Source organism: Lycium barbarum, chromosome 8, assembly GCF_019175385.1.
Source record: "Lycium barbarum isolate Lr01 chromosome 8, ASM1917538v2, whole genome shotgun sequence".
Classification (NCBI taxonomy): Eukaryota; Viridiplantae; Streptophyta; class Magnoliopsida; order Solanales; family Solanaceae; genus Lycium; species Lycium barbarum.
This window is the reverse complement of record NC_083344.1, coordinates 11,538,081-11,610,169: the sequence shown is the minus strand read 5'-3', so window position 1 is coordinate 11,610,169 and position 72,089 is coordinate 11,538,081. Positions and strand designations below refer to the sequence as shown.

At 36.1% G+C, this 72,089-nt stretch overlaps 2 protein-coding genes across 3 annotated transcripts; both read right to left on the bottom strand.

The window, feature by feature from the left end:
• Positions 1 to 39,356: 39,356 nt before the first annotated feature.
• LOC132605001 (codeine O-demethylase-like) lies at positions 39,357 to 43,657 on the bottom strand. The gene is made up of 4 exons (XM_060318337.1): positions 43,356 to 43,657; positions 43,026 to 43,270; positions 42,631 to 42,955; positions 39,357 to 40,265 (listed from the first exon to the last, which is right to left on the bottom strand). Exons 1-4 carry the CDS (start codon positions 43,635 to 43,637, stop codon positions 40,005 to 40,007), a joined length of 1,113 nt encoding a protein of 370 aa, XP_060174320.1. The 5' UTR covers positions 43,638 to 43,657; the 3' UTR covers positions 39,357 to 40,004.
• A 14,481-nt stretch (positions 43,658 to 58,138) lies between these two features.
• LOC132605927 (L-ascorbate peroxidase 1, cytosolic) lies at positions 58,139 to 63,380 on the bottom strand. 2 transcript variants are annotated; one of them, XM_060319206.1, is made up of 10 exons: positions 63,221 to 63,380; positions 61,037 to 61,165; positions 60,112 to 60,286; positions 59,952 to 60,017; positions 59,258 to 59,306; positions 59,035 to 59,120; positions 58,868 to 58,947; positions 58,619 to 58,721; positions 58,472 to 58,530; positions 58,139 to 58,345 (listed from the first exon to the last, which is right to left on the bottom strand). In XM_060319206.1, the coding sequence occupies exons 2-10, from the start codon at positions 61,153 to 61,155 to the stop codon at positions 58,330 to 58,332; spliced, it is 753 nt and encodes a 250-aa protein (XP_060175189.1). In that variant the 5' UTR covers positions 61,156 to 61,165; positions 63,221 to 63,380; the 3' UTR covers positions 58,139 to 58,329. The 2 variants fall into 2 exon arrangements, with proteins under 2 accessions (XP_060175189.1, XP_060175190.1); XM_060319207.1 differs by having other exon boundaries at positions 61,037 to 61,160.
• Positions 63,381 to 72,089: the final 8,709 nt, after the last annotated feature.

Below are 72,089 nucleotides of genomic sequence, written 5' to 3'. Positions count from 1 at the left end.
GATAAAAATATTGTAACAACCAAGTCGTTTTACAATAGAGAAATATAATCATATCCTACGCAAACCTAGAGCCATAACATGTTTCTCAAACAGGTCTCTAGATATTGCCTTTGTAAAAGGATCAGCTATCATTTCTCGCGTAGGTATGTATTGTAAAGCTACTTCCCCACTTGCTACTGTGTCTCTTACAAAGTTATACTTGATGTCAATGTGTTTGGTTTTGCTGTGATACTTAGGATCCTTTGTGTATGCAATAGCTACTTGACTATCACAATGTATAATCATTGATCCTTGAGAATTCTTTGCTATGCCCAAATGCTCAAAGAATCTTTTTAACCAAACAACTTCTTACACTACAGATGCACAAGCCACACTTCCGTACTTGAAAGAGCCGTGCAAGTTTGTTTCTTACTTTTCCATGAAATAGCACCCCCAATAAGTAAGAAAGCATAACCGGATGTCGATTTTCTATCGTTCCAATCACCACCCCAATCAGCATCTGTATACCCTCTCAAGTGTAAATCATTTCCACTATAACATAGTGAATAATCAACAGTTCCTTTCAGGTATCGAAAGATCCTCTTCACAGCTTTTCAATGATCTCTTCCAGGGTTGGACTGATACCTGCTAACCAGACCTACGGCATAACAAATGTCCGGACGAGTACACATCATAGCGTAGATCAAGCTCCCGACATCACTAGAATATGGAACTCAAGACATGTTTTATTTTTATTTTTTGCAGTCTCTGGACACATTTCAAGGCTTAAAGTCTCACCTCTTACTATAGGAGTATCCATGGGTTTGCAACTATTCATTCGAAAGAGTTCTAAATTTTTCTTTGTATACGTTTCTTGAGATAGACTCAAAGACTTCTTGGAACGATCTCTTTGGATCTTAACACCCAATATATAATATGCTTCACCCATGTCTTTCATGTCAAATGACTTTGAAAGCCATGACTTAATAGTTTTCACATACTCCAAATTATTTCCGGCTAATAAATTATCATCCACGTAAAGAGAAAGAATTACAAACATTCCATTGGACTTCTTCACATAAATGCAAGGGTCTTCATTGATCATGGTGAAATCATATTACATCACCTGTTTGTGAAATCTCAAATACCATTGCCTTGAAGACTGCTTCAGCCCATAAATAGATCTTTTTAATTTGCAGACTTTCTTTTCTTGGCCTTTAATGATGAAACCTATAGGTTGTTCCATGTAGATTTCCTCATTTAGTTCTCCATTGAGGAAAGCTGTCTTCACATCCATTCGGTGTAACACTAGATCTAAATGTGCAACAATAGCCAAAAGTAACCGAATTGAGGTAAACTTCACAACTGGTGAAAAGGTTTCCTCATAATCTATTCCTGCTTGTTGGGTAAAACCTTTTGCGACCAATCGTGCCTTGTATCTTTCTATTGACCCATCTGCTTTACGTTTAACCTTGAGAACCCATTTGTTCCCAATAGCTCTACGCCCAGAAGGAAGGTCAACCAGATCCCAGACTTTGTTGGTTCTCATGGACTCTAATTCTTCTTTCATTGCTTTTATCCATTCATCTTTTCCAGGACTTGCCAAAGCCTCAGTCACACAATTAGTCTCATCCAATTATGTGGGAGACACCAGGAAAATGTAATCTTCAATATCATAAGATCGTTTAGGTACACTTTTTCTAGTACTCTTACGTTGTTGAAATTCAGATTCCTCTAAAGGATTTTGGGATTCAATACTCCCACTTGGACCAGGAACCGATCCTTGATCTATTTGACTATCAAACATGTCCGAAGACATTATCTGATCATCTAAATTTAACATTTCGTAAAGAGGCTCTCCTTATTTTATTTCACCCTTTTTGGGAAAATCATTTTCTAAAAATGTGATATCTCGTGATTCAATTTCAGTTATACTTCCATCTTCTAATTCACCAATGAACACATACCCTTTGGAGTGCTCTGAGTATATTATGAAGATACATTTCTTCCCTTTTGGACTCAGTTTTCCAAACTTACCAAAACGATTCTTTACATATGTAGCACAACCCCAAGGTCGTAGATCATTCAAGTTCAGTTTATGACCAGTCCATAGCTCATAGGGAGTGGAAGTAACTGATTTATAAGGAACTTTATTTAGTATGTAGGCTACAGTCAATAACGCATATCCCCAGAAGGAGATAGGTAAATTTGCCTACGCCATCATAGATCTTTTCATGTCCAATAATGTTCTATTCCTCCTTTCTGCTACACCATTTTGTTGAGGTGTGTAAGGAGTAGTTAACTGTCTTCTAATACCTTTTTCATTACATAATTCTTCAAACTGTTTTGATAAATATTCACAGCCTCTATCGGTTCTTAAAGTCTTTATACTTTTATCTAATTGATTCTCAACTTCATTCATACATTTTCTAAAGCATTCAAGTGCTTCAGATTTATGAGAAATCAAATAGACATAGCCAAAGCGCGTGAAATCATCAATAAGTGTAATGAAATATAAAGCACCAGACCTTGCCCTCACATTCACTGGACCACAGATATCAAAATGGATTAATTGCAACGGGGAATCTGCTCTCTTAGCCTTCCCAAATGGTTTACGTGTAATCTCTCCGACAAGACAATTTTCACAAGTTGGCATTTCAATTTTGGAGAAAGGACCTAAATGCCCTTCCTTTGCCAATCTATTCATTCGGTCTTGCCCTGTGTGACCTAATCTTGCATGCCATGTAATAACATCAACATCACTGTTACTAGAATAACATGTCATTACACAACGGTCAACATAATAGTCGTAAGTTGAAGGATTACAATCTAAAATAATAAAACCATCATAACGAAGTCCAAAACCATAAAAAACATTGTCTTGAGTAATTCTAACACCATTGAGACTAAACTTTAAATCGAAATCTAGATCTAGAAGAACAGACACAGATACTAAGTTACGTCGGATCTCTGGAGCATATAGGACGTCATGCAACATCAAAGTTCGGTCACCACGCAAGTCCATTTTGCAAGTGCCTATCCCTTTGACTTCAAGCTTTGTATTATTTCCTACATATATCGACCTTGATCTAGGTGAGACTCAACGAAACTCCATAAACGCTTCTCGATCACGACTCACATGATCGGTGGCCCCTGAGTCTACAATCCACACAGGATAAGATTTAGTTAGTAAAACAGTGCTAGAAACATATGTAGCACTTAGAGATGCATTTTGAAATGCTACCTTTTTCGGCTCGGGACACTCATGAGCAAAATGCCCTGGAACATGGCAGTTGTACCATTTCATCTTACTCTTGTCTTTCTTCTTGAAAAATCATTTTCCCTTCTTGGGATTTGGCTTGTTCCTTTTCTTGGAGGGTCCTTCTCCGGTCTCCTTACCCTTTCCGTCATTTTTCCAATTCTTCTTGCGCTTGAAGCCAGAAGACTTTGTGCCACTTGAATCACCAAGACGCTCGTCTTCATGCTCGACATGACGGGCAGCATCAGAAAAAGTTTTGATGCTACCATTATGGGTTAAGTTAACCTTCAAGTGTTCCGAACTATTGGGAAGAGACCGGATCACTGCCTAAACCTGCTGCTCATCAGAGAGAACATGACCAGCACTTTTGAGTTGAGCAATCATGTTAGACATCACCCTAAGGAGTTGCTTGACATTGTGACCATGACGCTTCTTGTAAGTGTCTTTGATAGTCGGCTGTCTAAGGCGGGTCACAGTGGTACCCCCATAAGTCTCTCATAAGTGTGCCCACATTGCATGAACAGTAGGGTATTATTCACATTCGTGAATGAGATCCTCAACAACAGAACTCACAATAATTCCACGTGCAGCAGAATCTTTCTTTTTCCACGCATTGTAAGTTTCCAGATCTCTTCTGTGTTGGGCAGTGTTACCCTTTTCTGGGTGAACCAAAACATGGTTAATACCTTCCAAAGCATCTTGATCTTCTAGTACATACCACATTTTACGACTCCAGATGTCGTAATTCTCACCATTCAGTTTTCACCTTTGTTTAAATCAGCAATGATACTCTTAGATGCCATATCTGTTGATTGAGACAACTAAGCAAGTTTTTATTCATCAATATTTACTTTAACAAATTTATGCATGTGATATTCACACTCAAGAAAATTAATTCCCATAAATGACTTCACATTTAGTGTAAAATCGAACGGTCACAAATTTCCGATCATGATCTACAATCTAAACGTTTAATCAAAAATGGAAAAAATAAATCTTAGCGTGAATTTTATTTAATAACTTTCAATTAAGTCTCAACCCATTTAAAAATAAATAAATAAACAGGATAAAAAAGAAAGTTAAACAACATAACCATATATTGAAAAGAAATTCACAATTCAAATTACAAGTTCATAATCTCCCACTCGACTTCAAGTTCTTGAACATACACCTCAAAAGGTTGACTTGGAAAGAAATTGTGATAAATATTAACTAAAATACCACTCCAAGGCTCTCGGAGGGAATCTACTAAAATTGATAAAGCTTCCCAATTTGAGATTTCAATAAAATTAGCCAGTTCTTCTCGTTTCAACCGAAAAATTTTAATATGTTCAGGCACTGAAGTATTAGGAGACATCTTAAAAGCTTTAAACTCTTTGAATTTCTTCTCTCCTACCCTTCGTATAGCCCTTTGATCCCTTAGTAGATTTTGCGTCTCCCTCGGAACATTATTCCTTATGACTTCATGTCCACGAAAATGTGTCCTACGACGACATACTCTTCTACATTGTCTCCTTGCTCGATTTCGGGAACTCCCACTTGGAGTACTTCGAGCTTGTCCCTATCCAGCCATGTCTGAAATGGGAACAATGAAACAATAAGAATGGACATACCATTCAATATGACAACACATGCCACATTACTCGTAGAAGACAAAAAATATGTTTAAGGATCATATACCAATATAATGGCATGGCTATTAGGAGGTTAAAAAAAATACTTTTTATTTTATTTTACTTAACATAACTTCAACACTTCATAACTCACTCGTTTTAAATCCGTTTTTAATGGGTAATATATCAACGGAAAGTTGGTAACGAGTAGATTCTGAAAATATATATCACACATTGTAATTCTTAACAAGCGATTTCCAGAAATTAAATTACAGAATGCAGTTTTTCAAAAAAAAAAACGGTCACAATTTTCGGCTAATCTTCAAAAAATCATAACTCAATTAAATAGGTGCATTTACACTATTCGCAACAGGACAAAAAAAATATTGCAGACATTGCAAATATAATGTTATGAAACTGTACACCAAGAGACAAAGAAAACTACTTTATCAGCGCGTACTTTTCACTTTTAATAACCAAATTCCACATACAACGCAATAAAATTACTTCAACAGCGGAATCCTTTTCAAATACCAAACAAAGCAGTCTAATGTTTGGTTTTTATGGAACTAATGTTTCAGTTCAAAAAATCCTGAAAGCATTTCTTTGGCTTTCACCCAAAATAAAAATAAAAATGCCACAACAATAACATATATTCTTCCCACGTCAGTTTACTTAATGGAATTAGGATAAAACTTTATGCACTTCAGTTTTTTTTTTTAATCCTTATAAAACTCGAATGTCCCAAACAATTAGAACACTCGATGGAAGAAGTCAAAACACAAGTGGTCTCTATCATAAACCAAAAAGAAAACCGCGGCATCGAAAAAAAAAACTTTTCGAAACTACACAATGTCAAAATTCCTTTCAATCTTCTAGGCATTATTTTAATCTTCAAGAAATAAGGATCAAGACCATGTATCCATATCAAGAGAATACACAACCAAGGCTCTGATACCATTGTTAGAAATTAGTAACAGGAACAAGAATCATGTACATGTTAACAGCAGCGGAAAATTCACAGAATCTTTATTGAAGAATTGCTCCAAGCCAATTCTACTTCACTAGGAAATAGAACACAAATATCCACAAACTAGATGTCTTTTTTGTGTGTGTTTTTGTGTGAAGAATGAGATAAAAATTATCTCTATAGAGAAGCAAGAACTATATTGCAGAGAAGTTACATAAAAGTGGAAAACATATTCCCTTTATTTAAGCCAACCACAAGTAGGTGGTAGTTTTTAGGGTTGTAACTTCCGTGTAACTTCCCTATAACTTATCATCTCTAACTGGATCAGGTCAATTTATATGGGGGACCCATGACCCAATAACTAACAGTTTTAAACATGAACAGAATGAAGCTTTTAACTATTTATTTGTTTTCTTGTGATTAAATGCACGATAGTAACCTATTAGTTCCTTTTTATTAAGGTTGTGTTTATTCTAATGTATCTTTCATGTTAAATTTTACTTTGTTTGGATTTGGTTTAAATCATAAAGATTACTTAGATTGGAAAATCAAGAATTGCTAAAGTTGAGCAAAGAAGCATTAGAAAACTTCAAGTGAGAAAGCATTTTGGGCGAAGCGTTAGAAAACATCATGTGCAAAAGCATTTTGGGCCTAGCTACATTTAAAGGCTCGGATATTAAATAATTAATTGTAAGGGAGCGATAAGGATTGTGAATGACCTCGAGACCCGTTGTCAAAAGAGATGCTCGAAATAAAGTTTGTTGGGTTACGACCCAAATCAAAAGAATTTAGAAGTGAATTGATTAATTTAATTATTTTTCAACGATAAATTCGAAAACCTCTGCTATCGCTGACTCGTCTTAAATAAAATTTACTTACCATATTTAAAAGCCGAATTAATTGGGACGGATAGACTTTAAGTACGTTAGATGCTTATCTAGGCACGGAAAGTGCAAACGACCCATATATACCTCAAAAGGCACGAGATGCTAATCAAAATCGGGGTAAGGCTGGAAAGCGCTGCTTAGTACACCACATATTAATAAAAATGAGACAGTTTTGAACTAGTTTAAAACATTTCAAAGAAGGCAGGAAATAAGTACTCTTAAGCTCATAAGCATAATGTATCCTAAAATTAATTTTAGCCTGTGCTAGAACCACGGGACTTGAGGGGTGTCTCATACCTTCCACCCGGTCAACAGAATTCCTTACCCAGACTTTTGTTTTCGCAAACCAATAATTAAAGAGTCAATTTTTCTATTGATTAGGGATTCCATAAAGGTGACTTGGAACACTAAAACTCGATTCCAATTTGCGAATCTGGATAAATAAATAATCCTTCTCAAAACTTCACTTTAAATGAAAAAACCCTTTTCAATAAATTAAAAATCGATTAATTTATATTGTGGAAAAAAAGGGGTGTTACAGATGGTAGCGTAGATTGATAGTGTCTGTGATTGGGATATGAGGTCCCTCGTTTATTACAGCTATGCTTATTACTTGTCTCATTGTGTTTATGTGTTCTCATCACTCTTAATTCTCATTTAAAAGTGGAAAAGAGCTAAAGATTGAGTCTTTATTGCTTAGTTTGATGGTTTATTGTGTTGCATGCCATATTCATGGATATATATAGTATCTCATGCATTTTTTAGGATACATTTGTGATGTCCAAAGGGAAATGGTTCCGGACAGAGTGATGATGATTTCAATAGCTAGACTGACTAAAGACAGGTAATGTGAGCCTACGGGACGAATATTATGAATTGGAGGTTACGGGGCTGAGAACTGTGATTTGGTGCCAAATAAGGCTTGGAGCCCGAAAGAAAATTCCGGGTTGGTGCATGGACCTCGCGAGTCCCCCATGGGTCACGATTCATAGTATTTGAACGTGTGTGTACTGGGAGATGGAAAAAGGCCTTGAAATTGCAAAGCATTTCATATCATTATTCATCATATTGTCGAATCTATTACTTGGTTGTGCTTTGTTGAAATGATCATTTGATTTACTTTAATTGTATGTTGGGAAACTTGACGGACTTGTGGATTAGAAGTTTCACTTAGGCTTATAACAGAGATTCTGAGTTATTGTAATTATTATTGTTCATGGACTAATAGTGGCTAACTTTTGAAGTAGTAATCGTAGGCCAACCCCTGTCTCCATTTTCAATAGGGTCGGTCGACGATGCTGCTGAGTACCCGTTGATCTTTGTACTCACGCTACACTTGATGCACTCTTTTGTGTTCAGATTCAGTGCCTAGTACTAGTGGTCCGCGAGATTATCTATATGCGCATTGAGGGGGATATTCCAAAGAGTTCGGGGTGAGCTACATGGCGATCCGTAGCACCGGATTTTTCCTCTATCCCTTTATTTTTTATCTTTTACTTCCAGACAGTATTTCAAACTGTATTTCAGACTTGTACTTATTTAGTCTGTTCTGGTACTAATGACACCAGATGTTGGGGGTTGTTACTCTATATCATGTTGTTACGACTATCGACTTACCGAGAACATAAACTAACTTTTATGATTTCTTTTCCGCATTTGAATTCCTTATTAAATTGTTATAACGGGTTGTAGATTTCTGACTAACGTGCTGGGAGTTAATGCCTTCACGGCTTATTAATTTGGATTGTGACATTTATATATATATATATATATGCATCTCATGCGCCCTTAGTGGTATTCAGAGTTTCAGGTTGATCCCTCCCTATCTCTCTTTGCATTGATGTCTTTAGATATGTTCTTACTTGCTTTACATACTAGGTACATTCATTTGTACTGACGTCCCTTTGCCTGGGGATGCTTCGTTTCCTGTTGCAGGCCCAAGTAGACAGGTTGACGAACCTCCCTAGTAGGCTCTCCCAGTTCAGCGGTTGATCGGTCAGCTCCACTCTTCCTGTTGTTGTAGAACTAAGTCGGTATGGCATTATATATTTACATTTTTGGTATAGCGGGGCCCTGTCCTGGCCTTATGACAGCTAAGATACTCTTAGAGGCTTGTAGACATGTATCATGTGTATAATAGTTGTTTGTGTCCTCGTCGGCCTATGTTTTGACTTACAGACTTCCATGGTAACCTCGTCGGCCCTTTTATATATATATATATATGCATATCTTTTGGGTTGTTGATTGTCAAGGAGTCTTCCTTCATTTCATTCAGTTATCATGTGGCGACCTTGTCGGCCTATGTGTTGTTGTAGTGTGGGTTGTAGGTAACGTATGATGATACTCGGTAAGTTGGGTTTGGGCACCGGTCCTGCCTCTTCAGTTTGGGTCGTGACATAAAAGACATATATACTTGATATTGTATTGATGATTGTCCTTTTCCATGGTGTACACACATCCACTTCATACTTTCATAAAATTATTGGCATTTGATTGATGAAATATGAAAAAAGGGCCTGGGAGGCTGGATATTGGATAGGTACATAGACGGAGTGATGATAATATTATAGCCTATTGGCTGGGACCGGATGTGATCTGGTATTTTGAGTCAGTGTATGGACCTCATGAGTTCCCCATGGGTCACGTGAAACCTACTGCAGGAGCGTGTGTGTAACGATACATATGGCCATTGCGTTGCAAATTATTAACTTACATTGCATACATTCTTTTACATCTCATACCATTTATACTTGTTTGACTTGATTTCATGCCATATGTGCGTTAATTGAATGGAAATATGGGATCTTCATACTTTTACTTGTCTGAATTGACATAAAGATGGGATTTTTATACTTATATATGTCCTAATTTATGGAAAGATGGGATCTTTGCACTTGCATTTGCCTTAATTGATGAATGGACTTAATCTTTACAACTATACTTAGAAAGGAATGAACTTTATGAACTGATTGAGTTGTGGATACCTTTTTTGTTTGTTGAATGATTATAAACTGTGAACTTGAGACTAACTTTCACGATCCAATTTCACCAAGTCGTGCGGGCACCTACCTTTCCCACCTCTGTAGGCGAACCCTTATCCCAACAATCATAACACATAAGTAAAGCGGAAGAAAATAGAATAACGTAAGTCTCACGATAATAGTATAAAGAAGTGTAGAAGTAGTGAATATCCAACCCCAGTATCTGGTCTGGTCATACAAGAGCCCTACCAATACTACAAGTCTGAATAATATATAAAATCTCAAATGATGTCTCTAAATAGAAATAGGACATAAATAGTAAGAAGAGTCTTCGGGCAGCGAACGTCCTCATGCTCACCCAGAATAGACAAGGCAGGAACGTCAATAATCATCCACGAGGGGTAGAAGCAAATCCAACCTGGTACTCTGCATTCATAAAAGAATGCAGCAAGTGTAGGTCAGTACAAATAAGAAGTACTTGTAGGTATCATAGGCCGACTAAGACTAGCTAACATATATAAGACAATAAAGCCGACTAAGACTAGCTAACATATATAAGACAATAAAGCAAGATAAACAAATAAAACAACAAGGTACAAGTCAATGCGAATCAATAACCACGGTACAAGTCATCACCTACGTTATAGCATCTAAACCCAACTGTGCCAAGTCTCAGTATAACCAATCTGAACCAGTATATCACAATCATATCACAACCATATCACAGAAAACCAGGAGGAACAATCAAATGCAATAATGTGTGAATGGTGAATGCAATGCATATGCACCGTACACATGTACTCCGACGATAGAACATCACATCTCGACAGCATAACCCGCGAAGTCTATGTACCAGTCACTCCGAACACAGCCCAGAGAAGACTCCATATCAAACCAATACGCCTCATATCAGTCATTCCGCACACAGCCTAGAGATGACTTGATATACAATAAGTCTCATAATAGTACCGGTCACTCCGCACACAGTCTAGTGATGACTCGTATCAAATGTGCCTCAATGCATCTGTATTTCCTTCTCACTTTCCATCTTCAGTACCATAACAAGGCAATATCAATGTATCATGGAAATGAGTATGAATACGATGCAATGTAATATCAAATAACCAATTCAATCCCAAACTGTACCACACATGGCACACAAGTAATATCAAATAATAAGGCTACACAATAAGCCAGAATGGAATCACAATTCTCATATCAATATCAAATCAAAGTAAGGTACCGTAATATCATAATCATGATATATCACTAATCACCACTACCCAATGTCTCAACGTGGCAGCGAGCCAATAAGTAAATAGAACAAGATAAGTCAACAACTCAACGGAGTGGCTGGCCCCCAAATCATTCAACAAGGCCCAACCTAAGGCAATATCCAACCCAACTTCATACTCGAAGGTTTACGTGCATTATCCGCCAATATCATCTAAATATACGCTTCGCTAATCGAAGTCTCACCATAAGATAAATCGTAACCTACCTGGAAAGTCGAACATCAAATCTCTAATAGTCAAACCTTGGTCTTGCCCTTCCTTTACTCCACGTGATAATAGAAGTCTAATCATATCCAAATTATGAAATTAGAATCAAGAAGAAACGTCATTCAACCCTTACTTCTATTCAAGAGCCAAATCCTAACCTATGGAATGGAGTTTATGAACTAAAAAGATTAAATTAGGAATCTATAGGTCTCAACATGAAATTAATGTTCTAGGTGATCAATTCCCATCAATTATAAGCTACAAGAACTAACAAATCACTTAAATTCGGATTCTAGGCAAAACTCCAAATTTGGGTATGAACCCTAACTTCCAATTTCATAAATTACACACTAATAATGAAGAAATCATGAAATAGTAGGCACTAATCATCAATCCCATGCTTAAAGGAGCTAACCCAACCATTAATTCGAGATTTAATAGCCTAGAATGAAGAACCCACAAAAACCTCTTTCTATCCACCATTTCTTAAGGAAACTAGCATGTTTGATGGATTCCTAAGGTGATTAATGTAACATGGAATGGAAAGGAAGGTGAAAGAACTTACCACAATGATTTTCTCGCAAGAAATGCCTTGAAATTATCCCAATAGCTCTATTTTTGGAGTGGTATTGAATGAAAAATTTAGGGCTTTTAATACATATTTAATAAATCTAATTGTCCGTCACCCGCTCCCGCGGTCCATTAGCCGCTCCAGTGCTCTTACTTTCGCGGTCCCTTGACCGCTTCTGCGATCCTGCCCAAAATACACAAGGATGTTGTAGCGGCAGGGCCACCGCTACAGCAGTACCGCTGCTGCGATCATGGTGTCGCTTAAGCGGTGCACCAGACACTATAAAATTACACAAGTTTCACTAATTCAACCTAAAATCCCAACTATCACCTGAGACCATTTGTGTTACACCCCGAAAAACTTTTTCGTTAACATACAGTGAGTAGACTAATGGAGGGCACGACGTATACAATGTTTTAATAAGTAAGAAATAACATTTGATGATTCTAAATGAGATTTCGAAGACGTTTGAGGTAGGAGACGAAAATTGTTAAGGAAAGCAAGGTATATGTTGTGCGTCAGGAAGGATTTACGAATATTGAATTAATGATGGTTTAATGATATTTTGGAGAAGAGTTATAACGTCCCTTATATTGTTAATGAGGTGATAAACAAGTATCAAGAAGGTTCCATAAGGATTTGAGATCAAACGAAGTGACGAGAACAAAATCGGAGAAGAGACAGATTATACGACCGATTATACGGTCCGTATAATATTATATGGCTTGTATAATGGTCCGCAGAATCGACACAGTGAAGGCCCTTCACTGATGGGATTATACGGTTACTTAAACGGACCGTATAAATTTATATGGACCGTGTAATGTGCCGTATAATGATCACAGAAGCGAGATGTTGATGGGGTGATTTCACGGTCACTTATACGGACCGTATAATGTTCCATATAATTGTCATAGAAAGGGATGGTTGCTGAAGCGATTTCACGGTCACTTATACGGACCGTATAAGTGTCCGTATAATTTAGTCGGGACAGATTTTAAAAGTTGATATAAGGACCTCATCTCATTTAATTCATTTCATTCTTTCTCTCCATGACTCAAGAGCTCTCTAAAACCTTCCACACTCTTCATATACAAGAACGCAAGAGAAATTAATGATCAACTTCATCAAATCAAGAGAAACAAGTTTAAGAAACTCACTAGGGTTCATCTAAGGCAAGAAATCTCATGGGAAGTGGAACTAGGGTTTTGCTCAAGTGAAGTATTTCCACTTAAAGCTCATTCTCACACTATTAAAGGTAAGTTTTATGGTATTTCCATGTTGTTTCAGGTATTGAAAAGTTGAAACACTTGGATTGTAGAAGGATATAGAAAATGGGTTATGAATGTAAGAATAGTGCCATTTTTTAATAGTAGTTTGGAGTGAATCATGAATATTGATATGTTGTGATTGTAATTACTTTATGAATGATGTTGAGAGCATGAGATAAACATTAGATGAGAATGAATGTAATGTTGTATTATGATCATGATTATGGATGACCTTGAGAGGAAATTGTGGGGATTGGATAATGATAAATTTGACAAAGTTGTTGATGATGATATTATGAATGTTATTATTGACGTTTGGGAGTTGATATATGGTATGAGGAAAGTTGTATAAACAAAGGAAATGCTGCCCAATTTTATCTAGCTTTAGTAAGCACGTTCTTATAATCGTTTAGCTAATGTTAATACGAACTCCCTTGAAGGTAAAGACATGAGTATTGAAGGAGAACGATCAAGCGGTAGAATAGCTAAAGGAAAAGGTATGTGAGGCTAGTTCCTTCTTTCTAAGGCATGAATCTTATGGCATGATTTTCCCCCCTTCTCCATGAATTTCCTACATTCCGTAAAACTAAAAGTCTATGTTCATGAATAGCCATATGAGTTAAAAATAAGAGATATTATGAACATGATGATGATGAGCTTAAGTCCGAAGATTCTAGAGTTCACGAATATGATGTTTCTACAAAGCTAATGATGCTAACTACGATCCATTGATGTTGTTTATTGTATACCCTCACCTTATATGCTAATTCCTTCAAGGTGAGGCAGAATGCTTATGAATGCTCCATAACGGAATCGGGGGTTCACGACCTTATGTCACCTCGATAAAGTATAGTTGTCTTTGAGTTCCCAGGCATGTATTATGATAATAGCATGATAAGATTATGATAAGTCTATGAGATGTACATGATGATATCACACCGCGCCTATATGGCCAGGCAGACATCGCTAAAGCGGGCAACGTATACACCATGTCTAAATGGCATGGGCAAACACCACTAGTACGCAGCATGAGATAGCACCCCGGATGCGGGAGGCCTGGACGCGGGCTAATGAGTATCACACCGTACCTATATGGTCGGGTAGCCTATACATATATGCATACATGATATGATGATGATTATGGAGTAAGCCAGCATGCATTAATTCTTTTATAATTGATAGTCAGTTACAGGTTGCTCCTTATTTGATGCTTCCTTATTTCATTGATGTATTGTTATTGTTGATGCCTTACATACTCAGTACAATGTTCGTACTGACGTCCGTTTTCTTTGGACGCTGTGTTCATGCCCACGGGTAGACAGGGAGACGGTGCAGATCCATACAAGCTATCAGCAGATCCATAGGAGCTATCAGCAGATTCACAGGAGCACTCCATTATTCTGGAGGTGCTATTTGGTTTATTATTTGGTGTGCATATTTGGGCACGGCGGGGTCCTGTCCCGTCCTCATGTCTAGCACTCTAGTAGAGGCTCGTAGATACGTATGTGTGGGTAATATGGTCTCATGTTTTTCCTCATTGGTTTTCCTTACGACTAGAAGTGTGGAGCAATAGATAAATGCAGAATAAGTATGATAACTAGTAGTATGAGTGGTGCTCGGTAGTCAGCTCCGGGTACCCATCATGGCCACCTAGTCGGGTCGTGACAATTTGCTCACAAACCATATATGTAGACATACATAAAAAAATGCTACAAACGTACTCGTGGCCTCGGAATTCCCAACAGAGGTCTCTTGACCGAGTCAACCCCCGATACCTCAAAACTTTCCAACCCAAGTCCCAAAATATACCCGAGTGCATTAGGAACCGAACCGAATATATACACAAGTTCTAAAAGACCATCGGGACCTCTCAAAATAGATGGATTCCCGAAAAAGGTCCGTTTACCCAAAAGTCAACTTTGAGTCAACTATTTTTCGCTTTTAAGCCCAAATTTCTCAAATCATATCCAAAGACCTCGAGAAGCATATCAATGGTCCCCTCGGGTCAAATGTGAGCTAAAAAGCTCGGGAAAGGGTCAAAAGCATAGAAAAAATAATAACGACCAAACGGGTCGTTACACTAACTAAGCAAGATGTGGAGTATCGGAAGTACCAACCCTCACCATCACTATAGTTTAGGGTCGGTCAACAATGTTGCTTGGTACACGTGCTTCCCGCACTCACTCTAAGCCCCTTTTGTGTGCAGGTTCGGATCCCAGCATAAGTGGAGATCGATGCTTGTAGATCCTTTGGAGCTCTTTCTTGGAGTTTAGCTGAGTCAATGATGGTTCCACAGTGCAATACTCCCTCAAATCTTCACTTTCTGTTTTTCTTTACTTCAGACAGATGTATGTAATGATCCGTTTGGTCGTTTAGTCATTTTACCGTTTTTACCCCTGTTGACCCTTCTCCTAGCGTCGTTAGAGTACATTTGACTTGCGGGGATGGGTGGAACGGTTCTCGAGGTGTCAGGTGAGTCCGGTTGATTTTGAGGAATTTAGAAGCTTTTAAGTTAAATAAGTGAAAAAGTGTTAACCAATTGTTGACTTTTGGGTAAATGAGTCTTTTTGAGGGTTCCATCGGTTCTATTTGGTCCAAAAAGTCGATTATAACTTTGTAGGATAGTTGGTTTGGTTCCCGAGGCGTTCAGGGGTATTTTGGTCCTTTGGTTTAAAATCTTGTTTTTGGCCGTTTGGGGGTTGATCGGGTCAAGATGACCTCTTTTGGGAATTCTGAAGGTCCGGATGAGTTCGTAGCGTGTTTTTATAGCGGATTTCATGATTTTTTTTATATCTAGGTAGTCTCGGATGAGTTTCGCATTTCGGGTTAAACTTGGTTAAAAACCAGAATTTTTTGGTTTATGTGTACCGCCTCTGCAGTGGTTGGACCACACCTGCGGGCCTGCCTCTCCGAGGCTTGGTTTGCAGATGTGAGATTTTGTTTGGTCAGGCAGTTCCACACCTGCGAGGTCTTTTCCGCAGGCGCGAGATCGCGTATACGGAAGTTTCACTGCACCTGGTAGATTTCAGATTTTAAGTGGGTTCGCCTCTGCGGGTAATTTTTCATAGATGCGATCCCACGTCGGCGACGGATGGTCCACAGATGCGGGATTGCTGAATCAGAAATCCTTTTTATTCCCCATTTCGTGTTTAGTCTTTTCATCCACAAAGTTGAGACCTGGAGAGAGATTTTGGGGCGATTTGGTGGAAGTTTCTTGGGATTCATCTTTTGGGGTAAGTTCCCTATATTTTTTATTATTTTATCATGTATTATATTTGGAATCTATAAATTATGAATTAGATTGGGGATTTGTGTTATGAATCCTAAAATGAGTTTTGAACCATCTTTCATCCAATTTGAGTATTGTTTGGAAATTTCTTAGATCCTAATCTTTAAAATCTTTGGGTGGCTAGTTCCTAAGTTTGAATCTTGCTTTTTCTCAAAGATTTTGGTTATGGAAAATAAGGGTTTGATGAATATGAACCCTAGATTGATAATGGTCCCCCTTAACTAAATTCATGGATGATTTTGAAAGGATTTTACGATTTGTGGCGTGGATTAGCTACTTCGGATTTTACGATTTGTGGCTTGGGTTAGCTACTTCTAACTCCAATTTCGATTTTTAAACAAATTTCCAAATGGATTAAAATGTGGGTTTTCTTATAAATTGGAGGTTTTGATGAAATAATGAAATTGATGCTAAAATGAGACTAGTCTGTGATGAAAATTTGGTATTTGGACTTCCTAAGCTTTTGGGTAAACCGTTTTCAACTTGAATTTCCAATTTTGCCTTTATGGGGCTGAGTTTCCTTTTTAAAGGTCATTTTTTATTTCGAATAATATTATGGCAATATGGGTATCATTAGTCTCGGGATCTAATGTAGAATAATAAATTGTTAGACTTTGATTGTTCGAAAGCTATTCGGAAGAGAAAGGCTTTGGCTTGAGGTTTATGGCACTTGTTCAACCTTCGAGGTAGGTTACGACTTACTTATGTTTATACTCTAGTTAGAGAGTCGTGTGTAAATGGTAGTGATTGACGGGGAAATCATGATAGGCCATTTGGGCATGGTGTGGAGCTGAAATTCCAATTAGGTTGGTATCGTCAGCTATTATGTGGACTTGTCGCCATGTTTTCTAATACGTGTGTTAGTTGAGTTATCTGTTGTGTCATTTGATTCCCACTTATCCCATGGAAAGGAAAGACTAAAAGTAATGAATTGAATTGTGCTCAGTATTCTTGGCTTGTATTACTAATTCTATGATGCACATTGTTACATCTCACTTGCCTCATGAAAAAAGAAGGAAACATTAAAGAATTGTGTTTGATACGCATTTTATGGCAAGTGTCTGCTAATCCTAAGTTATGTGGTGTACTTGAGGCTGATTCCATGCATGGCATTGCATCCCATATTTCATATGTTATTCGTTGTAATTATGAATTGACTGTACTCATCTGTGTTTCTTGATATCTTACTTATCATCCGAAAATGAAGGTTATTGAAAGGGAATGAATTATGATGTGCATTACATGGTAATGTGACTGTTGATCTCACTATGTGTGGTGTTGTTGCGATTGATTTATATGCATGGCATACATTCCATATTGCATATGTGATTTGATATGATTATGAAACTAGAAATGATGATAAGTTAGAGAGTGTAGCCTGCGAGGTCTTTGCCTGAGAGCGTAAAAGAGAGATGAGAGTCTGTGATCCGAGGTCTTTATTGGAGCGGAATGTGAGCTCGTGATCCGAGGTCGTTTACCGGAACGAGTGATACATGGACTTCGCGGTCCCCCATGGATCATGGCTATGAGGCATTACCCTTAGCATGTGTATACTAGAGAGGGGCCATGGGGCCAATGCATAGCACTTGCATAGCATTGCATTGCATCCCACTTGTATTGTACTTCATATCATTGCATCGCACATTACCTCATTGGATTCTTGTTGGTGATTCACTTGAGTTGTTGCCTTTTTGTTAAGTGATTACTTAGAAACTTGGCGACTTGTGGATTAGAAGCTTTAACCTAGGCTATGACTGGAGAATATTGAGACTTACTGTGCCTATTGTTGTTGTGAACCATTATCCGAAAATGTTTAGTGATTGTACTTGATTACTTATCTGTTCTACTCATTGATTTCTACTCATTTATATGTGTTATCTAATCGTTGTCAGCATATGATACCTACCAGCCTTGTGTTTTGCTCATACTACTCTTGCTACACTCTTTATGGAGTGTAGAGTTGTTCCCAGGTTGGTGTTCGAGACCTCGTGATTGATCTCGGGGATGTCACAGAGATGTTTGGGTGAGCTATTAGCCGGACCTGCAGCCCAGAATCTCTTCATGTGTATTCTGTCCATTCTCTTCTTATGGATAGTACTTATTTTCATTTGGAATTTGTATGTCATTTCAACTCCTTGTAAAAGCTCTAGTACAAGTTAAGATCAGGTTTTGGGAATTTTTATGATCAAAGTATTCTTTTCGCATTTATTTGTGTTTCATTAACTAATCAAATTGTGTTTACATATTGTAATTACGCACTTGATTTCTCACAAAGAAGTAAATGATTTTGGTAATGGTTCGCCTACTGGTGGATAATGTAGGTGCCATCATGACTGTGATTTGGGTCGTGACAATTTATGTATTATTCAGACTTGTATTTGGATTAGCAGCACTGTACTGGTGACTTACAGGTTTTGGGGAGTGTTTTGGACTTAGGCATATTTCTATTTGAGTATTATTAAGACTACTAAGTAAATTGAGTTTTTTTAACTTTACTTCCGCATTTACTTTATGCTTATTGTGACTTGTATTGATTTGGGTTCGCTAAGTGTTGGATTAGGTGCCGTCACGACACAAATGAGATTTTTGGGTCGTGACACTCTCGTGGAACAAAAAGTTTCTAAGAAAACATGTTATTTAAAGTGAACGTGCTAAAATGATTAAAAATATATTATCAACTAATTGGTATCATCTATATCTTGTAAACAATCAAGACTGACATGACCAAATTATTTCGAGCACAAATTGGTAGATTATCAAAATCTTACTTAATTATCATGATCCCCTAAGATATTATCTACACTGCTTATTAACCGAGAAAAAGGTAGATTTTTGAAATCTAATATTTCTACAATCACATTCGCTCAATTAGTTGATAATTACTAAATTCGTTGTTTTTTATGAAGTTTGACAGTACGCGGTCAAAATAGATTATAGCAAACGTAAATTTTAAAAATATGTTTGCCATAATATTAAAGTATAATTACACATGAAATCCAATTGAGCGCGGATATTTTCTTAATTAAATACATATTCATTAACGTATGCAAATAAGAAAAAGAGCACAATGTGAAGAAAAAAGGTGCGGGAAAGTTATAAGCATCTAAATTCCCTTAATAAAAAGAAAAATTATACATTAATTTCATTCCCTTATCTAGCCAACTAATTTTCCAAATTTTATACATCCTTCATTTAGTATAAGGTGGTAGGAAGAAACAAAACCACAACAAGAGAACAGAAAACTCAAAAGTCTAAATTTTTTCTCTCTCAAAATCTTCATATTCTAAGAGATGGATTTTGATAGTTTCGTCAGTTGTGAGAAAACTGATAATGTGGATGTTCCTGCACCTTTTGTTGGCCTCATGATTCTCTTGGTTGATCATGATACAACTTCTTTGTTAAACATATCGTCAATTCTTGAAGAACATTCGTTCAAAGGTACGTTCTTATTGAGCTTTTTTTTCTTGATTTCTTGTTGGATCTATGTTTTAGATAAATCTTTATATTCAGTTAAAGAGGTGAATTTTCTGAAAAGTGTAATAACATGGTAGAGAGAAGTATAAGTTTTGCTTTCAAGTCTCAATGCCACCTTGAAAAGAAAAGAAAATCAAAATATTTTATTCAAGAAAGATAATCTAGCTGCACATGATGGGCAGGGGCTGAGCTATGGCCAGTAAATGGTGGTCATAACTGAATATCTATAGTCGAAAAATTATTGTATATATAAGTAAATTATTAGATATATATTCATATTAACTTCAGCTTATGTCAATAATAATATGATTAAAAAAAAGTTAAAAAAATTGTTTCATTTTATGTGTCTTGATTTAATTGGACATGGAGTTAAACTTAAAAATTTATAGGCAAAAATGTTTTCAAAATAATTCATGTATAAACAATCTTTTTAATTATCTCCATAGCAATTCCTTCATTATTAGATATATCATAAGCAATCACGGCTCGATAATTTTCACATAAATAGTTTGTGAACCAAACAACCCCTCAAGGTACACAAAACTCATGTGAATTATGTGGTTAGCAATATTAAAGTATTTTGTATTTCACTCTCCCAAAGGTTAAAAATTTTCTTTTCACCTTTTTCTTAATAATACCATCATGTCTTTACCTTACTAATCCTAGTGAGAGACATTATATGTCGATTATTTATGTAAAAGTAATTGATAATTTGTGTTGTAGATAGATGAAGACATCCATTCAAGAAAAACCGTGTGTTTTTACGATACTAATAAACATATCCTAAAGAGTTCTTTTCCCTTATGAGTGACGCATTTTCATAAAAAGCTATAATCTTTTCAATCGAAAGGGAGTGAATAGATGTGTTAGTAGTTAAATACGTCGCTAATATCCAACTTTTTGTATAGTTTATAACCTACTAGGTCAACATGTCTCACCTCATTAGATATATACAAAAATTCCTTGCTTCTTATAATCACGAAGCTCAGTTGATATCGATTGTTTTAAGAATTCAAATCTCGTAACTTAATGTCCGAAGGTAGACAATGTATTATCCACTATTTTAAATTGGTAAAACTATTGAATTAGGTTGTGTTATTACAGACTGAATGTAATATTGAAGTTGTCTTCTTCTATGAAACTACAAAGTTACAAGTATTATTAAAAAACTGAATATACTAATGATCCATAAATTTGCAAATAACTTTTATTTAAACACTCAAAATTATAACTTGTTCTAACTGAGCACCTGAGGACATGGTAAAGTATTTCTATTAAACAGTTCTCGCACATAATTTGGAAAAGTTTTGCACATATTCTTAAGCGCCTATTACGTAGATAAGTTAATCACATAAAATATGTCTTCTCCTTTAAGTATTCACATAGCATTAATTGACACAGGCATGAGGTTTTACTGCTTATTGGGGATAATGTATATAATTAAAGGAGTTGACATATTTTAAATGGTTAACTTATCTACGTAAAGGGCGCTTGAAAAAACACACATAAGCTTTTCCTAAATTTTGATTCGGAAGTGTCTAATAGGTCAATTTATCATGTATTTAGGTGCTTAATCGAAGCATGTCGTAATTCAAGTATCTAAATTAAATTTTACTGGTAAATTTAAGAGACCATTGATATATTCAACCTTATGAAAATATATTCACTTAACTGTCAAATTTATTAACATGCTAGCTGAGTAGCTGTTCATATGGAAAAATTCAGTTGGATTCATAGGTACGTACATTCACTTAATTAAGTTACCAAAGATTTGACTGATATTAATTACCTAGTATCAATCAAGTATCCCTTTCTATTCTTTTAATGTAATACTGTTAGTCATATCATACAACCTTAATCTGCGTAATTACATAACAGAAAGGGAAGATGTACCCCTAATTTTTGAGAAAATTAACATATATCACATCTTGTGACATTTTGTGTTTGATTTTTGTTTATAGTGACTACAATTGAACAAACAAATGTAGCTCTTTCCATTATCCGGAAACAGATCGACGAATTCGACCTTGTTAAGGTTGATGTCAACATGCCAGAAATAGACTGCTTTGAGTTTATCAAGTCCACTGAACTCATCAAAGACCTACCTATTATTTGTAAGATCATTTTCTCAAAATATTAATAATTGTATTTTGTTTAGTGTGCACTATTCAAAAGTGTATCTAAACGTGTTAATATCATACATGAATATTGAACTTTATCTACTATAACAATAAAGTAAAAAGTTATCGTTTTTTACATTATAGTAACTAACTTTACCCACTATAACGAAAAAGTTATTGCACTTTAAAGTAAAGTGTTATAAAATTATACACATTACCCATTATAAAAGAAAAGTCGAGTTCTTTACATTTGCACCCCTATATATGCTCTCTTTTGTGATTTGCACTCAATCCTATTATTTTTAATGTTTTGCACCAAATCTTTTTAAAAAATTCGCAAAATAATAGTACCATTCTTTTCTAGAATCATGCATAAATAAAAATGGCAAAATGAAAACGAGGTGAAATATTAAAACCAAAATTCTAGCCTCCCCCTTAGAGCCACCCCTCAGTAAGAGCCGTCACTCAAAGAAATTGTTATTTTCTTACTACTTGAGCAATGTTATTGTAGTATTCGTTCTATTTGAGTGTTTTTTTTATTCAGTCGCATATATTGTTTTTTCCAATACTTGATATTCGGAAAGTTTTCATAGTAACTCTGAAGTACATCATTTCAAGATTATTAACATGTGTATACTGTTAGAAAGCCGATCTTTCTGGTTATATTTTTATTCATAATATTATATAGATAAGGGGAAGCTGCGAGAAAATCAATGTTGTAGACGAATGAAAGAGAAAGGAATGAAATGGCATGGAAGCATTACGATCAAAGTAACGGAGTAAACAAGAAAAAAGAAGTGAAAAATGCTACTATATAAGAGAAGACTTACATAAATAAGTTATGCATTTTACTTGATGTCATATAAATTTCTTAATGGATGTGAAAAGGTATAAACAATCCAGAGACCAATTCTTGTTTCTAAACAAAAATTAATTATGCAAGTGTAAGTTCAATTATTTTAATGTGATTTTCCTATTATATCTGTGAAATTTTTATGACTCTACTGTGTTAGTGGGTAAAGTTCAATTACTTTAATGTGACAAAAATAGTTTGGGATTTTACAATTTTCTATTATAGTAGGTGAAGTTCAGTTATTTCAATGTGGCAAAAAATATTCGTGTGACTACACTGTTATAATGTATAAATTCAATGGTAATACATGAAATTTAACTTAAACTTTTACCAAATATTATTAGGTAATTTTGTAATGCTTAGAAGAAAAAAAATTGGACTTCTAATATGTAGTTTCCAAACTCATAAGTGTTAGTTGTAGTTTCTATATTTTTATATGTTCCTTACGATCGTGATGATATATATTTTATTTATCAACATCTAAATTCTCTATAGAATTTTGCATGCCTCATTTAATGTTTGGTTCTGATTTTTCATTTTTTTGGTTTAATGATGTCTCCAACGGTATTGAAGAGGGAGATAGTGAAAGAAGCAATGAGACAAGGGGTATGTTTCATTTTCATGAAGCCCATTTCATCAAAGGAACTCAAGAATAAATGGCATGTGTACAGAAATCAGAAGAAAGAAAATAAAAAAATCACAACACAACCAGGCGAATCAAGTTGACGTAATGAACAATTCATCTTGTGCTATGAAACTGCAAGATTGAAAGGGAAAAGGCATAGAAAATTCCTCAGAGACATATCAAGATCAAGCAGTGCATTTATTACTAGAAAAGGATGAGGCAAAAGTGTCTAAAAGAATGAGAAGTACTATTGAGGATATAAAAGCTAAAAGTACTGGTTCCAAAGAAGAAAAAGATCATTCCTTGGTTCCAAAATTAACTATGGAAAGAGCACAAAAGAAAAGTATTACACCTTATCTTTTGTTTACGTTAAAGTTTCGTTTTAAGTCGGTTGTCATAGGCCGAATTGGAAATCATTTGGTAAGTTGTGTATGAGGACTATGGGTGTATCTTGGAGTTATATAAGTCCTTAAACATGTTGGACAAGAGTACGAAGATTAGATTCAAACGAATCGAAAAGAATACGTTTCGTCAGAAAATTGGATAATGACCATTCCACGGCAACTTCCACGGACCGTGAAAGTGATTGTTTGCCACCGTACAATGGAGGGCAGCAAATTAGCTCACTAGAAGTGTTTCACGGTCACTTCCACGGACCGTGAACAATTTCACGGCCGTGAAAGTGAACCGTGAAAATGAGGCGGTGGAGATTTGTCCTTGGTTTATAAATTAATTGGCACGACTAGGTCTCATTTTTTCACCAAAATAGATCCCTAGTGACCCTCTAAGATCTTTCAATCATCCATAATCATCCAAAATCATTTCAAGAGAAGATCAAGTTCTAAAACCTCAACTAGTTCATAGAAGGTGGTTGTTCTTGCTCCTAGTTGAAGTTGTGGTGACTAAGTCTTGAAGTAAGTTGTGTGGGTTGAACCTATTCAAGCTATAAGGTATGTTCTTCATTCTATTTCTTATGTTGAGTTGATTTGAAGGTTTAACAAGCCTTAAAAGTGAAAACAGTCATGGTGGAAAGGCCATAAGGTGTTGTGTTGAAGTTATTGGCTATGGACTGATTTTGAAAGGAAGTTTTGGACTGATTTGAGTCTAGTTTGAATGTAATCTCTTTTTTATAGTATTGTTGATGTTGTTATTAATGTTTTTGAGTTGTGTGGAAGTATATGATATAGGGGAAATGTTTTCCATTTTCCGTTAGCTTACCTATTAGTTTAACTTGACCTTATAAGTGTTTCAACAACTTAACCTTAGTGTGAATCATCCTGAATGTAGATTTACAAGCTCAGGAAGATAGACATTGAGTGATTACATAGACGACGAGGTATTTTAAGGTTCTCCCTTTCCTTCTTTTGGCATGATATTTATGAACAAGACGTACACGTAACGCTAATCCATAATGATTCTATTCTTAGAAGTTAGGGATGATCCTTTTTTATTCATGTTCTATAATGTTTTCTTCAGAAAGTCTTTCTTTAGATCCAGTATGATCTCTAGAGTTACTTGTTGAAGAAAATTGTACCCCATAAATATGTTCGGAGGTATAGCGACCTTAAGTCACTCCGACAAATTCAGAATGTACTCTTATCATGTTTATACATTGCATTACATTCATATATATATGCATATACAGACATGTGACCCCTAAGGCGTTATATATATATATATATATATATATATGGGATATGGGGAAGGCCGATATGATACGATGGGATGCCCAGAAAGGCTTGACAGGCGTTATATATATATATACACGACCTCACGCATTCATGCATAGTATTTATGTATATCATTGACCCACAGAGTCAGTTCAGACATACAGGTTGCACTCATATACCCTATGTTTTCTTATATCTCTTTCATATTACTTTTATGCTTTACATACTCAATACCTTGTCTGTACTGACGTCCCTTTCTGGGGGTGCTGTGTTTCATGCCCGCAGGTACAGATAGACAGCTTGGTGATCCACCCTTGTAGGTTGCTGTTCAGATGACATTGAAGCACTTCTATCGTTCCGGAGTTGTTGTTGTGCTTTTCGTATGTTATTATTTTGTGTATATACGGGTATGTCGGGGCCCTGTCCCGACCTCTTTATGTCAGTTACTCCAGTAGAGGCTTGTAGACATTCATGGTACTAGTTAGGCCTGGCATAGCCCCTTCGGCCTCTATCCTTATTGTACAATATTTTATAGTGGTCTATCGGCTTGCACAGTTCACGTCCAGCTTAGTCATATAGATAGTATGTTATGGGCTCATTCCTTTTTTTGTTATATCTCTCATTATTTAGCAGATCTCTATCTGATGACTCTCGAGGTCCATTCTCAATTATGATTATGATAGGAAAGCATGTTTAGCGGTGCTCGGCAAGTAGGGCCCAGGTGCCCGTCATGGCCTCCAGTTGGGTCGTGACAAACTTGGTATCAGAGCAGTTGCATCCTAGGGTTGTCTACAAGCCATTTCTAGCAGAGTCTTATTTATGGTGTGTTGTGCACCACACTTATAAATAGGAGGCTGCAGGGCAATTAGGAAGATTACCTTTCTTTCTTATCTTAGATCAGACGATAGAGCCGTATCATCAGGATTTCTTTTCTAATAACGTATTGTGGTTTTAGTGATGCCTGTGACGACGAGAGCTTCAACCAGCCAGAGAGGCAAGGTTGTGACAGATAAGGGTACCAGTAGGGTGCCACCAGTACCTGCTGGCCAGGGCGAGTCTCAGAGTGAGGCTCTATCTCAGTCTTCACAGAGCCCTTCGGTTCCAGCAGATCCTAGAGGGGTTGCAGCTACAGTACCCCCAGTTCCTCCACCTGATGCATTAGGCCAGAAGATGCGAGAGGCTATTCAGTTGTTGACTCAGTTAGTAGCCACTCAGGCCAATCGTCAGAGTACGGGTACTGGTCATGATGATAGGTCTGTGAGTGCCAAGGTTCGAGATTATATTAATTTTTACCCTTCAAAATTCTTCGAGTCAAAACCAGATGAGGACCCGCAGGATTTTATAGATCAGATGTTGAGGATAACGGGTAATGCATATTTCAGATACTGAGTCAGTAGAATTAGCTTCGTACCGGTTGTGAGATATTGTTGTTCAGTGGTATGAGACCTGGATGTCATCTAGAGGAGCTAATTCACCCTCACCCGTATGGCAGGAGTTCACAGAGGTCTTTATCCGCCACTATTTGCCACTAGAGATCCGACGGGCCTGAGCTGATAGAATCCTGAACCTTAGACAGTGGATCATGAGTGTTCGAGAGTACAGTCTTCGCTTTAATTCATGGTCTAGATATGCTTTAGCTGTCATAGCTGAGATGGAGGATCGGGTTTACCGGTTTGTGAGCGGCTTGGGACCACACTTGATTGATAACTGCATGACAGCCTCACTTCAGACAGGTATGGACATTTCTCGCATCCAGGCGCATGCTCAGAACCTTGAGGAGCTTAAACAGCAACGGAGGACCGAGCATGAGCATGAGCATGATAGGGGTCAGAGTAAGAGAGCTAGATCTTCAAGATTTGTTGAGTTCAGAGGTGGTCAGAGCCAGCAGTTCTCTAGGCATTCAGCCTATTCAGCGGCTAGTGCTCCTTCACAGTTCCCAGGACCCAGGTTTGATAGACCCACTCATTTTGAGCCGGCCCAGAGTTCCAGGGCTTTCAGTTCCCTGATCAAGGGTGGTTCTAGTCAGATGAGGCCATCTCTACCGCGATGTATTCAAAGTGGAAAGTTACATGCTGGGCAGTGCCGCTTGAGTTCAGATGTTTGTTATACATGTGGTCGGCCAGGCCACATTATGTGAGATTATCCATTGAGAGGTGGTGGAGGTGTAGTTCAGTCGACTCGATCTGCAGTGGTTCTTCATCATCTGTACGCCCTCTTGGGCAGAGTTCTCAAACATCAGCCAGTCGTGGTAGAGACAGAGGTGGAGCGTCCAGTTCGAGCAGTCCTCAGAACCGTATTTATGCATTGGCTGGTCGACAGGATCATGCGTCTTCGGCCAATGTTGTTACAGGTATATTATCAGTATTTTCCCATGATGTATATGAGTTGATAGATCCAGGTTCTACATTATTGTATTTCTACTCCTTTTATTGCTGGTCAGTTTTGGGGCGAAACCCGAGTCGATTAAACCTTTTGAGGTATGGTTATGCAGTGATAGCTAGACGGATATACAGATATTGTGTAGTTATAGTTTGTAATCGTCACACTGTAGCAGATTTGATTGAGTTAGATATGGTAGACTTCGATGTGATTATAGGTATGGATTGGTTAGTCTCTGGTTATGCTAATGTCGATTGTAGAACGAAGATGGTTCGACTTCAGTTTCTAGGAGAGTTAGTTCTAGAGTGGAAGTGTAATACAGCATCGCCCAAAGGTAGGTTTATTTCCTATCTCAAGGCAAGGAATATGATTTCCAAAGGTTGTATTTATCATATAGTCTGGGTTCGGGATGCAGAAGCAAAGTCACCGACTCTTCAGTCTATTCCAGTGGTTAATGAGTTTCCAGATGTACCTCCAAACGAGCTTCGAGGTCTTCCGTCAGAGCGGGAGATTGACTTTTCCATTGACGTATTACCAGATACTCAGCCAATATCTATTCCTCTTTATAAGATGGTGCATGTTGAGTTGAAGGAACTTCAGGAGCAGTTGAAGGACTTGCTTGAGAAAGGCTTTATCAGGCCTAGTACGTCACTGTGGGGAGCAACAGTGTTATTTGTAAGGAAGAAAGACTGCTCCTTACGAATGTGTATTGATTACAGGAAGTTGAATGAGGTGACAATAAAGAATAAGTATCCACTCTCAAGGATTGATGATTTATTTGATCAGTTGCAGGGTGCTAAATAGTTCTCAAAGATAGATTTGAGATCAGGGTATCACCAAGTGAGGGTTAGAGAGAAGGACATTCCAAAGACAGCTTTCAGAATCCGATATGGTCACTTTGAGTTTCGTGTAATGTCGTTTGGGTTAATTAATGCCCCGGCGGTATTTATGGATTTGATGAACAGCGTATACATGCCCTTTCTAGATTTGTTCGTGATTGTGTTTAGTGATGATATTTTAGTATACTCTCGATCAGAGGCAGAGCATGCAGATCATTTAAGTGTTGTCCTTAGAGTCCTTCAGAATCAGAAGCTGTATGCAACGTTCTCTAAATGTGATTTCTGGTTGAACTCGCTAACTTTTCTGGGGCATACTATTTCAAATGAGGGTATCAGGGTGGATACGCAGAAGATTGAAGCCGTGAAGAACTGTCCTAGACCCACAACACCGACAGAGGTTCTTAGTTTTTTGGGTTTGGCTGGCTATTACATGGGATTTGTAGTGGGTTTCTCTTCTCTTTTGGTACCACAGACGAAGTGGACTCAGAAATCTGCAAAGTTCCAGTGGACTGATGCTTCTGAGAGCAGTTTTCAGGAGTTGAAGAACAGGTTGACTTCGGCACCAGTTCTGACACTTTCAGACGGATCGGACGGCTACGTTATTTATTGTAACCCTTCAGTCCTTGAGTTAGGTTTTGTGTTGATGCAACACGGTAAGGTTATAGCTTATGCTTCAAGGCGGGATCGAAAGCACGAGAAGAATTACCCAACCCATGATCTATAGTTAGCCGCGGTGATTTATAAATCGAAGATGTGGAGGTAATACTTGTATGGAGTTCATGTTGATATCTATACAGACCATAAGAGCCTTCAGTATATCTTCAAGCAAAAAGAGTTAAATTTGCGTCAGAGGCGATGGTTGGAGATATTGAAGGATTATGATGTCAACATCTTGTATCATCCTAGGAAGTCGAACATATTAGCCGATGCCCTTAGTCACAGATCCATGGGTAGCTTATCATGTGTTCAACCAGAAAATAGAGAGCTAGTTCGTGAGCTTCAGCAGTTAGCTAGTCTAGTAGTTCGATTATTGGACTCGGGCAATACAGGGGTTACTATTCAGGATTTAGCAGTCTCATCTTTGGTAGTCGAGGTTAAGGACATCCAGCACGAGGATCCTATGTTAGTTCATTATAGAGACACAGCTCCTCAAAAGAAGAAGTCACCATTTGAGATTGTTGTAAATGGAGTCCTCAGATATCGAGACAGACTGTGTGTTTAAATTAGAATTCACTTCCCATAAGCTTTGGAAAGTCCTCACACAGTGAATCATTGTGGCTCCAAAGATGATTTCATCGACATACACTTGTAGAATCAACAGACTTCTTCCTCTCTTCTTCAGGAATAGAGTGTTGTCAATCTTTCCTCTGGTGAAACCATTTTCAAGCAAAACTTTTAACAATATTTCATACTAAGCTCGAGGGGCTTGTTTCAGACCATATAAAGCTTTGTCAAGTTTGAACACATGTTCTGGATGCTCATGATTTTCGAAGCCAGTAGGTTTCTTGACAAACACTTCTTCCTTTAAATACCCATTCAGAAAGGCACTCTTGACATCCATTTGGAACAACTTGAATTCCCTATGGGATGCAAAAGCTATAAGAAACCTGATTGCCTTCATTCTAGCCACGGGAGCAAACGTCTCTTCATAGTCTATTCCTTCTTCTTGATTATAGCCTTGAACTACCAGTCTTGCCTTTTTTCTGGTGGTATTCCTAAGCTCATCAAGCTTGTTACGAAACACCCACCTGGTGCCTATCACAGTCCTATCTGATTGTCGAGGAACCAAGTGTCATACTTTGTTTCTTTCAAATTGATGAAGCTCTTCTTGCATAACAGCTATCCAGTCGACATCCTTTAAGGCTTCTATGATGTGTTTAGGCTCAATTTGAGACAAAAATGCTAAAAAGTTTCTTGCCTTAGATCTGGTTTGAATGCTTGAGTTTAGAAGAGTAATTACATTGTGAAGGGGGTGAGATCCTCTGAGCTTCCAGGTGGATGTTTCAATAGCAAGAGTAGATGGACCATCTTCTTCATTGTTGGATCCGTTTTTAGCATCCATTGATACATTTCTACCACTTCTTTGATCAGCTTCCGGAGTTTCTGATACAGTATCTATCACTCTATGCACAGCCTCTAGGGTAGTGATCTGAGAGGCAAGTTCCTCTGCTTCCTCTGGAGAATCATCAACATTTTCTTCATTGACTGGTTTGATTTGATTTATCAGCTCAGTCTTCCCATTGGATATTTCAATGTCTTCATCTGGAACTTTTGGGAAAACTCCATCTTCCTCTTCATCATGTGGAACCCTGATATCTCCTTGAAAGATAGACTCATTGAAAATTATATGGACACTTTCCTCCTCAGTTTATGTCCTTTTGTTGTAGACTTTGTATGCTTTTCTATGAGAAGAGTACCCAAGGAAGATACCCTCATCACTTTTGGCATCAAACTTTCCCAGAGCTTCCTTGCCGTTGTTGAGTATAAAGCATTTGCAGCCAAAAGCTTTTAAGTAAGTCAACTTGGGCTTTCTTCGATTTAACAGCTCGTATGGAGTTTTTTCAAATAGATACCTGATCATGCCTCTGTTTATTACATGACAAGCAGTGTTCACAGCTTCAGCCCAGAAACTTTTAGACACCCCACTGGCTATTAAAATTGTTCTTACCATATCTTCAAGAGTTCTGTTTTTTCGCTCCACAACACCATTTTGTTGAGGTGTTCTAAGGGCAGAAAAATTATGACTGATGCCATTTTTAGTAAAGAAATCATCGAATTGAGCATTATCAAATTCAATCCCATGATCAGATATAATTCTCGCGACAAGGGTCCCAAGCTTTACTTGGATCTACTTAACGAAGGCGTGAGCACACAGGAAATGTTTCATTTTTGATTTTCAAGAACAAGGTCCAGTTGAACCTATAGTAGTCATCAACGATTACAAAGATATATTTCTTTCCTCCTCCGCTGGGTATTCTCATTGGTCCACAGAGATCCATATGAAGAAGTTCAAGGGGCCTCGAGGTACTTACTTCTTTCTTCAGTTTAAAAGAAGATCTCACCTGCTTCCCTCTTATGCAAGCATCCCAAGTATTGTGATCCTTAAACTTTGCCTTTGGTAGTCCATGAACCAGGTCTTTCACAGCAAGTTTGTTTAATAACGAAAAACTCGCATGCCCCAGTCGTCTATGCCAGAGCTCAGGATCTTCCTCAATCGCACTCAGGCAGTTCAAATCACTTCCGTTTTGGGAGCCAAAGTCTGCAACATATACATTTTTGAATCTCTTGGAAACCAGAACCACTTCATTAGTTTTTAGACTTGTGACTGTGCAGGAGCAAGACAGGAACTTGACTTCATTTCCTCTGTCACAGATTTGAGACATACTTAATAGTCTATACTTCATACCATTTACGAAGTATACATTTTCTATGGCATGAGCAAGTGTCCTCCCGACTTTTCCTACTCCAAGAATGTACCCCTTCTTACCGTTTCCAAAGGATACACTCCTACCTTGAAAAGCTTTGAGTGAGAGAAAGTTATCCCTTTCACCGGGCATGTGCTTTGAGCAGCCGCTGTCTATGTGTCACACCCTAATTCCGCTAGGGTGTGATGGGCACCCGACCCTTACCTAGGGCCGAGCGAACCCTCAGACTCTTGCTGCATATAAAATCATGTCAAACTTTTCAAATCAAATGAGATGAAATACATCATAAATTATTATTTTTTCCAGAAATATTCTTTCACGTAGCTTCCAAGCATAACGAATCAATAATCATACAAAATTCAGTACATAACACAGACCGACATTTTGGCTGACGGAGCCGCTTACAGACTGACAACCAATACCCACGACGCTGTCTGCAAAGTCTCTAACGTAATCCAGAAAGCATAACATACCAACTCTGACTCGGCAGCACTCCGGGAACAAATGGAGCTTGCCATCTGCACTGGAACATCTTCTATACTGTCTTCAACTCACCTGGGAGTACCTGCGCGGCATGAAACGCAGCCCCCCGAAAAGAGGGGGTCAGTACGAAATATGTACTGAGTATGTAAAGCATACAACACAGAAAGCAAAGTCACAACTGAAATACGATATATAGAAAGCGAGCACAATAGCCAGCATACTAAGGAGTCGTATCCGGCGTACAACAGGCAAAAGAAGTTCCGGAGAAATCAACACGGCAATCGGGATGACAAAATGTTTGCTTTCTTTTGGAAAACATCTTTGTTTCACACACATAGAAGAATCAACGCACAATTTCCGCGGCCATAAGTCTAGCGGTCACAATCACACATACCGCGGTCAAGTATCCAGCGGTTTTCTATCACAAGTTCGACATACCGCGGTCAAGGGTCCAGCGGTCTATGTCGGCATAATCACAAGTGCGGCAGACGCGGTCAAGGGTCCAGCAGTCAATGCCACACGTCCGGCATGACGCGGTCAAGGGTCCAGCAGTCAATGTCGGGCATGCCGCGGTCGAGGGTCCAGCGGCCAATATCACATATGCGCATATTCACATAACCGGCCCGGGACTCGGTAACACAGAAGATAACCAGACAAAATGCCAAATTATCACTTTCCAAACATAATCACACATGCCAGGATCATGCATCACACAGGACTCAGGTATACCAAAATCGTATATCGGAAAATAAAGAAAATAAGTAGTTTGTCCAGAATCTCAGGGTAAGATTTTTAAAAACGCTTTAGATGTCAAAAACATTTTATAATGCTCATGAAGGTGGTCATAACACCTATCATATAGTGAACAACATAATAACCAGGAGTTACCTGCGAACTCCGGACAAGAGTACATTGGCTAAAGCCGTACATCACATGTCAGGGTTTCGGTCCCCACAATTGGGTCAATAATCATTAAAATCCGTCTCGGGATAGATAAAATATCTCCCGTTTAGTAGTCGGAACAATAACCATGAGTTCCCTTGACTTACCGTACGGGAATAAGACAAACAGAACAATAAGAGAGGCATCGGGGATAGCGGGCCCACCTTGGGCCAAGTCGAGGCGGCGGACGAGAATCACGCCCATTAGACTCTACGAAGTCATCCAGGAAAGTTTTAGAACGATCGGGTTACATTTGTAAACGTTTTGGAAGTCCAACCACGTTTCTAGTAATATGCACCTTTTATAATTCAATTCTATTGAATGAATAGTAACGAAAACTAATCTCGGGTTACGATGAGCAGGATGGTCCCCGAGGCCGAAATCTCAACCTAGTAGACCTAGGGCATGCCAAAGAAGGAAAGGATAAGCTTTACATACCTTTCGCGCTACTCACGCTTGTCCAAACTCAATCTCCGTTTCGCCCAAAACCTACAAATGGTCATTTTTACCAATTGTTAACTATAAGGCTTTTGGTATTCAATCTTTAACTCATCACTTGTCTACAAAAATTTGGGCAGCATTTCCCCTATAAACTCGTCTATCCGAATTTCCAATTGCTCTCATGTTGACACAGAAATACCAACAATAACATATGGACACAACCATATCTTCAATTCTTTTATTTCAACAAGAACAACAACATATCAAAACAGCCCCCAACTGTAACATAACGATGCCCGAAATTCTAACGAACACTTGCAATACACCAAGCAGCCCATATGCACTTCTTATACCTTATTTCATGCAATATTTTCAGAAAATTTCAGGGAAATACAACAGCAGCCACTCGACACCACATCATCTACTCATGTGCAATAAAACCACATTATTATCTCTATAATCCTTACAACAACCCACAACAATTTAACTTCAACTCTAACCATTAAATTCCTTCACTCTCCTCACATATCCATGATTACAACAACCAAAATATTAATTCAAATCATTCCATCAATTTCAATTAAAACAGCCCCTCACCCATAAATTTCAACAAAACAACAAACGAGTTTATAATGTTGTTTTCTCCGTTCTAATTCGTTAAAACTCTAAATAAACACTTTAATAACATAAAAGGAATTTTATAAATACCTTTTCAGAAGCTCCACCACGAAAATTTCATCCCCCAAGACCAATATTTATCTCAAATTGAAGGCAACGCAACGTACAACGTTTTTCTCTTCATGAGCTTCGGGATTCGGAGCTCGGATTTTGATCAAAATGGCTTCCTTAGCCTAGGATCTCTCTCTCTCTCTCTCTAATGTTTTTGGAGGATATTAGCTGAAAATGATCAGCCCTCAAGTGAATTTGCCATATATATTAACGTTAATGGGCCTCATGGGCCGAAACATTAGTGTTTGGGTCGGGTCCAAACTTGCTGCCCTGCCAGCCCAAATTGCATCGTCCATATTTCCTTATCCAAATATCATTTTGACGAGCGGTTTGTTGAGTTGGAAACTAGACCCGATGAACTTCATTTTAGGATTTTGAAACACCTTAAAACTCCTCATATACTAGGAGATATGCCCCCAACAATATGGGCTAAAAATCTGGTCCGAGATTTTACTGAAGTTGTTCCGATTCATTTTGTTTAGATTCGTTTATCTTCTAATCCTCTTCCAACTCTCATGTAACCTCTTATACATACATATACATACCCATATACATACATAACAATCCATACACGTCTCGAAGGGTCCGGAGAATCACCATAACCTTAAACGTAACTGGAGAACTTACGAAGCTTCGACGAAACTCCAATCGCAAAAATATATTCATATCTTTTATCCATCTTCTATATCATTACTAATAATCTCAAATACTTTAAAAGGGCACTCACATTACCTCATATACGCTCATAACGCGATTTCAAATCCTTTAGGTTACGATGTCACCTCGGGATACTTAAGGCAACCATATATATAACGATATTCTTACTAACTCGATTAACTTTCCTTGAACTTTCTTAACTCATTCTTTCTTGTCTTAATTAAAATAGCACAGACTCTTACGGGGTGTAACACTATGTACCATTTTTTACCCCCTCCATCTGTTTCATTCTTGACTTTCTCATCTTCACCATCTGGATCTGACTTGGCCATGAGTGAGACGATTAACTCATATTCATCTTATGCTTACTTTGGAATGAAGTTCTTTTTGCTGGATCTTTTGTCCCTTATAATCATCCTTTGAAACTTGTGGGTGAAATGTTCCATGTTGGATTCATCATTCGTCTGTGGTGGTGTTATCAACGGGTGTCCTTCTTCTGAGTTTGGTAGAGCAGCCACTAGACTGAGGATCCTTTCTAGGTGTTAGCCTTTTAGAAAGGGCCTGCTCTGATACCAATTGATAGAGGCCTTGCATTTACCAAACAGAATATGAAGGGACCTGGTTGTCTATCAGTTCCCTTGTATAGTGCAGATATTACCGTGGAAAACTCCTTGCTCAAGGGATTAAAAACCACAACCTACCCCAGTAGGAGCAAGCAACTCCACTTAGCTAACTCTAGCTAAGGACACTAATACACTTAGACTATACTTAGCCTAGTGTATCACTCAAAAGCTTGTGAAAACACACTTCCAACAAGCTGACTTTGAGACTTTTAAATATCTACAAACAGCTTCTCAAACAAAAGGAGTAGGTTTACAATTTAAGTACAAATGAAACAAAGCTTAAGACAAACTAAGAGACTTGGATATCTTCAGAGTTAGCATCTGGTCCTTCAGTTTGTTCTCAGCTCTGTTAGTTGAACACTTGGGAATCTTATGACGGCTACACTTTTTAAAGTGATTTTATGTTTTCCAAGTGATGTAAAATATGTTGGGACATGTTGAATATATATTGGGGAACATGTGGGATGTGATAAAGACTTCTCATCCAAAGTTTGACCCGAGGAATGGGCTGCAGCACTGTTGTTGTACAGTCCAACTTTACTGTCACACCCCAACGAGGGGCATGACGGGCACCTGACCCTATCAGCCGAGTACCACCTCACGTGACATAATATAACCTTAATACAACAATCCTGATCGTAATCATTAGCATGTACATATAAGAGCACCGGCACACAGGAAGGCCCAACACAAGGATAACATAACCTCTTTGTGAACAACCGTATACATAAGCTAGCCGACAAGGCCGCAACATGAACATCATAAAATATCATACAGCCGCCCAGGCTATAACATGTATATCATAAGTATAATGAAATCATGCATGACTCCGACACCCACTACACTATCTATGAGCCTCTAGGAGTACGTACATCTATCATTTACATAACCTGCAGACTCAATAAATACCCGACTAGCAAGCCCGGTATAATGGTACTCGCTGACGTCCCGCTGAAACTGGCGACCCTACTGAGAGAATTCTTCTGCTCTGCCTGTCAGGACCTGCAGCACGAAATGCAGCACCCCAGGAAGTGGGATGGTTAGTACGGATAAAAGTACTGAGTATGTAAGGCAGAAAAGTAATGACATCAGTAAAATATAAATGTAAACATAGAAGAATAGTGATAACTGGTAACCTGTGACATCTGAAACCATAAAATATGCCATGCATGAGAAAATCATTTTTCATATGCAACATATACATATATATATTAGGGACTCGGTGTGAAGCGTACCTAGCCCTTTCGGGACTCGGTGTGAAGCGTACCCCACCTTTTCAGGACTCGGTGTGTATATCATCATCATCATATCATCATCCTCCCCGCGTCTGGGAAAACATCATTATATCATAACGTACCCGGCCCTAATGGGACTCGGTGTGAAACGTACCCGGCCCTTACGGGACTCGGTGTGAATACCCAACTAATCAGTGGTTGCACATCTACGTGTCGTACCCGGCCGACTAGCGCGGCTCGATGGAGTAAAATAGTGCATATATATATATATATATATATATATATATATATATATATATATATATATATATAAATGCATGAGGAGTCAAAGAAGTGACATTGGGCCTTTCGGAGTGACGTAAGGTTGTTATACCTCCGAATATATTATGGGACACGTATCGAGGCCAAGGAATGACTCAAATGATAATACTCACATTAACATCATCGGGATTTTTCATAAAGTATACGAACGGTTTAATAGGAGTCAATGAACGACTTAGCTGGGGACATTTACTTAATTTCATAAAATACCGAAAATTTTCGTAAAAATAGAGATTTTAGGAATTCATAAAATATATGTACTTCTCATAAAATACGTATTTTTTGTAAAATATATATATATATTTTGTAAAATGTAGGAAATCCGGAATAGACTCGAATGGATTGATAATGCATGCTAGGGGTTCTATTGATTCATGCCAAGGAAAGCGATAGCGAAAACCTTACATACCTTTATCTTCCAAAAACGTGACTTGGAGGGATTCCTTATTCCAACGCTAGTCCTTTCCCTGCACCTAAATACAGATATAAGATCTGGGTTAACTCTTGTTTTGCTTGCATGCAAAATCTTAAGTACTATATCTCAACTATTTCGAGGTTGCAGAAAATCGAGAAGCATTTCCTCTGTTTTTGGGACATCCCAAGTGCCGACAACAGCACCAACAACAACAATACAACAATACCAATATTGACCCATATCGATTTCCATGGGATTTTACCAAAAATTTCCGTCGTGAGATTAATTCCGTTAATTTTGCCAAAACGCCATAATTCACGAATTTATCTTCAAATTTAACAAAAACCCAACACCATCAATCCAAATTCCATTTCAATTTCCATACTAACTTGTCAAAATCACCATTAAAATCCATCAACAACAATTTCCATAGATTTATTTCACATTTCCACCAATTCGAATTATTACGAGTTAGATCTAGCGAAATTTACTACGGATCTTTCTAAATTACAAGTAGATAGGGAGGATTTTACCTTGGATCAGCCTTGCATGCATGTTATGGCACTCAGGTTGGTTTCTCCGCCCCTTTCTATGATGATCCGTTGGCGAAACTTGCGATTTACTAGCCTACCCGCACTTTCCGAGCTTGGATTTTACTAAAAATGGCTAAGTGTGGATGAAAGGATGTTGAGAGGTGTTCCTAGAATCTTCTAGGTGTTTGATATATTGAGAATGGGGCAAAAATGAATGATAAGGGATATATATATATATATATATATATATATATATATATATATATATATATGTGTGTGTGCAAGTCGGGTTTGGGCCGAATTAGTGGGCTTTAAGTGAGTTCTAGAATTTTTCACACAGGTTCGCGCGCTTCTAGCAGTCCATTTTAAAATGCCCATAACTCCCTACTCTGATGTCGTATCGACAAACGGTTTGTTGCGTTGGAAACTAGACTCGATAAACGTCAATTTGCATAATTTATTCACTCCATAACTCTTCATATGCTAGGAGATTTATCCTTCTCAAGTTGGACCAGAAATATCTTTTGAAATCTTGCCAAGTTTTTCCCAAAGCTTTGACAACTAACTTTCTTCAATCCGCTTGGCCTCAGAACCTTTAGCTATTCTCTTAATACTTGTTAGAAGTATTTCTTAGGCTTATAAGAGTTCCATGGATCCTCCGGGATCATGTAAGTTTACTAACGTCACTAACGATACGAAATTCTTCTAAGGGGTAACACCCGTTCATCAGGACTTATATCCCGCGTACGCTCACGACGTTATCCTTCCATAAGCTCCTTCTCCGAAAATACGCCATGAGCACGGAATGTTCTTAGCTCCTAGGAAGGGCGAGGTGTAACATTTACAGCTGTTTAAAGCTGTGCCACTGAATGCGCACGGTATATTCAAAACAGATCGCCGACCAGGTCTCTTGTCGGTTCTCCATCAGTTTATCAATTATCAAAACATAGGATCATAGGGTGCACCTTATCAGGAACCACAAAAGAACCCAACTACAACTAAAGAACTAGATGGATAAATCTTGATAGTCGTTTGGATAGTTGGCTCATCTTGAGATGAAGGTGTTGACGGCGCCCACGCTTCTCTCTTTGTTGGAGTATTTGTGATAGTGGCTTTCCCAGATCCAATGTTTTATCGTGTTGTGTATATATAGTAGTAGTAGTCGCTGCCTTCAATGATTGAAACTGAGAAGGTTTTGGTTTCATTCATTATACCCGAAAATCAAACCTTGTTTGACTTGATCTTCTTTTCTTTCATGTTTGCTCGTCGGCTTCCTTGTCCTACTATAATGCTAATTTCCATGTTTATAAATTTATGGTATATTTTAGAATATTACCATAACTGAAATCCAACTCTTCCTTGAATAGGAATTAGTCAATATTCCATCTTCTCCAATGTCGGCATGAAATGACTTCTAATTGTTGTGACTGCTCCACTAAATTCTTTGGAGATCTGATTGGATATCTGGTTCTTCAATTGAATTCCTTCTTATATCTCCTGTTAATTGTCTCAGATACATTGTTTGTCTAATCATCGAAACTTCAATGTTAAGCCCATGATTATTGAGCCAGCAGCTGCTCTTTTGATTTCCACAAAAAAAAAAAAAAAAAAAAAAAAAACAAGAAGAAGAAGAAGAAAGAGAGGCATTTTAACATTGCGATACATCAAAAGATTTGCTCTCTTCATTATCACTAACATGCAACAGATACCCAAATACCGATTATTAATATCATACATGCTTTATTATCACACAATGCATACCCACATACCAATTATTAATATCTTACAGGGTTTCTTATCACACACAATGCATGTCCTTGCAAAACATAAGTTGGGGACAATATTATTTTAAAGTAATAATTGTTGTTAACACAACAAATAGCTGGCCCTTCCTTGCTGTTACTTGAGAGCAGTGACGTCATGGCCCTTGATTGTCCTCTTCCTTGGCAAACTCGATAAATATCTTTCCATCCATCGTTTTGGACATTCCATATCTAATCAAATCAAGAAACTTAACCCTTTTATACATGCTTGGACGTTGCTCATATATCATTGTCTCAATTGGCTCCAATTCTCTTGTGTCAGCTGGAAACACGTTCGTCGCAATAGATACTCGGACTTTATCCTTGTTAGTTACAGCCCTATGTTCAATGCTCTTGTACATCCCATTACTCCAAATCTGTCACTCAAGTTATCAAACTCAATTATTGCAAGGAAATAACATAAATCAGATAATGTGTGTATACTGACAAATGAAAAGAATTATATTGCTCGCTTGGTCCTTCAACTATTTAGTAAATAAAAAAAATATCATCTTTTACTATGTAAATATTTATATAGGATGATCATACAATCTATCATGTACTTTTACTCATGAGATTTTTTCGACACGTTTTTCCCCATAATCTTATGTAACATATATAGATTTAAAATTGTCAGAACTAAGAGTTGACATAGTTTGAGCCAACCTGAAATCCAAATGGAAATCCGAATATTTTGGATATTGAATTTTTGAATTATGCATTAGACTTTGAATTTTTTGAGAAATGTATGGATTTCGGATTGCATATAAGATTTAGTACTACCCGAAAATCTAAAAAAAATTGTCTTATATTCAGCCCTACTCATATCATATGTATCCAATACTAATAAGTCAAATTTCCAATGGTCCAATAGATTAGCACCCTGCAGCCCTACCCATTACAGTATTAAGTCTAATATGTAGGCATGGGTGGCAGGGTGATCTCAATCCTTGTTAACTGTACAAAATTATACATTCTAAGGATCAAACTATTAAGTGAATTGAGGTTGTTAATTTCGGATTGGGAAAATCTAAAAAAAAATTGTCTTATATTCAGCCCTACTCATATCATATGTATCCAATACTAATAAGTCAAATTTCCAATGGTCCAATAGAATAGCACCCTGCAGCCCTACCCATTACAGTATTAAGTCTAATATGTAGGCATGGGTGGCAGGGTGATCTCAATCCTTGTTAACTGTACAAAATTATACATTCTAAGGATCAAACTATTAAGTGAATTGAGGTTGTTAATTTGTTATGGTCTGTCTTAGAGGCTTAAAAGTCAAAACTGAAAATCCGAAATATCCAAACCAATTGATCCAAAACCGAACATAAAAATTCTAATCCAATCCGAACTTATTTGGATTGGATTTGGATCGTAATTTCTTCAATCTGAAACCTCATATCTAAACCACAATTTTCATATCCAATCGAACTAATTTGAAAGGCCTAAACCAGGGGCAGATCTACTAAGGCCCGAGGGGGGTGTCACGCCACTCGCAAGCTTCAGTAAAAACGTACATCATGTATATATGAATTATATAAAATCATATGAAATAAATAGATTGCCAGCCAGAAAAATAAATGACCCCAAGGTGCCAGGGGCAAAGGCCGAAGTTGCCTCCTTGGTGATGAGGGCTCGAAGCTTCACTCACAACATTTAATTAAATTTTTGGCTTGTTACACTAAATAGACAGCATAGGCTCACAACAGCACAAATACACGGTAAATTCCACAAATTTAGGCACCCATTTATGCTAGTTAGTATTAATTATTATATATTTTACATTTAAAAATAAAATTTATCTGAATGAGATTGACTGCACAACTTTAGAAATCCATTTATATCAGTTGCCTCTTTCCTTTTCTTTTTTCTTATTTTGTTTCCTTAAATCCTCTTGACTTGTTTTTAATTATTAATATTGTTGACTGTCTTTATTCATTAATTCTCGACTTTTTTCCTGTCTTATTTATTAGTTATTTGCTTAAATATAAAAAGGTAAAATATCATAAGTTTTATAATCCAAAAATATTCTCTCTCCCATCAGAACAAAAACCCTCGTGTGCCAACTTGTTATAGTTATTACTCCCTCCGTCCCAAATAAAGTATCTTAGTTTGTTTAAACACAAGTTTAAGGAATAAAAAAAAACTTCTGAATCTTGTGATCCTACACTAAAAGATGTGTTTAATGTACTAAAATGTCTTTAATCTTGTGGTTTTAAACTTGTCTTGTATTTAAATTGTCAACTTACTAAATATAGAAAATGACACTCTTTTTGGGACAGAATAAAAATAAAAGTAAGACATTATAATGGGACAAAGGGAGCATATGTTTTTCCATTCGATCGATTTGGCTAAGATAAATTGAAAAGACGAATAACCCGATCTGAAGCCCAACATTGATCAAACCGGTCAATAAATTTACTCTATTTGGATGCAAAATATTATGGCACCCGGAACCTCTAAATCCTCGATCTTCCTCTGGCTTGAACGCCCACCCCTTCACTCACAACATATATTTATATTTATGTGATAAAAAACACTAAATTTCTCCACTTAAACAGGAAATATATAGTCTATTTTATATTTAACGATCTGTTAAATTTGTTGGAGTTTATCAATGGAGAGCTAATCTAAATCAATTAAAGCTTAAAAGAATGTCATACCGAACAAAATAAGCTAATAGAGAGGATAAAAGTGAAAATATCCCTTAAGTAAGAGCAAAAGGCTCATATATACCTCAATGCAATCACCGACGTTAACAAGTATGGCATTAGGAATAGGGTGAACGGGAAGCCATGTTTTATTGTGGTTAATGTGGAGTCCAGTAATATCATCATCTTGTAGGAGTAAAGTGATGGATGTGGCATCTGAATGTGGTCCAATTCCTAGAACAAGATCAGGATTTGGACATGGTGGATAGTAGTTCATTCGCACTGCATGCTTCATTTCTCCATGCATCTCTTTCAGAGCCTTTCTCTCTAATCCCAACAATAATGATATGTTCTCTAATATCTCATCACGTACCCTTTCCAAATTTGAAGAGTACTCCTCAACTGCTGCCCTATAACAACAACAATAAATGCGTGTCATGATATTTCTACGTTCGACCATAGTTAGCTTATAATACATACTTGAAACCTGGTAATTCTGGCCAGACCATGGTTTTCCTTGATTTGAGTGGATATATAATGAGAAACATTATGTCAGACCATTCTAGTGTCTGCTCTTCTGAGTGTACAAAAGCTTGACCATATCCATGGAGATCATCTTTTTCCATGGCATATTTCTTTTTTTCAATCAATGGAAGTTCAAAAAAACGGGATACAGCTTTCTTCACATTCTGCATCACCTCTTTTGTAATCCCATGGTTTAATAGCTACAAATAAAAGAAACAATATTTACGAACGTAAACCAAAATTCCTTTGCACAAAACTAAACTGTGCATATATAAATATATATACCTGGAAGAAACCCCATTCTTTGCATGCCAAGTGCACCTTTTTTCGTTCATCTTCGTTTCCATCAGCAAGAAGTGAAAAATTGATGATTGGGATTTCAGCTGACTCTTGAGATGGTTTAAAATTAGTAATTGGTCTGTTCTCATTGTTCTGTATATATCTCTTGGGAACCTCTTTAGCATCATTTCTCACTAGTTCTTGAACACTAGGCACTGGCAATGAACTTCCCCAAGCAATTTTCTCGTACTTGAGTTCATCATTGCTCTTTTCATTGTGTGTATCCATCTCCTGCCCAGCTTATTGAATTGGTTTTTACTCCCCTCAGTAGCAGTCGGGAGTAATGAATATATATATATATATATATATATATATATATATATATATATATATATATATATATATATATATATAGATATACACATATATATATATATATATATAAATCTTCTACATCTTGATTTGTTGCTTCAATCGAAGTTATTTTAATTATATAGTCTGGATTTATTATATCCAATTTACATAACTTCGGATTTCAAAATGCTAAAGAATCTCTTGAGTTCAGCCGGGTGCTCTTTGAGCCCCATCGTCACGTGAACTTTTTCAAAAGAAACTTCTTTACCAGCAAACTATAAAGATTATATACCTAACGCTAAATCGGACCAAATAATAATACAACAAAATATTACTATAATTTCATTAATATTAGAAATAATAGTACCAAGGTTAGAATTATTAGATGAACGCATTTGGTGGTTAACTGAACAACAAAAGGAAAAAAATAAAGAGACCCCAAAATATAAAGAAGTTGAAGAATTAATAGAACAATTGAAGAAGGTTGAGATAACACCTCAGAAAGAAAAAGTTAAAGTAATTAGAAAACCACAAAGATGGACCTTCTTTCAGCTAGACCAAGAAACGAAGGAGGATCAGAAAGGCAAGAAAGACCAAGAGTAAGTTTCTCAAAAAATAGAATAGGTAATAATTTCTTATCAAGAATTCTAAGTAGAAGAACACCAGAACAAAACAATCAACAGCTAAGTGAGGTAATAGACGTAGATAGAGATATACAAATTTTCCAACAAAACCAATTAAAACTATTAAATCCAAAAACCTTATATAATATAGGACAGTTCTCAAGAACAACACAATTATATAGACATTACAGAGAGGAACAATTATCAGCCATAGGAACTAAAGTTAATACAATAAGTTTAATAGACCCAGCGGCTGTAAGACAAATAAAAAATACTGGAAGAAGTTTAATGCATATGGGATTAATAGTAGTAGGATTAAAATGATTAACTAGAAAGAACTTAGGAACTAAAGTTCTAATAGTGATTTACGACGATAGATGGTCAGACATGAAAAAATCAATAATAGGACTAACGGAGGTAGACATGACAAAGGTAGTAAATTTTTTGTAGTAATAATAAAGGGGGTAGTAAATTTTTCGATAAGAAAAGTTCAAAGGACGAAGCAGGAAATTAATATCGTTTTTAAATAAAAAAATTTAACAATCCTACTCGGTACTTCCTCACTCCTATATTTCTTCTTATCATGTAGTTATAATTAATTTTCTGTCTATCTCCCAAATTATTCTTATTATTATTATATATACATATGCATATATATATATATATATATATATATATATATATGTACACATGTATAGATTTATATATATGTACATATATATGTATAAATATACATATATATACATATGTATATGTATAAATATACATATGTATATGTATATATGTATATACATGTATGTATACATATGTATATACATGTATGTATACATATGTACATGTATGTATACATATATACATATATATATATATATATATATATATATATATATATATATATATATATATATATATACATATATATATATATACCCCTTTAATCTTTACTCTTCAAAATTCTTTGGAACTTTTTAGTTGATTTAATAGGCTAGCTAATCAAATTACTCCACATAACTCCTCACATGTAACATGGCAAACAAAAAATACTAACAGGTGTGTTTGTATCCATATGGTTGGACTTTGAAAGAGGGACAGCCAATTTACGTGTTGTTTTCTTCTATCTTATTGAATAAACAAAACAAGTAATGTATTGTCTGTATCGACATTGTTTAAGGAATATGTAAGTAAAGAAAGACTGTCCTCAGGTGGAAAATTAACTAATTAAAAATTGAGGATATATATATTATATGTATATGTACATACACATATGTATATATACATATGTATATCTACATATATATATGTATATACATATAATATATATACATATGTACATGTATATACATATGTACATACACATATGTACATGTATATACATATATATATATATGTACATGTATATACATATATATACATATGTACATACACATATGTAGCTATACATATGTATATATACGTATATACATATGTACATATAATAGATATACATATATATATATAATAGATATACATATATATATATATATAATATATATACATATATATACATATATACATATATATATATATATATATATATATATATATATATATATATATATATATATATATATATATATATATAACACATACCCCTTTAATCTTTACTCTTCAAAATTCTTTGGAACTTTTTAGTTGATTTAATAGGCTAGCTAATCAAATTACTGCACATAACTCCTCACATGTAACATGGCAAACAAAAAATACTAACAGGTGTGTTTGTATCCATATGGTTGGACTCTGAAAGAGAGATAGACAATTTACGTGTTGTTTTCTTCTATCTTATTGAATAAACAAAACAAGTAATGTATTGTCTGTATTGACATTGTTTAAGGAATATGTAAGTAAAGAAAAGAAAAGAAAGACTGTCCTCAAGTGGAAAATTAACTAATTAAAAATTGAGGATAGATATATATGTATGTATATATATATATATATATATATATATATATATATACACACATACCCCTTTAATCTTTACTCTTCAAAATTCTTTGGAACTTTTTAGTTGATTTAATAGGCTAGCTAATCAAATTATTCCACATAACTCCTCACATGTAACATGGCAAACAAAAAATACTAACAGGTGTGTTTGTATCCATATGGTTGGACTCTGAAAGAGAGACAGACAATTTACGTGTTGTTTTCTTCTATCTTATTGAATAAACAAAACAAGTAATGTATTGTCTGTATCGACATTGTTTAAGGAATATCTAAGTAAAGAATGGAAAAGAAAGACTGTCCTCAAGTGGAAAATTAACTAATTAAAAATTGAGGATAGCTACTTTGTAAACAACGTTTTCTCCATCGAAGATCTTGCCGATGGAGATTTTGTATGTTATTGCATTATGTCTGTTCTTCTTTCTTATCCTATGTATTGGAAATCTTATTGGGGAACTTATCGTGCACACTGCTTGGACCTATTAACTATATTTGTTGACATATATATACTGCGCTTCCTATATGGTAGTAGTTGTTTCCATCCGTCCCATTTTATATGAGTTTGCTTGACTAAGCACAAAGTTTAAAAAGATTTTTGAAATTTATAGTATAAAACAAACCATAGAAATTTGTGTAGCTATGTGTTATTCCAGTTAGGGTAAAAAGATAAATCTAAAGTTGAATTGTTATAACATATAAAAAGGTGTCATTCTTTTTTTAACTAATCTACTAAAAAAGAAAGAGTGTCACATAAATTGGGACGGAAGGAGTACTCTATATTTGGGGAGTCAAATTATTTTTTAAAACTATAATTTTTAGTAATATATGACAGTGAGTTTAATTTTTATAACATCATTAACTATAAAAAATAAAAATAAAAGGTGTGAATTATAGAAATTTTTATGCTATATGTCCAATATTTGCTGGTCATAAAATATTGAATTTAGAAAGGTCTTTATATATACAGCTCCTGGAGAATCATTTTTGCAATTTAGAATGTTCTTTTCAGAATTTGATGTTGCAATTGTTAAATGTTATCTTTCTGTATCCTTAGCAATAACTAGTATAGTACCCCGCGATGCGCGGGAACGCGTTAGAAAAAAAAAATCATAAAAATTATTAGCTTATTTGCTTGATCATATTAAAAAATTTATTATTTTATTAATTGTGAAATTTAAACCATTTGATACACGGTAAGAGAAAAAATTAAGTAAGATTGTTGAATAGAAATATATGAGTATTTCCGTTGATCTTAAGTTCTTCTCCCTATCACGTTCATATTTCTTATGAATAATATTAGCCATTTGTTTAGATCCTTCAAGAAAAGAAAAAAAATTCTCAAGAATAGGAAGACTTATAGTTTAACTTCTACAACGGGAACCTTTTAGTTTTAGTTATTCCATAAAAATGCTTTTTTTAGCATAAAAATGTATCATTTGATTAAGAAATATGCATGTTGCAGTATGTTCGAGGCCTCTTAGGGAATATATGTATGAATGAAGCTAAACTATTTCAATTCACATAAACATCATGGCCACATCTACCAAATTCAAATCATCAAATTGGTAATGATTTGCAACACTTTGCTTGTGTAATATTGAATGTATCTCCTACAAAGACTGAATGGATTAAAATTCTTCACCTAAAACACATATCCGTTTAGATTCCTACCATCTTTCCTCTAAATGTTAATCCGCATAAATAATTATAATTGAAATCGAATATTATTTTTTTAATCATATCGTTACCATTATTTTAAATCATAAAGTTTATTACGTTCGCCAACTTAAAATCAATTATTTTAACCGATTTTCAAACTTATCAAAAACGATTTACTCTCAACTCAAATATCTTCTCAAAGTTTACAATTTACTATTTATTTGAGTTCTCAACTTCCCAAGTGCTTATTGTATATAATAGAATTATACCCCGAGTAACATAAAATGAAAATACAGTACAAACCCACGCTTGATATCTTTCTTAAAAGAACAAACAATTCAAATAAGCCAAAATTCTAAATTTAGTTGATATATAATCACATTAAATAACTTATAGGAAGTTCAACAATACATCTATAACCAATAAAATTGTTCTGACATTAAAAAAATACTAAAAAAAAAAATACTTAATTGCTACTAATTGAAATGACACTCAAAGTCAATCAATTGAGAACTGCTAAATCCTTTCTTGAATTGTCACCTTCAACTCCATTGATTTCTTCCATTGTTACACTCCTCCGACTTTGAAAAGGATAAGCTAAAGGAAAGAGAGATCAATTCAGCTGTCCCACGTGCTAGAAAAAATAAATTAGGAATGAAAATACTAATCGGATGTTACTACACTAATCAAAGTTGATTTAGACAAACTACTATTTATCTAAAAAAAAAAAAATCAAAAACCCAATTTTAAAAGAAATCATTCAAAATTAAACATATATAAAAACATGGCAAAATGTCATATTTGATTATATAAGACTAATAAATTTGAATAATACTATGATATAGTATTTAAAATTTGATTTTGTGTTTTCTTTAAAGAAACACTGAACACAAAAATAAAAATAAAAAGGAAAAAAAGAAAATTTCAAACTAATGACTTAACTGATTTCCAAGAAAATCAATAAAGAATAAAAAGTTCTGATTCGATTGGTTATTAAGGTTATATTTTAATGTATTACATTGCTCTTCACATAATAATGTAAATTTACTTACCAATTTGATACAAATTTATAGATTGAAACACAATAGAAAAGTTTAGGATGATCAATACCGTGTCAAAACTTTTCAAAGCATCTTTTACCCCTTCTCTGTAACGATCCGTTTGGCCGTTACTGTACTTTTGACCTTGTTAACCTTTTTCTGAGCTTCATTAGCTTATATTATATGTCACACCCCCAACGAGGAGTATGATGAGCTCCAACCCGTAGGCCGAAAATCACCTGACTTAACAGTTACTTTGAACATCACATACTATAACTCAAAGAACACCTGCACGCAGAAAAGGCACAACATAGAAATATCCGATCATTCAACACATATGTACATATGCGGACCGACAAGGTTGCCACAACATAACGTATATCATAAAGTCGGCAAGGCTAACAGAAAAGTATCACAGACCAAAACAATGCCAACATGATCATATACCATGCTTACATACCCCACTATATCTATGAGCCTCTAAGAGTGTACATATGAACATATATTACACTAGCAGAAGAGTACCAAAAGATAGAAAGTCCGGAGTAGTGGCACTTGCTGACACCGTTGAGTTGGAAAATCCTACTGTGGTCGCTCCTCAATAACCCTGTCAGAGCCTGCAGCACGAAATGCAGCATCCCGTGTAATGGGACATCGGTACAGATAAAAGTACTGAGTATGTAAGGCTGGAAGCAACAACATAAGTGGGACGGAAATATAAATAGAGTAAAGGTAACCTGTCAGCTGAGAACATATAATATACCATGCATGAATCTTAAAAATCATATATAAGTAAGCACATATGTGTATATGTATATCATATAAGTTTTAGTGTTGCAGACGTGCAGCTCGATCCATATATGTTAGTGCCGAGGAACGTACGGCCCGATCCATAAATATAATATGTTAGTGTCGAGGAACGTATGGCCCGATCCATAAATATGATATATTAGTGCCGAGGAACGTACGACCCGATCCATAAATATGATATGATAGTGCCGAGGAACGTACGGCTCGATCCATAAATATGATATGTTATATGCATATACATAATGTAAGTAGCATGCAAGAGAGCCTAGTAAAAGCCACTACTCAGTCGGAGTGACATAAGGTCAGTGACCTCCGAATAAATTATAGAAGTTCATATCGATTCCAAAGAAATAACTTAACGATGATAAACATAATAATATGCCAAGAATCAATCAAATAACTAAGACATTAAGATTTGTAAATACAAAGTATAGGAGTGGAGCGAATTTGCTATGGAACGCTCATGTTCATATTCTAGTTGGATTCGTGCCAAAAAAAAAAGGGAAACGAACACCTTACATACCTTATCCGTCAAGCCACCACTTAAAGGATCCGTTACTTTGGTGTTTGCCCTTCACCCGAACCTATATATCGAGAAATACATCTTTAATCATACTTTCATCATATTTCCATCAACTTATAAGCACTAATCATTGAAGACTAATTTGGGTTACGAAAATTTGGGCAGCATTTCCCCTATATTCTTTACCTCCTCCAAATACCAAAAAAACTCCCAAACAATACCAACAACATCAACACAATATTATCAAGATTCTATAAGATATACATTTACAATTACATCCAAACTATCTCCAATTCTCAATCCATGCTCAACAACGCCAACACAACAATCCATAACCCTTATTCTCGTAAATATTCCTAAATCGATATTAAGAAAGAGAAGTTCATACCTTATCCTTTCTAGAATAGGAAGATCTTCAAGATTTACTTTGCTTCCAATCCAACTCCAACACAAAACGAAACTATAATCGCGACTACACGTTGTTCGGACCTCGATTAATACTCCGTAACTTGAAATTACTCAAAATCCTTACTTTTATATGATATATAGGCTCTCATATGTTTGATGAGCTTTCTAGAGCATTTGGGAAATTTTTGTGAAGAAAAAATGGGGTTTTGCCCCTTATATAGTGTGCTCAAGTCGGTGGCACTGTAGCAGAAATTATAGCGGCACTGTAACAGCGCGTCCTGCTCTGCCCGCCTAACTTGTAACGTCCATAATTCTCTACTCCGACGTCGTATCGACGCGCGGTTTATTGCGTTGGAAACTATACTCGACGAACTTTATTTTAGGCTTTTGCCTTACCTCAAAACTCCTCATATACTAAGAGATATTCTTCCTCCAAGTTGGGCCAAAATTGCCCCTCATATATTCTTCAAAATTCCAACAGATTTAATTTCCTTGATTCACTTGCCCTTCAATCCTTCTATAGCTTATTATGTGAACTTAAACCCCCATAAACATAAGATAAGTGCATCTAATCTCATGTATCTTTGGAGGTAACTCCAATGTCCATACTTAAAACAGCCAATACTTATGAATTTCCACGTACAAAACTACAAGGTGCAACATTATATTTGCGGGGATGGGTGGTACGATTTTCGAGGTCATCGGGTGAATATTAGATTGGTTTTTGCGATAATAAGCCTTAAAGCGAAAAATATTTGACCCAAAGTTGACTTTTAGGTAAACGGACCTTTTTCGGAAATCCATCGATTCCGAGAGGTCCGGATGGTCATTTGTGACTTGCGGGTATGTTCGGTTCGTTTCCCAATGCATTAGAGTGCGTTTTGGGATTTGGGTTGGAAAGTTGATTTTGGGGTATTGGGGGTTGACTTGGTCAACGAGACCCCCATTGGGAAATCTGAGGCCACGGGTGAGTTTATAGCGCGTTTTATGTGTGTTTGACATGTTTGTGTTGTATCTATGGGGCCTCAGGTGAAACTCAAATTTCAGGTTGAGAATGGTCAAAACCAATACTATTCTGGTGACTGATGTCCGCTGCAGTGGCACCAGTACCGCGACAGCGGTATCATCGTGGCGATAGCCCTGCCGCTATAGCAGCGTAGAGTAATAGTGAGTGACCATCGTAGCGGTCATTTCACCGTGGTAGCGGTCCCGCCGTAGCGGTCGGCGGGGACTTAAATGCCTTAAATCCTTTTTAAAACCCTATCACTCCTCATTCATTACTCTCGGTTCTAGAGCTATTTTGAGAGCAAAACAAGAGATTCTGAAGCAATTCTTCATTGGGGTAAGTTCATCTAACCCGATTCTTCATTTATGATTCATAATCCACCTTAGAAACTCCTTAATTCATGCTAAAGTCTTCCAATAACATAAGGATTAAAGAGGGTTTTGGGGTTTCTTTCTTGAATGAACTTTTGATTATCAAACCTTGATTTGTTGATGTAATAAGCTTATATTAGTATGGAATTATTTGGTAATAGCTTTATAAACATGAATCCTTCATTATTAGTAACCTATTTAAGAAATTGAGAGTTAGGGTTCATACCCAAAATTGGGGGTTTCACTTTAAATACTATTTTCGCTTAATGTTGAGTTGTTTTAGAAATTGATTAGTGGGTTTTGATCACTTAGACTTGAATGGCATGTTTCACTTTCAAATTTCACGTTTTGTCCTTATGGGCCCGTTTTCCCAAATTCCATAGGCTTAAGTTGATCAAATTAGAAGCCTAGCAATATGGGTATTGTTCTTCATGATTTCTAATCTAGATTACGTCATAAATAGGCCTTGAGCATCTGGAGGCATTGAGGAAGGGCAAGGTGCTCGCGTGATTTGTTGGGATTTCTGTTCGGCACTCCAGGCAGGTTATGGCTTACCTTTTTTTTTTTTAGACTTCGGTTAGCGACTCATATTTAGTACTAGGGAATTGTTGAAGACATCATGTGAACCTTCGAGTATGAAGTTTGGGATGGAATTCTTAGGTTGGTACTATTGTGTCACTTGTGTGTTCGGGCACGTGGCCTGTAGAATCCCTAGGTTTATGCTTGGGTTTTCTTATGTGAATTGGTGGTTTCTATGCATTATGGGAGACTGGTTGGAAGGAACAGATTCATGTGATACTTGTACTATGATGGCTATCCTTATATGAATTGACTGGAATCCATATGTTATTTATGATATTCTAATTGCATGACGGAATTTCTCATATCTATAATATATCTGTCTTGGTCTTGATATTGGAAGATGGTGATGACGGAGGTAAGTATGATTCATGCGACATTACTATATTTGCATAGCCATCTCTATGTTGTGTGATACGGAGTGGTTAGCAAAGATATTGGATGGAGGAGTCATTCTAGGTTGTGTGATACGGAATAACAGTACATGGACTTAGCGGTCCCCCATGGGTCATGCCTGTCGAGAGGTGGACATCGTCCCCCCATAGCATGTGTGTATCATTGTATTGCATTCCATTTGCATACACATTATACGTTCTTATTATCATTTGGATTGATATTGATCTTCGGTGATATTTGAGTTATTGGGTGATTAATGGTTATGCTTGGATTGTGAAATACTTGAGACAGCGTTTGGTAATTGACTGCACTACTTGGACTTGTCGACTTGTATCCGTCTGTGAGCATGATTATCTTTCCATTTCCTTGTTTTCATACGTGATCTAACTGTTTTCGGCCTGTGATGCTTACTCAGTACCGTGTTTTGTACTGATGCTACCTTTGTACTCTTTTTATGAGTGCAGAGTATGCTATTAGAGAGATTTTCACACCTCACGACTGATCCCGAGGCGACGCTCCTAGAGTTCTGAGGGTGAGTTACTGATGATCCATGCAGCCCGCGACTCTTATCTTCTTTATTGTCCCATTTCTATTTCGAGACAATATTTATTTCAGATGATGTATTGATTATTCAGACTTGTAGTACTATTTAGTAGCTCTTATACTGACCAGACCACATTTGGGATTTGTTATCTTCCGCATTTAGTATTTATATATTATGTCAAACTTATCGTACTATTCTTGGGTTTTTCTTTTATTTATTTATTGTTGGTTGGTTGCATAAGGGATGGGTTCGCCTATTGAGGTGGGAATTAGTAGGTGCCCGCACGTTCCCGAGTTGGGGCGTGACAAGTTGGCATCAGAGCACTAGGTTACCCGGTCTATAAGTACAAGAGCAAGTCTAGTAGAGTCTTGTGGATTGGTACGGAGAGCTTCGTACTTATCTGCGAGAGTCTATAGGACTTTAGGAAATTTCCCTTCTTTCATTCCTTCGTGCTACTTTATTCTAATTGGTATCTGGAATTTACAAATTGCTATCTGATTCAAATTTTGTTCTCTCACAGATGGTGAGGACTCGAGCTACAATAGCGAGGGATGAGGTGCCAGAGCCCGCTCCTGCGGCAGGCATTAGATGGCGAGGAGTAGCGAGAGGTCGCGGTCGAGCTAGGGGGCGTGGAGCGGCACCAGCTAGGGGTGGAGCCCCTGTAGCCGGACATAGGCGAGCACGTTCAGCCTCTCCAAAGCAGCAGCCGGAGGCAACACCGGCAGTCAGGGGTGGTACAGGACCAGCTCAGTTTCCCCCCGATACTGTGTCTGACCTCATGTTTCAGGATATCATGTCCCGGGTACTTCTTTATCTAGACGGCCAGCATGCTGTAGGGGGTGACACTACTCCAGGTGGCGGTTCTCAGACTCGAGTGGGGGTACGGACTCCCAAACAGGTATAGACCACGGGTATGCATCCTACTGCAGCTATGGCCCCGTATATTGGTGTTGTTCAGATTCTTGAGGGTGCTCCTAGGCCCGTTGCTGCGCAGAATATGACTGTTGATGATCAGGATCTAGTTGGGAGGTTTCTGAAAATGAAGCCACCCAAGTTCTTTGGCTTACATACCGAGGATGCTTATGAGTTCCTTGTGGAGATGCATGAGCGTCTCTACAAGATAGGTATAGTTGAGACTCATGGCGTGGACTACGTGTCATTCCAGTTTTGCAGCGACACGAAAACTGGGTGGAGAGCATTTATTGATAGCAAGCCAGGGGGTGTGCCACCTTTTTTTTGGACTCAGTTCCATCAGGCCTTCTTGGAAAATAAGTGTCGCGTACTTTGAGGGATGCGCGCAGGGATGAGTTTCGCCGTTTGCGACGGCGTGGGTTGTCTGTTTCTGAGTATGAGGCTAGATTTCTGTTCTTAGTTCTTACCCCTATATGCTGCCCAGATGATTCCCTCAGATGAGGAGAGAGTCCGTAGATTTGTGATTGGACTTGTGTACTCGATTCATGCTTGTCTTCAGTTGATGACTATAGGGCTTTCTTTCCAGGCTATTGTTGATCATGCCATTGGTGTCGAGTCTACTAAGGCTCGATTTTTGGGAGAGGTTAGTGAGAAGAAGCCACGTCATTATGGCAGTTCCAGGGAATCCAGTTACAGGGGTGAGGAACATTCATCCAAGCCCTATCAGTCAGCCCCCAGCCACCCTATCCAGTCAGCACTATGGGCTTCTTCGAGTGGTCCTACTAGACCTAGTGGCTATGGAGCTGGGTAGTCTTATAGTGGATCTTACTCCCGTACAGTGGACCGTGCCGGTCCCTCCAGTTCATCAGCTTCTGTGCATCGACCTCCAGCTCCTAGAGCATGCTATGTGTGGGGCGACCCCGATTACTTTATGAGAGATTATCCCAGGTCAGCGCAGAGTGGGTCCCAGCAGGGCTCCAGGTTCCAGACTCCGAGGGCCCCAGCACCTTCTAGTGGCAGAGGTGGCTCATCAGTTAGAGGTGGTGCTTAGTCAGGCCGCGGTGGCTCTTATCAGACCAGAGGTGGACACCAGTCAGGTAGAGGTGGCCGTGGTGGTGGTCTTTTCTACTCCTTTCCGAGTAGGCCTAAGGCGGAGGCCTCTGATGCTGCGATCTCAGGTAATATTTTTGTTTGACATTGACCTGCTTCGGTATTGTTCGGTATTGTTTGATCTGGGGTCTACTTATTCCTATGTGTCTGTCTATCATGCTGTTGATTGGGATTTATGTGGTGATGGTATTGGCGTGCCTATCCGTGTATCTACTCCGATCGGAGATTCTGTTATTGTTGATCGTGTCTTTCGGTCGTGTTTAGTTACTTTCATGGGGTATGATACGTGGGTAGACTTGATGATATTGGATATGGTAGAATTTGATATTATCTTGGGTATGACATAGTTGTCACCGTGTCATGCGATCTTGGACTGTCACGCCAAGATAGTCACATTAGCCATGCCTGGAATTCCTAGATTAGAGTGGATGGGTACTCCGAGCCCTACTCCGAAGAAGATCATTTCCTATGTCCGTGCAAAGAAATTAGTGGCCAAGGGGTGTTTGGCTTATTTAGCCTGTGTTTGCGATCCTAGTGTTGATTCTCGGCCCCTTGAGTCTGTGCCTATTGTGAGTGAGTTTGCCGAGGTCATCCCTTCTAATTTGCTGGGTATGCCGCCCGACCGCGATATTGATTTTTGTATCAACTTGGATCAGGGCAGGCGTCCTATTTCCATTCCTCCTTATAGGATGGTGCCCACTGAGTTGAGGGAGCTAAAGGAGCAGTTGTAAGATCTGTTGAGTAAGGGTTTTATTAGACCTAGTGTTTCTCCTTGGGGTGTTCCTGTTTTTATTTGTGAAGAAGAAGGACGGTACTATGAGGATGTGGATTGATTATCGTCAGTTGAACGGGTCACCATTCGTAACAAGTATCCCATTCCTTGTATTGATGACCTGTTCGACCAGCTTCAGGGTGCTTCGATAGTTTCAAAGATTGATTTGAGGTCAGGCTACCATCAGCTGAAGATTCGGGCCGAGAATGTTCCGAAGACGGCCTTCCGGACTCGTTATGGCCACTACAAGTTCCTTGTGATATCTTTTAGGCTTACAAATGCCCCAACTGCGTTTATGACTTTGATGAATGGCATTTTCAAGCCATATCTTGATTTCTTTGTGCTATTATTCATGATATCTTCGTGTAATCCAAGAGTAGAGAGAAGCATGCACGCCATTTGAGGATTGTTCTTGGGTTGTTGAGGGAGAAGTGGCTTTATGCCAAGTTTTTGAAGTGCAAGTTCTGGCTTGAGTCCATGGCATTCTTGGGCCACGTTGTGTCTAAGGACGAGATCATGGTTGATCCCAAGAAGATTTGAGGCTGTTAGAGATTGGGCGAGGCCCTATACTGCTACCGAGATTTGTAGCTTCGTGGGATTAGCCAGCTATCACCGTCGATTTGTGAAGGGTTTCGCTTCTATTGCTTCTTAGTTGACCAGATTAACTCAGAAGAATATTCCTTTCCAGTAGTTCGATGATTGTGAGAAGAGCCATTTTGACTTCAGCCCCGATTCTAGCATTACCCGTGGAGGGTAAGGATTTCTCAGTCTATTGTGATGCGTCCCGCGTGGGTTTGGGTGTTGTCTTGATGCAGAAGGATAGTGTCATAGCCTATGCTTCCCGTCAGTTGAAGATCCATGAGAGGAACTACCCTACCTATGATTTGGAGTTGCTAGTTGTGGTCTTCGCTTTGAAGATCTGGAGGCTTTACTTAATGGCGTCCATTGTGAGGTTTTCACCGACCACCGTAGCCTTCAGCACGTGTTTACTCAGGGAGATCTTAATTCTATGCAGCGCCAATGGATAGAGCTTTTGAAGGACTATGGCATCTCTATTCTTTATCATCCAGGAAAAGTCAATGTTGTTGCTGATGCCTTGAGTCGCAAGTCCACGAGTGTGGGGAGTTTAACCCGTTTGGTTGTTTCCAATGCCAAAGATTCATTCTTTGTCACGGTACCAAAGCCGGACTTCTCCCTCCCTCATCGGCTAATTTCTGAGTTAAGTTTGGCCTAAAATCTTTTCTTTATCAGTTCCATAAAATTAATAAAAAAAACTGGTTGATACATTATGTGTCAATGCTTTAATAATTTTAAGTCAATCCTAGTCTGTTGTTGGTAGCATATTGTTTCTACTGCCCTATAATTCACTGTAGATGCCCTTTAATTACAATTTGGTTGGCATGTAAGCTTAAGAAAAATCGATACGACTTTAACAGGAAAACATCAGGTATGATCTCAACATCAGGTCTTTCTAAACAGCTCAGTGTAAATTGGTCAAGCGAAAAAAATGATTAGGTATGTTTACTCCTTGTCTCTGTCCGATTCTGGGCTAGTTGAATTATTGGTAATTTTGATCCCGGGCCGGCTTTCTTTAGTGAAGATTACACAGGATAATGGGGTATAAGAAGGAGCGTAGAACTCCATTCATTTCTTTACTTAAAAGCATCAAGTTAAGCAAAGTATATCAAGGTACCAAAATGAAAAATTATCAAAAAGGAAATAGAAACTTATTAAGCTGGAAGAGAGTGACAATATAATCGTCTAATATAGCTGCCAAATTTATATCATGATGTAAGAGCAGCAAAAGAAGACAAAATCCAACAACGCCAGCTAGCTTTTCAAAAGTGAAACATAAACAAAAACATGCCACTACTCCCACCCTTCTGAATCACCATCTTAAGCTTCAGCAAACCTGGCATTGAAAAACAAATTCATAGGTGAGACACAACCACCATAAGCCACATATCTTAAACAGAATTGCAGATGAGTCATGAATAAGCAGACATATAGACGAGTTTTCAGTTAATTATATGCTTACCCCAATTCACAGAGCTTCAAGTGAGCCTCAGCATAGTCAGCAAAGAAGGCATCTTCATCCTGACATAGGCAAAGAGTTGCTCCTATCAGTCATACAGCCGGAATTTACAACTTAGATGAATAGTATTTAGAGTTGATTAACACTGACCGCAGCATATTTCTCAACAAGGGGACGGAAAGCAGGATCACAGAGTAGAGCCTTGTCTGATGGCAACTGTAGAAGCCCTTCCTTTTCACCACTCAAAAGTTCCCTGACGATAACAAATGTTTTATAAACAAAATGGACTGATAACAGTTTGCAGTTAAAAAGCATTGCAAAACTGGAGAACTTTTTTTTTGAAGTAGCATCCAACAAATGGAGAACTGGAAAAAGACATTGTCTGTTCAGTATTCTTACTTAAAGTATGAGTTGTCAAAGACGAGGGGATTGGCAGTCCAAGGTCCCTCAAAACCAGATCGCTCCTTGTGGCACCTTCCCTGGAGAAGATATCAACTAAGAAAATAAGTATGTAGGAATAGAACCTCGCAACAAATAGGCTTAAACTGTAAAAGCAGGCAACAAACCAAGGTATGGGCACCAGAGAGCGCAACAATATCCTTGTCAGAAAGGCCCATTTGTTTCACGAACACATCCCTCAAGTGATCACAGCCTGCATTAGGTTCACATACTATTATCAAGGCAGGCAAATTGAAAGAATCTTGTGATCCTCTACACAATGTTCTGCAATCAAATCTGCTCTATGAAGCTATCATGATTCATGAGACCAATTGAAAAGGAAGAACTTACCCTTGGTGGCATCAGGCAAGCGACCTTCAACAGGTGGTTCTGGCTTGTCCTGGCAAAGCAATGTTAACATAGATTCAGATTTCACCAGATGAGTAATTTTAATATTGACATGACAAAGTTACGCATAGAACAGCATTAACATTCTAAAGGAGGACAAATTGCAAAAAGAGAATAGTCCCCTTACAAAACATTAAAATATGGAGCAAGAAAACACATGTCAAAATAAGCAAACAGTATGGACTTCTCAAACAACCAACTGCAAAATTAGAATCTAGTTGGTATAAATATGACTGTCATCCCTTGGTCGAGAGGAATGAACATGGCACATTTTGAATACAAAAATATACAAAGTTTCTGTACATAAAGTAGGAAAAGGAAAATAAAGAGTATAAATCATCAAATTAGAATTCATAATGCAGGAGTTCTTTACACATAAATCTTTTCAGCAGTGAAGCATATGCTTATCATAATGTCTTAGTTAACCAATAAACCTTTCCATTAGTGAAGCATATACATAACATAATTTCATAGTTAACCAATACCATTAGGGCAATGTTTCACTAATAATATTGGAAAAGACTTGCCAAAAGCATAAAACTTTGATAGAAGTTCCGAACAAGACTCAAATTCGAAAGAACTATTCATTACACGTCAATTAATATTGCAACAATGCTGCAGAAACGGTCTGACTAACCTCTCTACCAGGGTGAAAGGGAACATCAGGTCCTCCAGTAACTTCAACAGCAACGACACCAGCCAACTACACCAAAAAGAAAATACAAGTCAGTTCTGCACTTTGTTAAAGCAAATAAAATAACAATGTCAGTTCTAACAATGAATACAAGAGTACATACTTGGTAGAAATCAGCATGGGAGAGGATAGGAAACTGCTCCCTAATGGGCTCCAAGAGTCTCAGAGCAATGTCAAGACCATTGTTTGCTCCATGTCCTTGTTCAGCTTTGAACCTCATGGTACCGAAAGGACCTCCAGTTTTGGAACACACATCATACGTACCAGCAGAGTGCCATCTGAGACAACACAAAATATCTTCAAGGCCATGGACCAACTTTTCACTCAATTCACATGACACTTCCTATTGCAATATTCCTAAATACGAGTGGCAAACAGAAGGGTCGAATCGGATATGGGCGGGTCAAAACTGGTTAACAAAGATGGATAAAATATCCGACCCACCCATATTTAACACAGATAAAAATGGGGTAACCAACGGATAATAGTGTTCCATATTATCCATCGTTTGTTAGAACTCGTGAAAAATAACAAGCAAACAGATGGCTATTGATTATATGTCTATCCATATTATTTTTGAGAAGGGAAGAAACGGCTATCCATATCCAACTGGATATCCATTTTTTAGTGGATAATATGAATAATATCCATATTCGCTCCATCTTTTAAAAGTCCCATTTTTTTAATGGGCAATATGTAGGGATACTTTTTTTAACTAATTTGCCAGCCCTATTCCTAAATGTGTAATACCATCCTTTTATACACAATTCTCAAAAATTACAACTCATAATACCATTTTATCTGATGCATTGTATTCACTGTCAAGCTAATCATTCAACCATTATTTAAAACATAGTTTCACAATGATTAATATAAGAAAGGTCTAATTAAAATATTAAAAACAGTGCTAACGGGAGGAGAAATTACTTCTCTTTAGTAAATTGAGCAATTTGAAAGAATTTTGTTGGTCTGTTTAAAATATTAGCAAAAAGTAAAAGGACAAATGAAACCAGTTGAAGAGAACATACGCAAGACGGAGCATAATAGGAGCACAATTCTTCTCAGCAATGAGTCCTCTGAGTTTCCTTTTACATTTGTCAACAGCCTTGAGGTACTCCTCGCTCACGGTAGGATAGCACTTACCCATAGTAACTGTTCTGCACAACAGTTATTTAAGCACAATAAGATCCAAGTTTCACAATCAAATACGCATTAAGATATAACCGATCATACAAATTTGTTAAACTTGCAATACATAACTATAGTTAGGTCAAGACAGCTAATGTACTTGTCACAAAAGCATTGTAGTTATATATATATATATATAACTTGCAAACGGATCATTTATTGCTTTGCATGGAGAAACCAAAAGATAGTTGATCCAAGTTTCATAATCCTATACACATCAAGATATTAACCGATCATATACTCTTAAGTCTTAACAGTCAAACCTTTTTACACATGCAATAAATAACTATAGTTAGCTAAAGAAGGCAAAATAAACAAAAACACAAATAAAATGTGTAAACAGATCGTTTTTTGCTATGCAGAGAGAAGTCAAAAGGTAGCTGATCCATCACTTTTTGAAGTATGCATTTGGCTAGGAAAAGTATATATACCTCTTTTTCCGACTCAAGACACATTTTAGAAACCAAAACCTCTGGTCAAACTAAAATCGTAGTTAAATCTATACATTCATCGAATTGAAGAAACATATAAATACATTGTTCTTTAACATTTTAATAATAGTAATAATATATAAATTCAAATATGTCCAGTTATATTCTTTCAAATCATGGATCGGCCTCTGTTAGGAGCACATAATCCAGCAAAAAAGTGTTTCAAAAACCTAATGCTCTGACATATCAAACTGAAACGCAGTGGAAAACACCTATACACATATTTCACGGATTTATTCCGACTCTGGATACATATTAGAAAGAAAAGAAATAGAGTTCCTAGAAACTCCACGACACCACGGTTATTAAAAAAAGAGTTCGTAGAAAAACTAAAATCGTAGTTAAAGCCTCTATATAGATTCATCGAAAAAAACATATATAGACATTTTTTCTTGAAAATTTTATTAAGTTCATATATAGTCTTTAAAATCACGGATACTCTCACATATACACTAACAACGCAGTGGAAAACACCTATACACATATTTCACAAGATCAAGGCCATAAAAGAAGCTTGAAAACTTTAATCAACCATTAAAAAGTGGATAAAATACATACATATAAAAAGAACACAAATGGCATTAAAGAAGGGAAGTTGAAAGAACATAAATTCATCGAAAAAACATATATATATATATATATTCTTTTATGGGTATATAGACATTTTTCCTTGAAAATTTTATTGATAGTACTATATAAATTCATTATCAAGTTCAGATATAGTCATTAAAACCTCAGGTCAAGCTAAGAGATCATACACATTCATCGAAAAAAAGACTATACACATTTTTAAAAATAATTATTAGTAATATATAAATTCTTATCAAGATCAGATATAGTAGTAAATAAACAAGAGTTCGTTGAGACTAAAACCTCTGGTCAAATTAAAATTGTAGTTAAAACATCTATATACATTCATCCAAAAGACATATTATATATACATTTTTCCTTGAAAATTTTATTGATAGTACTACATAAATTCATTATCAAGTTCAGATAAAGTGTTTAAAATTACGGATCTGCGCTCTGTTAGCAGCACATAATCCAGCAAAAAAATGAAAAAAATTCATGTAAAACTAAAATCATAGTTAAAACATCTATATACATTCATCAAAAAAGAAACATATATATATATACATTTTTTTTCTTCAAAATTTTATTAATAGTAAATTCATATAGAGTTCAGATATAAAGTCTTTAAAATCAAGGATTCGCCTCTGTAAATAGGTGCACATATACATCTATACACATATTTCACAAGATCAAGGCCATAAAAGAGATTAAAAACTTTAGTCAACCATAAAAAGTGAACGAAGTACATAATTAAAAAAAAAAAAAAAACATAACGCACATATCAAACTAAAAACGTAGCGAAAAACATCTACACACATTAACATTAAAAAGATCCTATACACATAGTTAAGAATACCAAGGCCATAAAAGAGATTGAAAACATTAATCAACGATAAAAAAGGTGAACGAAATACATAAAATTAAAAATTAAAATTAAAACAGAAATAAAGCTGCATTAACCTGAAGAAGCAAAATGTTAAACCCTAGAGAGAGAAATAGAACGGCACGAGCAAACCACAAGCACTGAAATGAAATGAAGTGAAATGAAAATGATTTTAAGTACTATATTTGAAGGAAGAGAAGGTTCTAGAGGGTGAATGTAGACCGTTAGATTAGGATGATCGTGTGGGTAAGATTGAGTTATGAATTAAACGGCTGAGATTGGTTTCATTTAGTGTTATGTAATGCAATGGTTTTTTTAATCTTAAATGGATACGTCGTATGGTTGGTGAGTGAGTGCCATTGAATATTTTGCAGGAATTTTGGATTTTTGTGAATCGTGGACTCCATCGCCATCAAGGCGGACTTTTAAATTATTTAATTCAATGACTAATATGCCCTTGGTGCGACCGTCCTCAAGGGAACAATTCATTGTTCATAAATCGTTAAGCTACATAAATCACGTTTAAGCTAAATTTCATATAGATACTCGAATTACAGTGCGTTTCACTTGAGCACTTAAATATATAAATTAGATATTTTTGGTTTAAATTTTAGAAAAAATTTATATGTATTCCTCAAGTGTCTATTACGTAGATAAGCTAACCATTTAAAATATGTCAAGCTCCTTTAATTATACAAATTAGGCTTACAACAATAACTACAACAACATACCTGAGAATTGGGCTGAAACATTAGATTTATTCTAATTGAGAATGACGTGTAAAATTAAATGAGGTAATATATTTTATGTGATTAACTTAACTATATAATCGATGCTTGAGAACATGCGCAATTCTTTTTTAAAAATTTAACCAAAAGTATTTGATAAAAATATTTTATCATGTGTAGATGATCAGTTAGAACTAACCGTAGTTTAAGTGTCTAAATAATAATTACTGATAAATTTAAGAAACTACTCCCTCCAATTCAAAATAAGTGTTCACTTAGCTTTCAGCACACCCCTTAAGAAAGTATTAATTTTTAGATAAAAATAAGTATTTTGACTAAATTATTCTTAATTAAAATTTTACATATTACTATTAACTTGACACAATAGGATTTGGTCACTTAACACTTAATCAGGAAAAATCAAAAGAAAAAAAAAAAGGAAACTCGTTTTTGATTATTAAGTGTACGGTTATTTTGAATCATAATAAAAGGGCTAAATGAACTCTTATTATGAACGGGAGGTAGTATGTATAAGTCTAAAATGACATATAGCATATAGAGGGTAGCCAGGTCATTTCGTAAGGAAACATCTTTAAAACCAAATGTGAACGCATTAAGGCTATAAAAGATTCCTATTAAAATAATGAGAATTTTTTTATGTCGCCTTTAGCTTGTATCCCCACTTCTCTCTCAAAACCCAATTGTTTTTCACAATCGTGGCATGAAAATGGACACATACCTGACCAATAAAGTTGCTACTCCCTCCGCCCTAAAAAAAATTGTACTCTTTTAACTTGATATAAAATTTAAAAAATAAAAAATATATTTTGAAATATATAGTCCAAAATAAATTTTAAATAATTATATATAGTAAATTATTTCATAAAATTAAATTATTTTTAAATATAAAAATAAAATAATTTTTGAGATAAATTTTTTAAAAAAGGATAATTTTTTGAGACGGAGAAAACACCTTTTATTGACATTGACAGCAAAATGATGATGACCGAACAAAAGCATGTCGTTTTTGAAGAATGGTATGGTATGGCCCGACTCCCAGAATAGTGGCAACTTGGCCGTCTAATTGGATGCCCTTTGATCTTACCATGTGGCTTCCACACGTACGGAGTTTAGACTAATTATTTTATTGAGGCAGAGGAATAGCCTTAAATTATGGCGAAATTATGTACTTCATTACAAACCTAAACTTTGTGAATGTGTGATGACGCCTGAGTTTATTTTTTTCATATTATTTACCTTTTTGAATTTATTTTTTATTATTTATTGCTTCACTAATTATATAAAAAAAAATAACTAAAAACATAATATGTACAAACACGCGTTTATTCTAAACCTAAAAAAAAGTCTTAAATGTTTTTTTCATTTAGTTCTTTCAAACTCGAACCACTTGTCTTTCATCCTCTCTCAAACCCTTTGTTCTCTTTCTTTCACTGTCACAGTCTCTACCTCTTCTTCTTTTTTTTTTTTTTTTTTGAATCACTTGATGAGGGTCCGATCGTTTGAGTTTGAAATAATTAAATGAAAAAGGATATTAAGACTTCTTTTTAGTTTAGAATAATCATGTATTTGCAGTAAGCCTGTTAACTGGGCTAACCGACCGGTTACCGGTTTCCCGACCGGTATAGTTTACCGATTACCGGTTAACCGGTTCCGGTTAGCCATTAGAAAAGCTCTAACCGGACTGGAACTGGTAGGCTTGGTAAAAACCGGAAACTGGTTAGCCCTTAAGCTTATTTTTATTTTATTTTTTTGTTTAATTATGTATTTTACACATAAATTATGTTATGTTATGTTACTATAAAGTGTGTGTGTGTGTATATATATATATATAGACACATACACACACACACATATATAGTAAAAATCGAAAACCGGTTAGCCCTTAAGAGTATTTTTATTTTATTTTTTTGCTTAATTACGTTACACACACACACACATATACACACACATACACACACAGACACTGTGTGTATATGTGTTTGTGTGTATATATATATATACACACACATATATATATATATACACACACATATCTTAAGTTATGTTTGTATTATATGTATATATATTTATATTTACTAATAACTCATGAGTATTATAAAATTCAAGATTGTATATTTATAAATATATATAAGGCTTAATACCTAGATGGACCCTTAAACTTGGCATGTTTTGTAAGATAGACATATAAACTTATAAGGTGACCAGATAGACACTTAAACTTACTCAAAGTGTATTTTTCAAGTTTTTCAGTTTTTTTGAAAACAAAAACTATATTTTTCAAACACTCACAATTTTCATGGCCAAACAAGCCCTAAATATATCACAAAATATTTTTTTTTTAAAATGCAAAAATAAGGCAAACGCATATACATGAGACTATAAATGTGCACTTAAACCAATAAATACTCGCTAATCGCAATTTTGCAGCTTTCAATTAACTCGGATTTTTTTTTTTACACTTGAATAATTAAAAAATAATAACTTTAACCAATAAAAATCCTTAAAAAAAGAAATTTCAAATTAAGAAATTTCTAAGTTCAGTATTTCAAGTGTAAAAGAAATTTCAAATTAAGAAAACTGTAAAGCCGAGAAGAAAATCCTTAAAAAAAAAGAAATTTCTTAATTTGAAATTTCTTTTTTTTAAGGATTTTTATTGGTTAAAGTTATTGTTTTTTAATTATTCAAGTGTAAAAAAAAAACCGAGTTAATTGAAAGCTGCAAAATTGCGATTAGCGAGTATTTATTGGTTTAAGTGCACATTTATAGTCTCATGTATATGCGTTTGCCTTATTTTTGCATTTTAAAAAAAAAATTGTGATATATTTAGGGCTTGTTTGGCCATGAAAATTGTGAGTATTTGAAAAATATAGTTTTTGTTTTCAAAACAACTGAAAAACTTGAAAAATACACTTTGAGTAAGTTTAAGTGTCTATCTGGTCACCTTATAAGTTTATATGCCTATCTTACAAAACATGCCAAGTTTAAGGGTCCATCTAGGTATTAAGCCTATATATAATTATAACTTTCTATTTTTAATTTAAGTAGATGTATATTATAAGTATATTCTAAGTATATTGTAGGTATTTTCTTAACTTAATATAAGTAGGAATATGAACACAAGTAAATAGAACAAAGCTCAATGAGACATAATTTTTATTCATTAATGGATAACATTTATTTGCAAGTTGTAATTTTTTTTAAGTTGCAAATAATACATGAGTTGTACAAGAATAAAATTACATTGTAAACACCATTTCGCTAAGTTCTTCTACATTATATTCTTCCATTGGGATATCTTCCATGTCTTCAAATTGGTCCGCTTCACTTGCTATTAAAAATTCAATCTCGTCCTTTTCGCCTTGCCTCGCCTCTAGCCTTTGGTTGCGCTGCTCCGATCGAATCCAACCGCGAATGCAAACTAGTACTTGCAAGTTAAATCCGGACAAGGAGTATCTATGATCTCCAATTTGTTGTCTTCCTTGGCTAAATGCACTTTCCAAGGCCACGGATGATATTTGAACATTAAGTATATCCCGAGCCATTATTGCAGGTACCGAATAATTCGCCTTGAATTTCTTCCACCATCCTAATACGTCCACTTCGGTCATGGTCATTTTCACCAATGGCTGCGTCAAATAAAAGTTATGATCATCAAAGTTTGCAGTACTTTGAGTAGTAGAAGAAGACATTCTCTGAAAAAACACCTAAACTCGATATGCCTTTTCCTTTATTTTGAGAAGTAGAAGTACTAGGTGGTGGAGGTTTGGGAGCAACACTTTCTTCCAACTTAGAATAATATTCAAAAAACTTTTCTAAGCTCACTATCTATGGCTCTCTGGGCCTCAAATTGTGATGGTTCCTCGGTGGTAATTTCTAAATATTCATAAATTTGTTTAACCAATTGAGAGGTAAAAGGAATTTTAAGACAAGGATTTAAAATAGAACCCAATATGAATAAAGTTGGTATGGGAAAATAATACTTCTTAAATTTTTCCCTCATAGAATGAATAGTCGCTTGGCAACCCGATTTTTCCTTATACTCAAATAAAACTCTAGCTATTTCTGTCAAGTATGCTAAAATTCCGGTAACCGCGGGATCAAATTGTCTAGAAAAAACAAGAGTAGCATTATAAAAATATTCTAAAAGTTCTTTACATTCCAAAACGTCTTCCCAATCGCTATCAAATAACCACTCTGAAACCTCTTTATTGTGATTGTTGTGATTATTTTTTATATGGCAATCCTATATTCATATGCTTGTTGCAACATAATGTAAGTGTAGTTCCACCTAATATTAACTTCAACTTGAATTTTCCTAGGTCTAAGACCAAGACTCTCACATTGATTTCTAAAATCTCTCATTTTAGCCTTACTTAAATTACAAAAAAGAAAAGCAACCACATCTCTAACCGTTTGAATAGAATCATCAAATAAGGAAAGGCTATCTCTAACAATCAAGTTTAAAATGTGACAACTACATCTTACATGAAAAATATCCGCTAGTGGAGGTTTTAATTCCCGTTTTATAAGGCCAACCGCTCTTGTGTTGTTAGTAGCATTATCTAAACCAATACAAACTGTTTTTTTTTTTTTTGTAAATGTTAAAAAAATTCATAATAGTTGTCATTCCATCAACTAAAAATTTACCCTCATGATGACCCTTACCTTCATTGTATAAATAAACTATAATTCTTTTTTGCATGACCCAATTATCATCTATCCAATGACATGTAATAGCAAAAAGTTCTAACTTATTAAGACTAAGACCAATATCAGCTGTAAGGGAAATATTACAATTTAAAGAATTAAGTAAATGATGCAAATAAAATCTGTATTTTTTATATAACTCAATAATATCCGCTCTACAAGTACTTCTAGGAATACCCTCAAACGTCGGATTATAACTATGTTGAATATAAGTAACAAAACCCACCACCGAAGGAAAGGAAAATGGTAAAGAATCATAAGCTACCATTTTAGCTATCTCTATACGATCTTTCTTTTTGTTGTAACCAAAATATTTTTCGGTATGTGGGTCTATTGTTCGTTGAGTACCCCCTACGGAACCCATCCCCTCTACCCAAACGTCCGGATGTGTAGTCCTTAAACGATTGCTTAGTGTCTCGTTCCCCCAGACTAATTGTTCTTACACTTGAATTGAAATGCTTTTTTACATAAGGCTAATTCTTTCTCCCTATCTCGAGTCATAAAATTCCAAACTTTAGAGGTTGACGTAGGAGTTTTCGTCGTTTTTTGTTGTGTTTGGGACTCTTGTGGTTGTTGTCCTTGTTATGTATCACTATCTCCTATCGGACTTTCCGGTGATTGTATTTCGTCATCTTCATCATCAATAATTTCATTATAGTTTGGGCCAAATCCGTGTTATAATTGTTCATATTCTAAAATTGGATTATTTGGAGTAATGTCAACTTGACCCATCATATACACTTCCATTTCCGGCACAAATGTTTCCTCCATAATTCTCTCCACCCCCCGACTAGCACCGCCTCTTCTAACTCTCTTAGACATAACTAAATCGCAAGCAAATAAAATCGCAAGAAAATAAATTGCAAGAAAATAAATTGCGAAAAATTAAAAATAGAGTTGGAACGAAGGTACCAAATTGCCGAAATAAATTCCGCCAAAAAAAATGTTGAATTGAAAGCGGTTAGACTTGCAAATCCACCAACTCCACCAACTCCACCAACACTTTGTTTTTGTATAGTTGTAAAATATAAAATAGCTAATAATTGAGGATTTGAGAGAACTTGTAATTTTAAAGTAGCTAATAATTGAGAGAATTTGAGATTTGAGAAGAGAAAATTGGTGTGGATGAAAATAAAATGGAGAGGGATTTATATAGGAGTGGGAAAGGGGTTAAAGTGTTAAAAGTAAAAGTTTGGGGTTGTAGGGGGGGTCCTAAAATTGGGGTTTTAGGCCGTTGCCAACGGCCAAAAAATAAAATTGGACCGTTGGGCAACGGCCCAATAACGGTCACAATGCCCAGATTTAAAAAAAAAAATGTAAATTTTGACCGGTTAACCAACCGGTTTGAGTTAACCGGTTAGCCAAAATTAAAACTGTAACCGATCTGGTATAACACGATTTTCGCAACTGCATAACTGGTATACCGGGTCCGGTTTCTGTTACCGATTTAACCGAAACCGTTTAACAGGCTTAATTTGCACATACTGTGATTTAATTTATTTTCTTTATTAGGTAAATAGTGAGGGGTAAATAATACGAAAAAAATAAATTTTTTTTGGGGGCAGGGAGAGGGTGGGTCATAGGAACCCACGTAGTTTAGGTGTGTAGTTGACAATTTACATATCCAAGCATTAACATTATTCTAAATAATTTTTGCAAAAAATTATAACCAAATACAACTCAATTTTTAACTCCAAACACCTACTTAGTCTTTGGACAGTTGAGATTCAACGTGCATGTGTGTTTACAAATACATATGCAACCCTCTAAACTTATCATAATTTTCCAATTTGAAGTACTTGTCACCACCCATGGAGATTTCCGGCGAGATGGTTGATCTTCAACCAAAACAAGTGGAAAAGTAAAAAATGGAAAAGAGAAAAAAAAAAATTAACCATTTTCCAAACATCGTACGCGCGCAAAGAGAGTGAAACTCATATGTTTTGCCATGTCAGCAAAATGTGTCTAATTGAAACATTTTTGCATGAGAGAAATTATGCACTCCATTACAAACCTAGACTATGAGCCTGTTTGGATGGGCTTATGCCTATAAGTTGTTTGCAGCTTATAAGCTAAAAACAATAAGTTGGGGTAGTCTAACTTATTTTTTTATGGCTTATAAGCTGTTTTCAGCTTATAAACTGCTTTAGATAAGCTAAGTCAAATGGGCTCAATTATTTTTTTGAGCTTATTTTAAGCACAAAATGACTTTAAGTTAGCCAGCCAAACACTCAAAAAAGCTGAAAAACAGTTTATAAGCAACTTATAAGCCAATCCAAACGGGCTCTATGTGAATGTGTGATGAAGCCTGAGTTTTTATTTTTTCCATATTATTTACCCTTTTGAATTTATTTTTTTGTATTATTTACCGCTTCATTAATTACATTAAAAAATAACTAAAAACACAATACGTGCAAACACGCGCTTATTATAAACTTAGAAAAATGTCTGAAAACCTTTTTATTATTTAATTCTTTCAAACTCGAACGACCCATCTTTCATCCTCTCTCAAACCCTTCATCCTCTTGCTCCCATTGTCATGATCTTCGTCTCTTCTTTTATTTTTATTTTTTCTAAATCACTTGATGAAGGTCGCATCGTTTGAGTTTGAAAGAATTAAATGAAAAAGGATATTAAGACTTTTTTAACTTTAGAATAATTGTGTATTTGCACATATTGTGATTTAATTTATTTTCTTTATTAGGTAATTAGTTAGGGCTACTAAAACAAAAAAAATAAGTTTAAGGGGTTAAATAATGCGATTTTTTTTTTTTGGTTTTGGTGGGGGGGGGGGGGGGGGGGTCATAGGCCCCCACATAGTTTAGGTGTGTAGTTGGCAATTCTGCATAGTTTAGGGGCGTTTCTATACCTTATTCCTATGTCGTTGGACAAGTGAGTTGCACGTGTATCTCATGTTAATCAGCATAGACTACTTAAAACAATAGAAAATACAATCTAAACAAGTTATGCGTAATTCTAAAAATGAAAGGAAAAGGTACAAACTCAAATGGATGAATCGTATGTCTATTTGAATGATTTGATTGTCGATCATTATTATAGTCAGTAATTGTATAAATGAATTGGATATGTATAATCTTTTTTATTAAAGACTCATATCCTTCTTTTTCTAGCCACATGCATATCATGAAATTATCATCGAAGGAAAGTAGTATTTTTTAAAAAGTGTACAAAGATTCAATCAATATAGTGTTTCCTTAGAAGCATAGTATTGTTTATCCGAAAACAGTTCAGTTGAATTTATGTTCGTAGTCAAGGACACGTGGATCAAAATGGCCAGTAAAACAATATAATATGCAAGCCTAATTGATATAAACGAAATGTAAGCAAAGTAAAGGTAAGAAAAACATGAGCCTTGATAGAACCTGATGCTTATTCCTCCGGCTAAGCTCCTGATCGGAACCGCAATAAAGTAAAGATAAACTTAAAATGGAACAATTGTGTAGTGTATGTTTGTATTCTCTTGAATTTC

Coding starts and splice junctions, on each gene's coding strand:
- LOC132605001 (XM_060318337.1), bottom strand. CDS start 43,637: ATGGATACACACAATGAAAAGAGCAATGATGAACTCAAGTACGAGAAA. Junction 42,956..43,025: donor CCAGAATTACCAGGTTTCAA/GTATGTATTATA, acceptor TTGTTGTTATAG/GGCAGCAGTTGAGGAGTACT. Junction 40,266..42,630: donor ACGTCGGTGATTGCATTGAG/GTATATATGAGC, acceptor CTTGAGTGACAG/ATTTGGAGTAATGGGATGTA.
- LOC132605927 (XM_060319206.1), bottom strand. CDS start 61,155: ATGGGTAAGTGCTATCCTACCGTGAGCGAGGAGTACCTCAAGGCTGTT. Junction 60,287..61,036: donor CCTATTATGCTCCGTCTTGC/GTATGTTCTCTT, acceptor GTGTTGTCTCAG/ATGGCACTCTGCTGGTACGT. Junction 59,121..59,257: donor CTTGCCTGATGCCACCAAGG/GTAAGTTCTTCC, acceptor AACCTAATGCAG/GCTGTGATCACTTGAGGGAT.